General features: G+C 30.8%; 10 protein-coding genes across 15 annotated transcripts in view; 4 read left to right on the top strand and 6 right to left on the bottom strand.

The window, feature by feature from the left end:
- The first annotated feature begins 6769 nt into the window (after positions 1-6769).
- LOC112776616 (uncharacterized) lies at positions 6770-8428 on the top strand. Its single transcript, XM_025820826.3, has one exon. The coding sequence runs from the start codon at positions 7112-7114 to the stop codon at positions 7991-7993; it is 882 nt and encodes a 293-aa protein (XP_025676611.1). The 5' UTR covers positions 6770-7111; the 3' UTR covers positions 7994-8428.
- Positions 8429-13089: 4661 nt separating this feature from the next.
- LOC112779509 (beta-glucuronosyltransferase GlcAT14C) lies at positions 13090-15998 on the bottom strand. Its single transcript, XM_025823809.3, has 4 exons — positions 15028-15998; positions 14750-14825; positions 14514-14629; positions 13090-13701 (listed from the first exon to the last, which is right to left on the bottom strand). Exons 1-4 carry the CDS (start codon positions 15566-15568, stop codon positions 13169-13171), a joined length of 1266 nt encoding a protein of 421 aa, XP_025679594.1. The 5' UTR covers positions 15569-15998; the 3' UTR covers positions 13090-13168.
- Positions 15999-18181: 2183 nt separating this feature from the next.
- On the top strand, positions 18182-22431 carry LOC112779553 (uncharacterized). 2 transcript variants are annotated; one of them, XM_025823852.3, is made up of 10 exons: positions 18182-18414; positions 18487-18778; positions 19495-19701; positions 19845-19947; positions 20531-20610; positions 20701-20778; positions 21053-21144; positions 21457-21568; positions 21711-21839; positions 22054-22431. In XM_025823852.3, exons 2-10 carry the CDS (start codon positions 18491-18493, stop codon positions 22168-22170), a joined length of 1206 nt encoding a protein of 401 aa, XP_025679637.1. In that variant the 5' UTR covers positions 18182-18414; positions 18487-18490; the 3' UTR covers positions 22171-22431. The 2 variants fall into 2 exon arrangements, with proteins under 2 accessions (XP_025679637.1, XP_025679636.1); XM_025823851.3 differs by having other exon boundaries at positions 18342-18778.
- An 827-nt stretch (positions 22432-23258) lies between these two features.
- Positions 23259-26177, top strand: LOC112779550 (F-box/kelch-repeat protein At1g51550). The gene is made up of 2 exons (XM_025823849.3): positions 23259-24244; positions 24992-26177. Exons 1-2 carry the CDS (start codon positions 23785-23787, stop codon positions 25972-25974), a joined length of 1443 nt encoding a protein of 480 aa, XP_025679634.1. The 5' UTR covers positions 23259-23784; the 3' UTR covers positions 25975-26177.
- Positions 26178-26316: 139 nt separating this feature from the next.
- Positions 26317-29382, bottom strand: LOC112779551 (kelch repeat-containing protein At3g27220). Its single transcript, XM_025823850.3, has 6 exons — positions 28772-29382; positions 28191-28420; positions 27751-27921; positions 27486-27591; positions 27087-27293; positions 26317-26801 (listed from the first exon to the last, which is right to left on the bottom strand). Exons 1-6 carry the CDS (start codon positions 29132-29134, stop codon positions 26631-26633), a joined length of 1248 nt encoding a protein of 415 aa, XP_025679635.1. The 5' UTR covers positions 29135-29382; the 3' UTR covers positions 26317-26630.
- Positions 29383-30481: 1099 nt separating this feature from the next.
- LOC112775776 (uncharacterized membrane protein At1g16860) lies at positions 30482-35709 on the bottom strand. 3 transcript variants are annotated; one of them, XM_025819618.3, is made up of 6 exons: positions 35303-35684; positions 32943-33651; positions 32668-32789; positions 31795-31950; positions 31085-31296; positions 30482-31008 (listed from the first exon to the last, which is right to left on the bottom strand). In XM_025819618.3, the coding sequence occupies exons 2-6, from the start codon at positions 33562-33564 to the stop codon at positions 30816-30818; spliced, it is 1305 nt and encodes a 434-aa protein (XP_025675403.1). In that variant the 5' UTR covers positions 33565-33651; positions 35303-35684; the 3' UTR covers positions 30482-30815. The 3 variants fall into 3 exon arrangements, with proteins under 3 accessions (XP_025675403.1, XP_025675401.1, XP_025675402.1); XM_025819616.3 differs by having other exon boundaries at positions 32668-33651; positions 35303-35709; XM_025819617.3 differs by having other exon boundaries at positions 32668-33651; positions 34197-35665.
- A 1703-nt stretch (positions 35710-37412) lies between these two features.
- LOC112777397 (uncharacterized) lies at positions 37413-40263 on the bottom strand. Its single transcript, XM_025821752.2, has 5 exons — positions 39877-40263; positions 39332-39549; positions 38999-39127; positions 38286-38417; positions 37413-37669 (listed from the first exon to the last, which is right to left on the bottom strand). The coding sequence occupies exons 1-5, from the start codon at positions 40199-40201 to the stop codon at positions 37556-37558; spliced, it is 918 nt and encodes a 305-aa protein (XP_025677537.1). The 5' UTR covers positions 40202-40263; the 3' UTR covers positions 37413-37555.
- A 10923-nt stretch (positions 40264-51186) lies between these two features.
- On the bottom strand, positions 51187-57756 carry LOC112779786 (AP2-like ethylene-responsive transcription factor At1g16060). The gene is made up of 8 exons (XM_025824133.2): positions 57449-57756; positions 57083-57165; positions 56947-56955; positions 56669-56757; positions 56499-56572; positions 56364-56414; positions 54468-54544; positions 51187-52194 (listed from the first exon to the last, which is right to left on the bottom strand). Exons 1-8 carry the CDS (start codon positions 57613-57615, stop codon positions 51656-51658), a joined length of 1089 nt encoding a protein of 362 aa, XP_025679918.1. The 5' UTR covers positions 57616-57756; the 3' UTR covers positions 51187-51655.
- A 2345-nt stretch (positions 57757-60101) lies between these two features.
- On the top strand, positions 60102-65797 carry LOC112776039 (cell division control protein 2 homolog C). 3 transcript variants are annotated; one of them, XM_072227435.1, is made up of 7 exons: positions 60102-60563; positions 63037-63200; positions 63308-63419; positions 63721-64387; positions 64545-64614; positions 64805-64943; positions 65392-65797. In XM_072227435.1, the coding sequence occupies exons 4-7, from the start codon at positions 63751-63753 to the stop codon at positions 65482-65484; spliced, it is 939 nt and encodes a 312-aa protein (XP_072083536.1). In that variant the 5' UTR covers positions 60102-60563; positions 63037-63200; positions 63308-63419; positions 63721-63750; the 3' UTR covers positions 65485-65797. The 3 variants fall into 3 exon arrangements, with proteins under 3 accessions (XP_072083536.1, XP_025675777.1, XP_025675776.1); XM_025819992.3 differs by lacking the exons at positions 63037-63200; positions 63308-63419; XM_025819991.3 differs by lacking the exons at positions 60102-60563; positions 63037-63200; positions 63308-63419 and adding an exon at positions 63431-63566.
- Positions 65798-67025: 1228 nt separating this feature from the next.
- LOC112776038 (aspartyl protease family protein At5g10770) overlaps positions 67026-69749 on the bottom strand; it is a 4535-nt gene continuing 1811 nt past the window's right edge. Inside the window, exons 2-3 of the mRNA XM_025819989.2 lie at positions 68984-69749; positions 67026-67788 (exon numbers count right to left, since the gene is read on the bottom strand). The exon at positions 68984-69749 is cut by the window's right edge and continues 82 nt beyond it. Of these exons, the coding sequence (XP_025675774.1) occupies positions 67327-67788; positions 68984-69749 (1228 nt within the window). The 3' untranslated portion in view covers positions 67026-67326. The remainder of the gene's footprint in view (positions 67789-68983) is intronic.

Here is a 69749-nt window from a genome sequence, read left to right on the forward strand (position 1 = left end):
GAAGCCACTAACTTGAGTTCCATGTCGAGAAGCCAGCAAAGATGAAGACGATGTGCTGAGCTATTGGGTTCCAGACACGGAGAAGAGGAAGAAACGACAGCGCTGAAGACCTGGGAACGGCAACGGCGATGAAGGGCTAGGGTTCCCTTTGCTTCAGAGTTCTCCAGTCTAAGGAGTGACGAATGAGTGAATGATTGGGGGAAGAAGGGGGGGTTGGTTCACGAATGGATCTACTTCTGTTTTTTTTTTTTACAAATAAAAAAACGGCGTTGTTTTATTCGAACTAGCTGGTTACCGGTTCGGTCCAACCGTCCAGTTCTCAGCCGATTTAGCAGTTCTTAAACGATTTTTCCTCCAGCGATTATAGACAACGGACCGAACCGTTTGTATCGCCAATTCCCATTTGAACCGGTTCGATTGGTCGGTCCGATTCGATTTTCAAAACCATGGTTGCACTTCACCACTAAGGTCCACCTCAAAAGTCATTCATTCATTCATACATTTTTATAGGATAAATGGTTAAATTAGTCTCCAAAAAATTATTTATTTTTTAAATTTGTTTTCGAAAATGTTTTTTAATTAAATTTGTCATCCAAAAACTTTAAATTAGTCATTGTAGTCCTTTCGTTACTAATAGCGTCCAAATTTGTTAATATGACACGTTAATTGACACCACAATATACACTTAGTAGTCCTAATTGGTAGCTAATATGATAAGTTTATGAAATTAGATCAAATAAATCTCAAATTGAGAAATTCTAATACATCAAGTTATCCTCTCAATTATGTTTTGATTCGATCTTATCATATTAATAGTCAATTAAGACTCCTATTTGTGTGTTGTAATATCACTTAACGTATCGTATTAACAAATTTTGGCGCCGTCAACAAAAAAATGACTGAAGGACTAATGTGATTAATTTAAAATATTTGAAGAGCGAATTTGATTAAAAAAAATCTTTCAAAAACCAATTTAAAAATCAAATAATCTTTTAGGGACGAATTTAACTATTTACCCATTTCTATATAATATATGGTTGCATTGAATAAAAGTATGACAATATATATTTTTAATGTCACGACCTCAAATTCAAATTTTAGATATAATTTTTTTAATAATTTAATTAACTTGTGCTATAAGGCTGTGTTTAGTTGATGTCTTTTAGATACAAAGACATAAACATAAATACATAAGTAGATATAGACACATATATACACAAATTTTATTATAATGTTTGGTGATGATACACAAGATACAATTATCTAATTCAAATGTCTATTTTATCTTAAACATAATCATCATTGCCATTATCATTATCACTTATTTCTAACACCAATGCTAATTTTTTAATCTCAATTCAAATCAATATCATAAAAAAATTTAATTATTAGTTCAACAATTCAAATTAAAAATTGAAATAGAACGAAGAATTTCAATAATTATATTTTAAAAATTAAAAACTGATACGCAATTAAAAGATAAATAGAAATAAAAGTGAGAGGGATGTGTTGAGGGTCGAGAAAAGTGACGAAAATAAAGAAAAAGGTGATGAGAAACTGCAGATAAAAAAAAAACAGAGGAAGCTGGAATAGATATGAAAAATGGGGATAGTGAAGTAATGAGACCTATGGCGGTGACGCAATGAGACCCGTGGCAACGACAATCTGCAATGGCGAGAATGGAGCGACACGAAGACATCTATGGCTGCCAAAAAAGACGTACGGAGACAAGAGAAGTTTTGCAGGTCCGATTCAAGAAAAAAGAAGTTTTGTGGCTAGATTCGAGGGTCAAGGGAGGAGGAAAGTAGCTGCAGTGGAGGATGAAAAAAAAAATTGCAACAGTAAAAGATGAAAGCGTGTGAAGGAGAAGAAGAAGGAGGCTGAGGCAGTATGAAAGAAGAAGATTAAAAAGGTTAAATAAATAAGGACAAAATTAGAATTTTAAAAAAATATTAAGAATAAATTTGTCAAAAAATAAATTTTAAATTGTGTCTCATCGTGTCTCATTATTTTAGAAAAATACAAAATACACGTATTTTGTGTATCTCTATGTGTAATCGTGTCTCTGCATTTTTATATCTCACGAAACAAACATGGGGCGTGTGTGTAACTGTGTCCATGTTTTTTATAGACATAGACACTAACCAAACAAATCCTAAAGGCACATATATTAAAATTACTATTAATAAAAATTTAAAATTTATTCTTTTAATAAATATAAAATAAATTAATTAAAAAATTAAATTTTTTGTATTTTTATAAAAAATATTAAATATATATTAAAATTAATTATTAATATATATATATATATATATATATAAAATTTAATTTATTTTTAATATACATTTTATATTAATAACTAGTTTTAATATATATCTAATATAATTCTTTCAATAAAATTTTTTTTATGTTATAATCTTGACATATAATTTAAGATACAAATGAACTAAATCTATAATACTATTGGAATGAAGTTTATCTATAAACAAAATAGTGAATATCTATCCGACCCTTGATAATTATCTCGAAAGGACAACGAAATCCTAAACAAAAACACTTAATTCAGCTTTTGATTTTTTTTTTGAGACTGATTAGCTTTTATGTTAAAAGAAATAATATTGATTTTTTTTTTGCACAAAAACCTTGTTATTCTTTTGAAATAATTATCAAGAGCTGGATTAAAATTTTTTTTTTGTCAAAAATCACATTATCTTTTGAAGTAATCGTCAAAAATTGTTTTTGAATTTTACTCTAAACAAAGAACAAAATGTTGTTCCACCAAAAATGAGTCATTTATTGAATCAACCACCGCAAAATGGTTTTCATGAGTGACACATGCATGGCTTAAATTTCATTGAAGAATCAACACCTTCCAATCTTACACCACTTTATTTATTGTGTGGTTAATTACCACTCTATTTCATTCTGTGGTTCCTCGTAGCTCACTTATTTATTACGGTCCTTTAACATCGTGACACGTCACTCATATTGTTTGGTGCCACTTCCATTTCTTTTGCTTCCTATCGCAGCCTCCATTCTCATTTTCTTGGTTTCAAATTCTAAAACCTTTATGATTTTGTAGAAAGACGTAGCTTTGGACAATACCTTACTATCTACGTTTTTGGACATTTTTGTTATTTTGCTTCAACATCACCATAAATGGATTTAACTTTGCTATGTTTCAAAAATGTTTGAAAAGACACAAAAAAAAGAGTTTAAAGTAATTTAACTTTTTTTTATTTTTAATAATTATTAGAATAATTAAATAATATTAAATGTAATGAATATATAATAATAGTAACAGATACATGAATTGATGAAAGGTATGTTCTGACTAAAGAAAAAAATAAAGGTCTGCACGATCTGCTTTTATTATATGATTAGAATGAAGAAAATAATAACAAGCTATCTTATTAAAACTTTTAGTGTTTATTTGAACGTTATTATTTTGATAAAAAAAATTAATAAAAAAAGATTTTTTTATTTTTTTTTGTGTGTTTGACAAATTTTTAGTAATAAAAGTAAAAGCACTAAAAAAAAAAAATATCTTTTTTTGAAAAACTGTAATTTACATCTTTTTTTAAAAGATTTTTTTCTCTTAAAAAAGATGTTTATTATGTAATAAATAAACAAAAAAATATTTTTATATTGTTATACCCAAACATAATTAATAGATAAAAAGATCTTTTTGTATGAGATATTCAAACATAAAATTATTTTTATTTTTTTATAAGATCTTTTAAAAAAAGATAACTCAAAAAAATATCTTTTCTTAGAAACTCACCCAAATAAGCTCTTAATATTAAAAGTAAAATATAAAAAATGGTATTCTAGTTTGAATTTATGAATTATAACTAGTTAATCAATGGTTTCATTTTTTAATTAATTAATTTATGTTTTGGTACGTACATGAACCAAAATTGAAGGAAAAAGAGGGAGAATATACTAACATATATATAAGAATATGTTTTAAAGGCATTCGAACCTTTTCTTTTTTGTTTACTTTTTAAATGTTTGGTGAAGGGTCTTTTTAATAAGGCCCCTAAAATTATTGAATAATATACATATATACCAAAAAATGAAGAAGAAGAGAAAAATCAAGTTAAAAAAAAAATTTCACAGAACAAAATCATTATACCTTTACTTTTTGTAAATTGAATTATTAAGTTATGATGATTACTTGTGACACTACTATACAAAGCCATCATTTTTTTAAAAAGATAATATGGGATAAATTATTAAATAATATCTATACATCACACTACACATATTTTAATAACTTATGGTCTATTATTGGCTTAAGGATATTATTATAAATAAAAAGAGGTTATAGTTACGGCAAATAAATCATTATCAAAATTTTCAAAAACATTTTCTTAAAAAATATCCTAAGAATATATATGTAATATATATGTGTGCATAAGTACACTTTTTAATTTGAATATGAAAGTAAAAATAGTGTTGGACTCGGATATGGGGAATACAGGTATTTCACAGCCATGTGGTGTCAGTGGAACAGAATTCGGACCATGCGAGTTCTCTATCAGTAAACGGATAGTCCAAATTGCGTTTGATATTCCATTTCATAAAAAAATTGACAACAACAAACAACTCGGATGGTCCGTTTTTTAGCTTCCGAAAATCATATTTACCCAACCACAAGTCGGATCATGCGATTTCTTAAGCAAAATTTTAAAATCAAACAACTCACATGGTCCAATTTATGCACTCTGAGTTTTTTCAATTTTTTTAACACAAATTAAATCCTCTGATTTGTGCATTCTGAATTTTTTTCAACTTTTGTATACTCCTACAATTTTAAAAAACACAAAAAATTACTATATTAAAATATATCACTCATTTTACTTCCGTATCAAATTTTTTTAGCCGCATAAGTATATGTATGTAAAAAAATATCACCAACATAAGTCATTTTCATTTTGAAAGAAAGATCTGTTTGATTTATGGGAATGGTGACGTGATTGAAAATTTGAAATGATGACGAGGAAATTGAATGGTTCCACGTGGAGAAGTGCCCTATGATCCATTCAGCTCAACCAGATATTTTTCCCACTTTCAACCAAAACCAACCACTTCTAATATTCTACTATAATTCTAGAATAGAAATCTTGAATTTTGAAATTTTATGTATTTCTCTTTTACCATCAATAATGTAAACGTTTAAATTGTATTTTAGATTTACATATATGCCATTATTAATCTTATCATCTCATTAACCACATCAACATTTTACTATTAAAATAACATTAATAAAAAAATGAGGCAAGTTATAAAATAATTTTAAGGAAAAAAATATAAATAAAGTAAGAGAAATAAAAAATTATATGTATATTAAAAATAAATTATTAAATTATCATTATATATTGATATATATATATATATTTTATGTAGGTCATTTTAGTATAAATGTATGATTATATTATGGTGATTATACTGAATATAGAATTTTAACAAATATTATTAATATTAAAGTAATATTTTTTTATTTTTAAATAATACTATTCAAAAAGTATTGGTTAAAAAATATTACGAAAATATAAAAAAATATCATTTTAATTAGTAATATTTAAATATTTATTATAATTATTGTAATATATTATAGTAAAATCCACTATTATATATATTATTTTATATATTTCTAACTATATTTTATATGAATAATTATTTTTTTTTTGCACATATATGGTTGAAAGAAAAAATATATACTTAAAAAAAATTTCAATCTAAGGATAATCTCGATATTCACCGCAGTTTGAACATGTGAAATAATATTTGACGGTGCAAAAATAAAAGCGGTATTAAAAGAAATAAATAATCAAAATATATTTTTGGAACAAAAATTTTTTTTAATATGGAGATAAAGTTAGTATTTTAATTAAATATTAATATTTAAAATATAATATTATATTATAGATATACATAAAATATGTACTGACTAGAATGTTAATACGTATCTAATATATATTTTGTGTATTATTAAAATGATGATATATATTTAATACATATTTTATATGTTCTATTAATTTTTTATTTACAAAATTTATTTATCTATAATTACACTAAATAATATCATTTTCAATAAAAATATTAATATATTTTTCGTATATAAAAAAAAATTAGTCCTTTTGAGAATGAAAAATAAAAATAAAAAGGAAAAGGTTCGAGAGAGACGAGGTTTATAGAATGAGAACAAAAGGCACGAGAAAGAGAAAGTAGCATGTGAGAATGAGGTAAGAGAGATCAATCCCTCATATCACATCATCATCATAATTTCAATCAATTCGTTTTCTTATCCTTTTTTTTTTTTTTTTACACAACCTAAATTTGATCCATAAGGAAGAATGAGCCTCATAAGTAGTAAGGATTTTGCATAATTAAATATATTAATATAGTAAAATGATAATTGTGTAAACTTACTTCATATACGTGTCTCATTTTCATATTTGTAATTTAACGTTAACCACGTGTCCACGTTTTATGTTTATATAAATACAGAAAATAAATAAATAAATTAGGAGGTTCACATTTTTTTTAGTGTCAAGAGAAAAAGAGAGTTGACTAATGATGATTTGAATATAAAATAAAAATAAGAAAAAGTAATTATTGTCAATCTAGAATTTCAATTATTAATAAATTATTTTTAATACAAATATATAATTAAAATAGAATTATTTAATAATGACCGAACATGTGGAAAAGAAGCATTAAGAGATATTTTGCAATTTGCATGCAAGTTAGCAATAGAATAAGCCAAGTGGTGGTTTAATTTGTGTTCATATTCCATTTCAATTCATTCTATGGTGTTCAATTTTGCATCTCAATTTCCATGCCTAGCTCACCACCACATATTACTAGCCACAAATAAAACAAATGGAAATAAAAATAACGACCCTTCAAAAAAAAAAAAAAAGTGTGACATACATAAGGTTATTTAAATTAAAATATGTGAGCTTATGTGGATATTAATACAAGTTCATTCCTTTATATAATAAACACCACATTCATTCATTCTCATTGTTAACGCATTCATCTCTCACCGACTTTCTCTGCAATTTCTTTCTTTATTGTCTTTTCGATTTCTCTGACGAAGATGAAGGAGAGGTTTTGTGAGCTCTGCAAGGAAAAAGCTTCTCTCTACTGCGCCTCTGACTCCGCCTTCCTTTGCTGGAAATGCGACGCCACCGTTCATAATGCCAACTTCCTCGTCGCTCGCCACCGCCGCCGCCTCCTCTGTTTCAACTGCAATTCCTTCGCCGGAGTCCACATCTCCGGCGCCTCGTCTCGCCGCACCGCCGCCAACTGCCGATCCTGCTCCCCGACGGAGATTCATTACTCCGACGAGGAGGAGGAGGAGGAGGAGGAGGACAATTCCCTCTGTTCTTCACCTCCTTCTTCCTCGTCCTCCTCCTCTGCATGCGTTTCCAGCTCGGAGCCACGCGCCGGCAACAAGATCAGAACAAAATACTTGCCGGAAAAGAGAATCAGAACGGTAACCTCTTCCGGTTCGGCGGTTACGACGGACGACGATGATTTTTCAACGCCGAAGCAAAAGCGGCAGAGGAATAACAAGAAGAAGAATAGTAATGGCGGTGGATCTGGTTCCGATGAGGTAAGAACGGCGTCGGCGAAAGAGTATTCAGTGTTCGCGAAATGGAGCGAGGAATTAGGGTTGGGATTAAACGAGGGGAGACGCGTGTCGTGCGTGGCGTGCAGAGCGTTGAGAGTATGGGTGAGAAAATGGAAGGGAGTTGGTATTCCGTATAAGGTGGGTGCTGCGACGTCGTTTTGGTTAGGTTTGAGATTTTGTGGGATGACGTTCGAGAATCTGCGGAGATTGGAAGAGATCTCAGGTGTGCCAGCTAAGCTCATTCTCCAAGCATATGCCATGCTCTCACGTGTCTTCTTCTTCTCCCAACAACAACAAACCACTTCTCCCTTCTTCCATTTGCAAGAAGGCTCTGATGAGTCTTAGAATTATGGAAGGAAAAAGTCTAGGAGCCAGCAATTTTTGTATTTTTTAGCCTACATTTAATCATTAAAAGAAAAATGAGTGATTTTTTACTATTAGATATAATTTTACACCATTAAAAATATAATTGATGGTCAATTAATGATTATAAAATACCAAAATTGCTGGTTCTTAACATTCTATTCTATATTCTATTTGTATTCTTCAAGCTCAATTGTTGTTGTTGTTTACTCATTATTGGAGGAGAAGAAGGAGAACAACATTTTAGTCTTAGCAAGGAAATAGATTTGATTTCAGCACCTTAGTTTAGTTTATTTGTGATGGTGATGTAAAACAATGCACAAAAGAAAAAAAAAATCATCCTCTTGATGTAGTTTGTTTAGTCTAGAAAAAACAGAAAATGTATACCGAAGAATTTCAAATGTTTCTATTTTCTAAGTTCTTTTTCTCTTGATGTAGTTTGTTTAGTCTAGAAAAAACAGAAAATGTATACCGAAGAATTTCAAATGTTTCTATTTTCTAAGTTCTTTTTAAGTGAGTATAGAAAAATTATAGAAAAATTATAGCGTGCTTTAGTGGGTGATTTTAATTATAAAAAAAAATATAATATATATTAATTAAAATTAATTATTAAAAGAGTTGAAATACTGGCATTTTAAAAACATTTTAAAAAAATTTATACGTTGTTTGGATTGCTGCCAATGCCATGGTGGTTGATTAATCTATTTTACCCAACGTGTACCAATTGGATCCACAATTTCATGGGTTCAATCAATACTTAATTGATATTTAGAGTTGCATTTAATTCGATAGATTATTAATATGTAATAGTATTATATGCATGATTTTACAATATTTTTTCTAAAGATATTTATGTAATTTGTATCAATTGTAACATGCATATTGATCAAGTTTTATTGATGCATGTTTATGAAATGAAACAAATCGAGAGAGATGGTAGGGAAAGTGGGGTAACAATTCAAATAAATGATAAGGACAACATAATGTCTGGGAAATTCTGCTTCATTTGAAATGTTGGCGTTTAAAGATAAAAAGAATCATTGGAGGCATGGTGGTGGATCTAATCATATGCTATTATTCATCACTGTGTCGTCTATATAAACCATATATTTTTATCAGGCTTTAAATAAATCCAATCGTTGCGAACCAGTGATAATGTTGCTTCTGCCTGCACGTCTCTCAATTCCAATTTAAAAAACCAAACAAAGAAAATGAGGCATCGGTAGGTGCTACTTCATATCCAAGGAACCAACAATATCTCAACTCCACAAAACAAACTTTATATCTTTGTTTTTGGTGAGGTACATTTCAGAATGGAAAAGTATGAGGAGCTAATGGAATATTTATACAATGTGCACAATGAAAGTTTAGAGAGTATTAGAGATATAATCATTAATGTTACCTTTTTCTATTAGCTAAAGCTTTTGGGATAAGTGGTATCATAATATGGTATTAGAGTTCTAGATTTGAAAGGTCAAGAGTTTGATCCTTGGCAAACACCAAAATCAATTTAATTTTTTGAAAAGATGTTTATTATCCCTAATACTCGGATGGTTATTCTAGATAGTATAAGAGATGTTCATTTTATAACTCAATAATCCATTGTACACATTGTACAAATAGTCCATTGTCTCTCTAGCGAAATCCTTTCAGAATTATTTGTGCAGAGTATTTTACAAACAAGAATGTCAAATGGTTAGTAGAATTTATTTTTTTAGTGAGTAGTTTGTTAGTAATGTTTAAAAGTATAGACTAAAAATATATTGTTAGATTAAATAAATTAGACTAATAACTAAAAGTAATGTCTAAAAATAATAAATTTTATTAGCCTTTTAATTTTTTTTTACAAAATTATATTAAAATTAGGAGTATAGGAAATTAATTTTTAAATAGTTAATTTTTTTATTGCAAATAATTTATTTAACTTTTATTTTTGTCGAGGATTTAAGATTTTAGATTAGAATTTAAAATGTAGAATTTAATATTTAAAATATAGATTTTAAATAAAATTTAAAATAAAAAAGCTGATATTGATTAAAAAAATATTTCTCTATTTAAACTCTAACACCATGGATATATCCAATTTAAATTACAAAAATATTATTTATATACTAAAATTAGTTACTATATATTTTTATACAAATATATGTACAATAGTTGTTTTTTTTCATAGTTATAATTTAGCGACTAAATCTCTAAAATGTTCCTCGTATTTATAGTTTTTATTATTTTAATCTTTTAAATTTAAAATGATTTATACCAGTCTTTGAAATTAATTTTTGAGCACCATTTTAATCTATGAATCCTTTCTAATACCAAATCAACAAATCAAGTATTGAATTAATTCTGATTTACTAGCAAGCTTGACACATGACTAATCAGCATCATTTCGTTTAGGCACTAAAGCAAAGAAAAAATGAGAAATGAAAAAAAAGTTTATATAATGTATAAATCATTATATCTCTCTTTTTCATTTTATAAACCATATTGTTTCTGTCTTATTTAATAACTAAAATAAAAAAAGTTATTTAACTATATGTCTAACGTAACAAGTCAGAACTATCTCAGCATTATGTTCATTGACTCAACGTTAAAAAAGGTCAATTACCAATATGGTGCATGGAATTGGATCTCAAAAATCATTATAATAAATTTAAATTTGAAGGATTAAAACGATTATAAGGATTTAGTCTAACTTAGCTGATAACTAACTACTTTTGTTTAATTAGGTGGAACTAATTAATTAATTTAATTCGTTACCGTAGCATAACCTTCCTATGTAGTAGGTGGCTGGAATATAAACCATTTTAAGACCACAACTACAAAAGTACCACGTATATGGTTCCGCAGTGATTTTGGTCCCAACTTCTAACTCAATTTCTACCGAGCAATAAATAATAATACACTACAACTAACAACCTGAATAAAAATATGAGGTTAAATTAAATACACTACAACTATTGTTGGTTATTCATAAACATGTAACACAAATAATAGAGGGCTTAGATGTGAGGTCTAAATGTGCTTCTAAAAAGTGCTCCCATTGTGGTTGCGGTTTAAAGCTATTATTTATTTGAAAGAAGAAGAAGACAGAGAACGAGATATGTGGGTTTTGATGAGTACGTAGATTCTTCTTGTCCCAAAATGGGATTATTATTCATTATGTTTAAACCACATGTTTTATTTGGATTTGAATTTTAAACTATAGCTTAAATAGTTTAGGGTTGTCATGGCTCATTCTTAACCATAATTTGGAATCTCCTTAAAATATTCATCAACCCATGGCTATAAACTTTTCAAACTTATTTTAAAGCGATTGTAGATGCATGGTTGTATACTTTAATTAAAGACAGATATTTTTAATAAACTTAATATCTATCTCTATATAAGTTGCAACCACATCATTGATCTTTAGTAAGGATTGAAGGGTTAATTAATCGGTTCCGCTACGTTATCAACAGTATATCTGCCAACTTCTGCCAACTCTTATTTATAATTGTGTTTCATGGAAGTGTGTTCGTGGATGTGTCTAATAAAAATATCTTTTTTATAGCCGTGTTTAATAGAAGTGTCTTTATAGATATATTTTCTGGATGTGTCTCTTTATATATGTATTTAAAATATATTAATTATTAGACACATCTACGAACACACTTTTATAAAACACAATTATAAATAAGAGTTGGCAGAAGTTGGTAGATAATATGTTGGTACCCTATACTTTTTCTTAATTATATTACAAGATTACCTTTAACTGATTATAAATTTTTTTTATTTTCTCTTTTGAATAAGAAAAAATATTGAAAGTTTGAAACCAACTTTTTATCAATTATCAAATCGATCAACATTTTTTGTTTTCTTTAAATTTCTCTTTTTTCCTCTTTAATCTTTACTAATTTACTACTTTATTAACTGAAAAGGTTGGATCTATAACAAAACCATTAAAATAATTAATTTTTTTGGACAATTATTTTAAATACCAAATATGTTATGTATATACAAAAAATTAGTCATCATAATAGAAATACATATTTAAAATTTTATATTTTTTATTATTCTATTGTAAAAAAATATTATTCTACTATGATAAACTTGATTATGTTATAGCTAATTATTTAGTTAAAAATGTCTGAATTAATATATAAAAATACATAATGACTTATTTACCGACCAATTTTTAATATCCACGTAATATTTTTTTATTTTACATATGTCTGATAATAATACCAATGATATATTTCAAATAGACTTAAGCTTGAATTGTAGACGCTACATGTTCAATGAATGTTGATTGTTATTTAAACAAATAAATAACATAAATAGTAAGAGGTTCTTTGAATTATACAATCTTATAAGCATACGAGGTTGACAACTTCAATTGTAATCGTTATCATATGATTATAACATGAATGCATGTTGAGTTTTGGAAGCATTTTGGCCTTTTCGTTTTTTCGTTTTTTCTTGCCAACCATTTTGATCTTTTGAAAATTTCGCTTTTCTTTTTTTGGGTACACACCACACGTTGCAGCAACGGCTAGGATCAATTACAACCGATGAGACTCGATCTTAAGAGGAGATTATGTCATTTGAGCTCTAGTTCATTGGTGAAAATCTTGCTTTTCATTCACTCATTTTTCCTTTTTTAAGGTAAGATATTCATTCTTTCATAGTTTCCTCTAATTAGTCTTTTTTTTTATTGGTCACTACTAATCTTTTGTTTGTAATTGTTTTTTTTTTGTGATTGAAGGGGCTAAGCCCAAGAAAGGAACAAAAAACAAAAACTTTAGTCGGCCCAAATTACATTATTTTGGCCCAAGACCTAACAAATAAGACTTTAGTTGAATAAGGATATATGATCTCGCTTTAACCAATTTGGGTTTGTCAAGTGGTCATCTCACTCGTCCGCTTAAGCAAGTGTCGGGGTTCGAATTTGCCTTGTGCATGCAGCAACCCATTGGCCAGCAGCAGACCCTTAAATAGAGCTCAGATCCGCGACGGATTAGCCCTTAACCTGTCGGGTTGGGGGATACCGTAGAAAAAAAAAAAAAAACCGATATATGATAAGGCCTAAAAAAGCATAGTGAAAAAATTCATCTCAATAGTTAACCTAATGTGTGATGAAAAAATCATACATTTTAAATTGCAACATAAAATATGTCACCCCATCTTGTGGAATTGGCAAGATCTAGTTCTAAATACCCCATTATTCACAATTTCATCTAACATAGTCTTAAGCTTAATGCCATAAGAACTTGGCTTTACACTATCAATGTTACCATATATTGAACACACTAAATCTGCCTCATCTTCTATGCTTGAAGAACACCACTCACCCTGAACCAATCCATTAGATGAACGATTAAGAATCAAATCATCAATTTTATCAAGAACAAGATCACCTTCACCAAATGGTCTTGCAAAAGCAGCATCACCATTTTCCAGCATTGTGTCATAGTGTGACAAATCAAGCAATTGGGACTCAGTTGGATCAGTGTCCCAAAGACTGTACCTTAGATTAATGTCCAATGTTGTGTTTTGGAACTCTGCTGAGTTGCACAACACAGTGTGGAAGTAAGATTCAAGAGGGTATGCCACATTGCTGAAGAACATTAGTAGTTTTCTTGGTAAGTTGTCCCAACCTTGGATGCAGTATTCCATAAATTCTCTTGTAAGGATCACCCATGGTGAACCTAATAATATTTGAAATGTTCGGTAACAAAAAAAGTTTAGACAAAAAAAAGTCAGAACTTACCTTATTTTACTTTTATTAATTTTAGTAACGGAAATATTTGGTAACAAAAGAAAATCAGCCAAAAACAGCCATAATTTGTCTTATTTAGCATTCATTAATTGTTGCGACAATTAATTAATGCTAAATAAGGCAAGTTCTGGCTGTTTTTTTTGTCTACCTAGCATTACCCTTTTAGTAATAACTAATGAAGGCTAAATAAAACAAGTTATAGCTGTTTTTTTTTAGTCTCTTTAGCATTATCGAATAATATCATGTAATTTTATTATTAGATACATTTTCATTTTTGATTTAAATACATTTTGTATCATAATTTACTGATGTAAGTAAGGTAATACTATTCTAATTAACTAGGTCTTTATAGTTTCGCTCAATTTTCAATTAGATATTTATCTATATTTTTAACATTTGTATAATCAATTTATAAGAAAATATTTATAATCAAATCTCTATACTATACAAGAGTTTTCCAACTAAAGTTTAAAAATTTTATAATCTAAATTTTATACAAAACAAATGTTTGCAAAAAAAATATATAATTTATTCTTTAATATAAGGACTTAATTACAAAATATTTAAATTAGAACTTTTTTTTTTTACTTAAAATGTACTTATACTGTAAAAAAACTTGATTACCAAAAGTGTTCAAATTATAAAGTTCAAATTAAATATTTGCATACAACATAGTTATAGGAAATTAATTGCAAAGTCTAAAATTATAATAAGAATTTGATTAAAAACAATATGACTGACCTAGGAATATGTTAAAGGCATCTGGGGTTTCTCTGGACTCAACAGCAAAGAAGAGTGGACTGCTCTTTTCATAATGTAAACTTGGATCTACCACTATTTGATTCATGTTTCTTTGCCTGCATCATCATATCATGAATTATGATGAAATCACTAGATTATTTTATCATAGCTAAGTGATAAGTTGTACATAATTAAGGAAATAATATAATCTAGATCTTAATTTGGTGATGACATACTCATTTCTAAGTGTCCTGTTAGTGAAGTGAATGAAATTGAGATATGTTGGCATGAATGTGAAAGCATGAAGGATATCTGCACCAAAAATTGATCACTAGTTAAGAAGATCATCACAAGCATGCAAATTGCATATTACAAGTTTACAATGAATCATAGTAGATTCTGTCTTCTGTATATCAAAAGATAAATCTTCTGTGCTTGTTTAGGCGTCATTAAATTTTTAGAAAAATATCTTTTTTTATTGAACAGTTGTAAATAAAACTTAGTGAATACGTACCATCCTGAGTCGCTATAGGATAATCCGAAGCGCTCAAGGTTATGAACCAATCCCAATGTTGGTTCATTCTGAGAAGAATAGCAGCAGCATGAAGAGGAGCAGAAAGTGAAGAAGATCCCATCCTATTAATGGCATAACTACTCCCAATAACATCAACATTCCCAAATGCCTCAAAAACTCTATGGGATTTAACTGAGAGAGCCAAATCAATTCTCTCAGACTCAGTGGATTCATCATCAAGCTGAACAAGATACTGGTTTCTTGGATGGTATATAGCCTTCAAAAGCCTCAAAATCTTCTTGTTTTCTCCTTTTGTGCCAATGATCCAATATGCAAAACTTGGAGGGTACCCTTCACCCTTTCTTACAACTCTTTTAGGACTATTGAACTTATTTGTGACTTTGGAATAGGAAGATCCATTTGGAATTTGAAGATTCAATCTTGAGAATATTGCTCCAAACAAGAGCAAACAAACACCAAAGGCTAGAAGGCATAATAGCCTATAATCCATTCCCCTGCATGGAAATTTTGGATTCCTCATTGAAATGGGATTTGAGAAAAGATTCAAACTTCAATCTTCAAAGGCTTGAATTCAGATCGGTTCGGCCGTGATCAACGAGTTCATCTCTTCTAAAAGCAGGATCAGAACATGGTGTGAAAAGGGTATCTACTATTTGAACCTGTGACTTTAGAGACTCACCCTTTGTCCAGAAGATGGTGCTGCAATAAAAATAAGCTGTCCTTGATCTGAATTATGACATATAGAGATTGAAGATGATAATATAGTACATTAGGGAAAGACATCTATAATGATAACTAGTTGATCAATAATTCATCCTAAAGCAAAAGGAGTAAGGTGAAAAATCAGTGTAGAAGGTGTGAATGTGATTGATACAGGGAAAAAAAAAAAGGTTGGAGATGTTGAAACTTGTTAACTTGCACCTAACATTTGGAAACTTGAATTGGAAGATAACAAAAGCAGGGTAGGGTACTCTTCTTTTAATTAAAAAAGAAGCATTAATTTGTTCATTGAATGGACTAGATTTATTTTTTTTTTCTTTTTTGGTTACAAAGATATTTATAAGTTACCTGTTTGCATGATCACATTTTTTTTCTTTCATGATGGAATGTGAGTCTTCTAATCATGAAAAGCAAATAGGTGTTTTCCTTTGAACACTAGAACTATTAAAGGATTATGAGTAATATATGGATATTGATGGCATTATTCTTTTAGAAGATTCATGAAGAAAATGTTAACACTTTATGGTCTCTGCATAATTCTAAACTTCCTTTTTTCAAATAACATTGCCAATGATATTCCATGATTTCATTCGATGAAAATTAGTCATGAATGTATATATTATTTCACATAATTTTTTAACTAAATAATTCGTAAAAAAATTAAGCGAATAATCAAATTTGTTTATAATTATATAATAATTTTTTTTTAGGGGTGAACGCGGATCGGATCGGATATGGTCAAAATTTCGATCCGATCCGCACTAAAATTATCGGATCGGATCGGATCCAATATCCGCAGTTTTTAAGGTTGGATCCGATTCGATCCGCACATAGATCGGATATCGGATATATTCGCAAAACACAAAAATATTTTTAAAAGCTTATTTTTAATAAAAAATATCAATAAAATTCATTTTTTCTATTCTTTTAAATATATTTACTCTTAAAATAATATTAAACATACTTTTCTTAAATAATAAATTAAAATAATACAACATATATGATAATTATTAGTTGAAATAAAACATAAAAAAATATTTATTTATTTATTTCTTTATTTTCGAGGATATGCGAATATGCGGATCCGACCCGAAAGTCTTGCGGATCGGATCCATATCCGCAATTTTTGGATCGGATTCGCATAAACACCGCGGATATGCGGATCGGATCCGATCTATGAACACTCCTAATTTTTTTATAAGATATCAAATATATATTTTTATACACATTAATTTATTAATAATTAATTTTTTATGTACGCATAATATAATTATTTAATTATTATTGATATACAACTGATTATGTATAGAAAGACCTATCAAAAGACTATTAAAATTAAGTATTTTTAGTAAAAAAATAATAATTAATTTTGGTTTAAATATAAAAAATATTAATCATTTAACATTTGTGATATGATTTTTGATTACAATGTTGGCTTATATGAAGTTTGGTTGATGCATCAAAATAATTCTCCCTTCTTCAATCTAAGGGGATAAACTTAATCTCAAAATCAAATAAAGATCTCCTAAAACTTATAGATATTTGATTACCAAATTTTATTTTCCTACAACTTTTTTCTATAATATTTTCAAATTAGGAATTAAGTTCATAAGATTCATGTACCAACTAAAAGGGAAAAAAAATTATAGAATTCATTTATATTTTTTCAGGCTTCTAGACACAATATTTTATTTCTATCCATTTAAAACATATTGTACATATCTTTGTCAATCTTAAAAATTACTTTTAATTAGTGTCTATAAATATATATTATTTTGATTTGATTTAGTTTTAATTCCAACAGATTTTTTCTTTAGTTATTAAATTTGACTCGCTATTATATCTTAATTATTTACTTATGATAACAAAAATTAAAAATTTTTATATTCTTAAGAAGAAAATAAATACTTTAAAATAATTAAAATTCAAAACCACGATGAATCAAAAGAGGGAAATAGAGATAAACATGACACAAAAAAATTATGAGAAAAGGACAAATAGGTCCCTGACCTTTTGTCCCGCGAACATTTTTGTCTCTGATCATTAAAAAATACTTTTAAGTCCTTGACCTTCACAAAACTTGGACGGACCAGTCCCTGACGGAGGCATTTGGACGGATCAGTCCCTGACGGAGGCATTTAGACGGAGGGACTGATTTGTCCAAATTTTGTGAAGGTCAGGAACTTAAAAGTATTTTTCAATGGTCAGAGACGAAAATGTCCGCGCGACAAAAGGTTAGGGACATATTTGTCCTTTTCTCAAAAATTATAAAATAAAAATGATCTATATACTGTGATCCCTTTTTTTTTTCCTCTTTGATTTGTTTCTTATTTTAAGCTTAATAATTAATAATTAATAATTAATTAATTAATCAATTAAATTGAAATTGAATGGAATCTGATTCTTCATCCTCATCCAGGGGCCACGGCGGAACAAAGCAGTCTCCACCATCCCAATCCTCATTCCTCTCTCTCTTTCTCTCTCTCTCTCTCTGCAACATTTGATTCTGTATTCTATATTCCATCATTCTCATCCATTCTTCTCTGCAATCAAAAACCCTTTTTTTTTTTGCTCTTCACATCGTTCTAATGAACACTCATTAAACCCTTCAAAAACCTCTTTTTGTATCTTCTGCCAATCCAGAAGGTAAAGTTGAACTCTTTTTGATAACAATCGTGGTTCAGTTCAGTTCAGTTTTAGATTTTTGCGGTTTTTCAGTTCCATGGAAGCACTATTGTGGAGCTGCGGTTTCATCCCCAAAACCCAAACGAATCTCAACTTATCTCCACACTCTTATTCACTTCCCCGCACTCATTCTTGTTCAATAACCAATCCACCACCTCAATTCCTCAAAATCAAATTCACCAATCACTCACAGTTTCAGCTTCTTCGTCTCTGTGCTCTCCCCAGTGATCTTCCCACCGATCCCAATGAAGAAGAAGCACTAAACAACAACAACAACAACATTGGCTTTCTTTCAAACGAAACGGTGCCGTTTTGTGACCCTCAGGTAATCTTTTCTCATATTCTAACATTCAATGTTATGATTTTTTTTCAGGTGCAAAGCTATTCTATATAGTTTTCTGGTGTTGCATAATGCATACTCAAATACTACATAGTTTCTCAGTGGTTAACACTATTATCAGTTTGTCACTGTATTTAATCATGTCATAAGAAAATTAGGCCAGTCTTTTTGTTCTATGGTTTATTGTCGATTTCCTAATTCAAAATTTTGTCTTTTGTGTCCGAAGATTTGGAGTAAAGCACCACATAGGTTGATTTCCCAATCGTGTTGTTTGAAAAATTCAAACATTATTGGTTTCGCGAAACTGGTGCTTTGTCTGAATTTTTGGCTCATACTGCTGCTCAAAATTGCCCTGCACATTCATCAAGTAAATGAAGTAATGCATAGTGTTACCATTGCTCTGGCTGATGTATGATCTCATGTATTTGCCTATATGTTGGTGTTAGTGTGTTGAGTTTGAATTGTTACGTCGTGCATCCAAATATGACTATGTGTCGGTGAATCAATGTAGTGCTAAGCTTATCAATTTTAAGGGTGGTTTTGCTGAATTGTATGTATTCCTACACTCAAGTCTTGTTAGGTTGTGATGTGTTATTGTGTGTGAATGTGTGTTTTATTCTACTTCACTGTTCATGTGAAGTTGAATGAATAGTGTTTTATCATCGACATTAGACTCAGTTGGGTGGCCTTTTGTTCTGAAGGAAAATTTAAGCGATTCCTATAGTATCGACAAAGATAAGGATGAGCCATTACATTCAGACATGCAATGGACAACTATGACTCCAGGATCTGGTGGGGGTTCCAGGGCCGGACTTTTCAGGACACCAATTTCTGGTGGTGTGCAGAGTGCAACCTCAGCTCATGGTTTACCTAGACCGGCCTTGGCAGTACGCAATTTGATGGAGCAGGTAAGGAGGTACTAATGTTGCCGGGGTAGCTTATATGCTATATTTTATTGTTGTATATTCTACTTAGAGCTGAATTTTAGAATCAGTTTTATTCACAGTTTCTCTTTATACTTTTCAATTACCTTTTCCTTCTGTGATTCAAGGCCAGATTTGCTCATTTGTGCACTGTAATGTCACGAATGCACCACCGACGAGAAGGATATCCATTTGGTTCCTTGGTTGACTTTGCACCAGATTCGATGGGCCGTAAGTCAACAGTTTTTTACATTAGTTATTTGACACTCACTCATGAATATTTTTTCGCATGTCGATTACAATGCTTGGTTGTTCATGATGGTACAAATAAGGTTGATAGTGGATTAAGGTTTGGAGTTCTACTGCAAGGGAACATGTTTGTTAAGAAAGTTAAATAATTGTAAACTGGGCATGTGATATTATAAATGGTTCCAATATATTTTTTATCCTCTCTTGGAGAAGATTGGGATAGCTTAGGCCTTGTGGTGAGTGAGTTCAATGTTCCTGCTTTAGTTGGAGCATGAAATGCATAAGACTCCAATCTAGTTGATGGTTGCCTGTAGTACTTCATAAGCATGTTTAAAATATGATGAAATAAATTAAAAATTCATAGTCTAACTCAAGATTCTTTCCCTTATTAAAGATTTCTCCTTTGCATAAGCTAAATAGAATGTTTCATTTCTGAAGTTTGTCTCGTGGTGATCTTTGCCATATCTTGTAGGTATATATCAGGATGATTATTTGGACTATTATGGTTTACTTGCTTGTTCATAATGTTTATCTATATAACGTGCTTTATATTCTGGTTTTGCAGACCCAATATTTTCTTTTTCACCTCTTGCGATTCACACAAGGAATTTGTTAGCTGACCCAAGATGCACGCTTGTAGTTCAGGTTTGCAATTTAATATTTCCCAAGAGCATCTTATATTTCTGATTCCTGTTTTTCTCCATCTATGAGTTTTATTGACACTTAATTTTATAGATACCTGGATGGAGTGGCTTGTCCAATGCAAGGGTGACCATCTTTGGGGATATTTATCCACTTCCAGAAGATCAACAGGTTATTTACTGATTAATTTGATTTTGTGGAGAAGAAATTGTTGAGCTTATTCCAGATTTTTTACATAACTGGGTCCAAGCCCGGAGAAAAGAGGAGGAATGTGTTAGGCCCTCAACAGCCAAATGTAAAATTCTGTTGAATCAGAATGACATAGAGAAGAAAATGTGAACATTTTTCAATGAAAAGGCAAAAGAAAAAATTGTACTAGTAAATATGGTTATAGCTAACTCCAATTTGAGGATTATTTGCTCATGGTCTTTCTTTGCACCAATAGGAATGGGCTCATAAGCAGTACATTGCGAAACATCAACAGGGGCCTTCTCAACAATGGGGCAACTTCTACTATTTTAGGATGCAGAATATAAGGTTTGCTGCTATCTGATTATAGTTCTTTATCAAATTGATACAGTTGCAGCCATTGCTGAGTGTATCAAACAAAATCTCCGGACATATATTTTTCGGGGCATTCTACCTGACTTTGCTTTTATATATATTTGACAGAGAGTTTTTTGTTTTGTTTGTGTTTTTGGGTTGAATTATAAAACATTCTTATTTTGGATGTCTGGTGAAAGATGTCTTTTTGTTACCTTTGAAATCTTCCAATATATATAGCACTTGCATACAATAGCATAAATGTGGAATTGGGAATTGATTTAATTGGTTCCTCGCAAATGGCAGTGACATATATTTCATTGGGGGCTTTGGTACTGTTGCTTGGGTGGATGTAAAGGAATATGAGACCCTTCAACCCGATAAGATCGCAGTTGATGGTGGTGAACAGAATCTAAAGGTAAACCTTTCTGAAACCTTACTTATGGAATAAAAGGATATATAAAATCTGATTTTGAAAACATTTTCTACTGCTCTTCGAAATAGTTTGTCTATTTTGCCCCACTATAACAACTTTACCGGACATTGATATCTAACAATAGGAACTCAATGCCATCTTCTCAAAGCCCCTAAAGAAGCTTCTATCCAATGATGAGGCCGAGGTAGATGATGCCGCACTCATATCTATAGACAGCAAAGGGACTGATATAAGGGTCCGTCAAGGTGCCCAGGTAAGCTTCTTCGACACAACGGTTATATTAGTTTTCTAAGGCCCTATTTGTTTTCCGTATTCATTTTGTGTTTTCTGTTTTTAGAACTTTACGAAGAAATTAGTGAAAACAAGAAACCGAATTTGATTGTTTTCGCTTTTTCTTTTACAATTCTTTACCATTAGTATTTGTAGCTGCTGCTCTCTAATCTTTCAAGTTTCAATCTCCTGTTCAGTTCAACATTCAAAGGATATCATTTGATGAAGGACAGAGTGTAGAAACCTTAGAAGAAGCCAAAGAAGCTCTTCGGAAATTGATACACAGAGGAAAAGTGTACAATTTGCAGAAATGAAAAGAAAAAAGAAAAACATGAAGATGCCTAACATTATCCTCCTCTTCCCCAGACAAGATTTGGAACTCTTAGAGTTTTCTAATCTTTGACTTTTTTGGACTTGTTAATTTCTGCCCCGGAAAGTGTATTATAATATTATCATGAGACTTGAGGGATCCCTATGTGGGTTATAATGCCATTGTCAAACTAGAAATAACATAATCATCTCAGAACTTTAGAAATAATAATAATAATAATATGCTATTTATTTCTTTTTTATTATTACTAAGATGTTACATATCATTTGGTTTGTTATTTTATGAAGAATATAGTGTTTTATTTTCTTCTAGAAGTTGATCATCTCATGTTTATCTGAGTTACAGATTCTGCCAAATTTCGTTTTAAGGTTTCTAAAATTAAAAGATTTGAAAAAGTAATATGAACATTATTGGTTGAGACATGAGCGTCAATTGTCAAACTAGAATCTTATCTCAAATTCAAAGACGCTACATATTATTTTGTAGTTTAATGTCCTAATTTCCAATTATCAATCCGTTGTTCACTGCATACCATGTCACCATGTCATCATCTAATGACTTGAAACTTCCAACCAAAATTTTCTTGAATGTTTTTATGACAGAAACAACTTCATTTGTAATAGTAGTTGGCATCATTAAAAACGTTAATATTTATTTTATAATTATTTTCTCTCTTAGATTTCTAACAAGATTCAAATAGATATAATAGAATAGAGAGTATAAAACTATAAATAGAAGGAATGTGCATTAAGTGCTATTGATGGATAGCTTCTAACTAAGTTCTACTCTCAAGTTGCAACAATACTAGAGACTATATAGTAAAATTGACATGAACCAATCCTATTCATAAAATTGACAATTACACTATGATCTTGCAAGTGTGTTCTGTATCTTTTTTTTTTTTTCTTTCTTTCTATCTAAGTAATTCTTTTTGGGTGTTAAAGATGAATTCTATTATATATGTTGTCTTAGTCCAAGTAATGTGACATGGCAAATAGGCAGAAAATGGTAGAAAACACAAGCTAAAGCTTGTTGAAACAAGGGGCTCTAGTCTCATCATTTCACAAAAGCAGACAAAGAAAATGGGCACCACACTTATCTGTCCACAATATCAATCTCTTTCCTTTCCCATCCTTTTTTACCATTTCTCTTCTCTTCCCCTCAACACATAATAACTCATGTCACATTATTACTATTATTATTCTTATCCAATACAAACAAACAAAAAACACTTATTTTCACCACTTATATGAAAAAAGCTGTTACTTGTATACATTGTGTGTGTGTGGATATACTGTGAAATCATCAATTTTTGTGTATTTTTGAACATATAGTTTTTGTTTCTTTCTAAACTCACTTGTTGTAACTTTAATTAGCTTCAGTCAAATTAGCTGAATTCTTGGTAATATAAGCATGGGAAATGGAATTTTATTTATCTAAGCATAGATGAAGAAGAAGCCAAGTACTTCAAACTAACCCTGGCTTCATTTTTTGTCTCTCTGGCTTCTTCCCAACACAAGCCAAACTAACTTGCTTGTTTGTTGCAAAGAGTCATAACCATAGATCCATACAACAAAGTAAGAGAGCTTCTATTACCATGGAAGAAGCCAGTGCTAGTGGAAACCATAGTTATAGTGGATCACCAATAACCAACATAGCACAGGACCACCTCTTAACTATTCTTCTCCTCCTCCCCATAGATGCAATTTTCTCACTTTCCATGACCTGTAAGAGGCTCAGAGCTATAACTTCCTCTGATACCCTTTGGAAATATCTTTGCAAAAGGGACTTAGGTTCTTCATGTGTTGATGGACTCATCAATTCTAATTCTTCTTCTTCTTCTTCCTCTTCCATTCACAACAATAATCATCATAACAACCACCATCAGTTTTCATGGATGAGGCTCTACAAGCAAGTCTACAAGATGGATTCTGTTACTTGCCATAGATTTTCTGAGCCACAACATGGTCAATTGGATTTTCCAAGTGCTAGAGCCTCTCACTCTCTCAACTTTGTATCCAATTGTTTAGTTTTGTTTGGTGGTGGATGTGAGGGAGGTTAGTATTTCTGTAATTCTATTCTTATTCATAAGGTCCAAATTCAATGTTCTTTTTCTTGGTTCTTATACTTATTATGTGCATGTTGATCAAAAACATTGACATGGCTCCTTGTTTCACACAAATGGTTATTAGTAACAATACTAAGTATCATATCATATTTGTGTTTTTTGGTTGTTCCCTTTTATTCTGAGACAGAGAGACAAGTCCTTTCCCCACAAGAAAGGGAAAGTGAGTAGAATAGGAAAATATTGAAAGGAATTTGGAATCACATGGCCTTACTATTATGCCATATGTAGAAGGGACATGATAGTTGCTTAGGTCATTGAGTAATCAAGATTATATGAAAGAATGAAGTGAATTCCTACTTGTATTAATGCCATGCTTGACTTGATTATCAGAAACCCATAGTATATATTCCACTATTATATTAGATTGTGATTAGTAAGCATGCAAGTCAACTAATCTAGGAGACTTTCAACTTGAACTTAACATAGAGCTCATGAAGCTTAAACTGCCCCACTTAACTCATTTGCTATGTCTGACTTCTCTTGAGGATAATAAGATATATAGGACAAATGAGAAAATCACTTCTCACTATGTCATGAACGGTTTAGGATATGGTTTCTGCATACTCACAATCATGCTGATTTTCTGTATAACAGAAAGTTTCTATGTCTGCAGAAATTTAACTAACTTCTAACTTTTTGGTATCTGTGTTGTCTGCTTTGCTATATTGGTTTTTAGGACGACATCTTGATGACACATGGGTGGCATATATTGGTAACGATTTCCGGAGTATGCTGAGATGGCAAGCAGTGAATTCAACAAGTCCAAGTGGGAGATTTGGTCATACATGTGTGGAAATGGGTGATTTCCTTGTTCTCTTTGGAGGAATCAATGACCTTGGCAACCGGCAAAATGATACATGGGTGGGGCAAGTTACATACAATGAGAACCATAGTGTTGCATTCTCCTGGAAGATGCTTGATGTTGGAGCAGTTGCTCCACCACCAAGAGGGGCTCATGCTGCTTGTAGTATAGATGACAAGAGAATGCTAATCCATGGTGGAATCGGCCTTCATGGCCTCCGGTTGGGTGACACATGGGTCTTGGAGTTCTCAGATAGCCGCTGCTTTGGCACATGGCATCAGATTGTAGCTCAACCATCGCCTGCACCTCGATCTGGCCACACACTGACTTGCATTGGACAAAGTAGGACAATTCTGTTTGGTGGCAGAGGCCTAGGCTATGAGGTTCTTGGTGATGTATGGATGTTGGATACATGCCAAGGATATCTAAAGTGGGTTCCAATACTATATGATCTGCAGGGCATACCACATAGTGTTTCGCTTCCACGAGTTGGACACACAGCTACCATGGTTTTGGGGGGTAGGTTGCTAATCTATGGAGGAGAAGACTCATACAGACACAGGAAAAATGATTTCTGGGTTTTGGATACAAGTGCTATTCCTTGCACAAGTATGCAGCAATCCACAATGAGATCATCTAAGAGAGTTAAAGACAAAAATATGTGGAAAAGGTGGAAGTCGAGCGGGTATGAACCCATGTGTAGATCATTTCACCGTGCTTGCGTAGATCATTCAGGGCGTTTTCTGTATGTGTTCGGTGGAATGGTGGATGGTTTTCTTCAGCCTGCTGAACCCTCTGGACTCAGGTTTGATAGAGAACTCTTTCTTGTGGAGCTTGTGCTTCAACTTAGGGGCTAGGGATGCAATGTGTACATGGTGTAATCTTATGTGCAGTAGTATCTACCAGTTACATGCCATAATCTTATGACACTGCTGGTGTTATTGTATCAGAGATTGTAAATAGCAGCTCCGTTGCTCAGCCAGTGTCAAAAGTATTCTGTGAATTGTAACTACTAATTAAGGAAGTAATGGTGTGAATAAAGATTAGAAAAACTTAAAAAGATGTATGATGATTAACTTTATTTCAAGTGTAAATTACATTGATTTATAAGATCATGCACTAATCTGAGATTTTAGTTAGGTAATACTCCATAACTTCCCTTATAAGTAAAGGTTTCAACTTTCAAGTAAAACTAGGTGTTAAGGCAACAAGAAGCTTAGACACCTAAATAGGTGTCTCGGTAATATTTACTTGAATGTTCGGTGTCTTTAAACTCAAAACTATACTACATAAGTGAAAGGTATACAAAAGCCGAAAAGGTAAAAATTCTGAATTAAAAAAAAAAATAGGACTCTTAAAAACTATATTGTTGAATGAATTACAGTTACTTTCTAGGTGAATTACAACAATGAATATTCCAGTGACAAAGAATGTGTGTAATATTTTGGGGCTCTCAGCTTCTGCTGCAATTTGTGATCAGTAAGAGGATACTAAAGGTTTCCCCAGCAAGTGATCACACATTTAATTTTAATTTTGTTCTATACATCTCTCCAATGACTTTCTTCGGTGATGGATCATCAGGTCCTTTATCTCTCTGTCCTGAGGTGAAGTACAAATAACCATTCCAAAATCCAACTAGAGTGGTTTTCACTCGGAATGGCAATTTCCCAATCACTGACCACTTCTGCAAAATCAACAACAATGGAAATAAACAATCAGTTACAACTAAATATGATGCTCCTACTTGTAATTGAATTGTATTGTTATTTGCCTTCATTGTAGAATGCATATTCCCTCCATTCACGGATAATTTTGATATGAGTAAAACAACAATGGGGTATTTGTTGACATATGAATGAGAAGTTTGATATCAGAATGTAAAAGGATACACGCAAGTTATTGAATATGAACAAGTATGCATCAATATAGAAAAAAAATTCATAAGTTTCTGTAAAAGAGAAGTCCGTACCAAAGTATTCAAATTAAATTGGAATACTTCTCCATTTAAAACCATCTTCTTGGTTACAGGGTGCTTCTCTGTTGTGCCTCCAGAAATGACAATGGAGTTGTTTACAACCACCCAAGCAAATTCAATATGCGAGTTTGGTTTTGGCATTGATGGTAACGTTTTCCATTTCATCTCATCATCCAACATGTAAACATCACCATAGACTACCTGACATGAAATGGCAATAAACAGTGAGTGGTAGAGAGTGCCAAGGTATTTAAAAGAACAAAAATTTAAGAAATAAAAACCAGAATCGAAAATACATAAATTCAATATCTGCCTCATAGAATTCATGTCAAGGAGAACGATGTGTAGTGGTTATGACAATATGATCAGATCCACTAATAAAAACAACTTTACCTCTAGCCTGCGTGAGCACTTAAAAATAGGTGACCCTGGTTTGGCCATAAAATCACCTTCTTGACCACCAATAACATAAAGCCGGTCATCAACCACAACACAAGACCTAAAAGAATATATATTAACAATTAATAAACTGCACACAGTTGCATTCACACAAGAAAAATTCATATCTGTAAACCCTGATGTTATATGTGCATTGGATTCAAATGACATGCCTGTCATTTTTAACATCTAAAGTTTGCATGTTGGACAGTCCACAAACCTGTGAGGGCCTCCACGAGGAATGGGTATCTCACTTCTCCATTCTTTTTCTAACGGTTTTCCATCCTTCACAGCAAGACTCCAATGTTCTAATCCAGGTGTATGTCGATTTTCCTTACTGCCACCCATCACATGCAGTCTACCCCTCCAAAGTTGAGTTGCTGGCGCATATCTGTATATAATAATGTCAATGAACATGAGTACTGAATGACACTTACGACACTTTAAGATTCAGGGACTTAGCATCGGCATTTTCTTTCTCGATGGCAAACCTATAAAGTGCAAAATATAATGGCTCTACCTTTCTCAGAGGATGCATAAAGGACTACAGTATCAGAGAAATTATCTAGAATATTAAATTTTGCGCAACAATTCGAAACATGCTAAAAAGAAAGACTAGCAAGAAATGATAAAAGTGTTACAGTTCCACATGGTAGATACCTAGGGACAGGCAAGGGAGGCATATCCCTCCATTTCCTTGTTTTAGTGTCCAGCACAAATGTATGAGCCGTAGGACCTCTACACTGCGGTCCATACTGTCCAGTAACAATATATATGTATCTTCCATCCGTCACCATCCCCAAATGTGAGTGTGCCATTTCTTTTGGCATGGCAAAACTTTCTCCCCAAGTATTCGTGGTAAAATTATACACATCAACATGTGAATGTACCTGAAAAGTATGAACAATCAAAACATTTAGGCATACAAATCAGTAATGCCAACTATAGCCTGATCATAAAAATGCTAAAGCAACTTTGTGCATCAATGCTTGAACTCTGAATGATGTAATCAGGACCCTAAAAAAGCCTCGTTTTTCCCTATCTAATATGAAGCTCCATCCAACTAACTAACAAACTCCAACAACTGCAAGTAACTAACTAAAGTGCCAGCTCATCAAATTCCGTTAAGTGAATCTAACTGTAAATACTACAACTGAAAAAGAAAGTAACTAAACAAAGCAAGGCCACATTCGTTGAATTCAATTAAAAAAAAAAAAAAGAAAGAAAGAAAGAATGTTTACAAGATCAATGGTGCCGTAGCCAGCGAAGACGAAGAGAAGATCGTTGATCTGAATAGCGGCGCCGTCGAGACGAGGAACAGGAGCGGAAGCCATCTTCTGCCACTTCAATTGAGGAGCTGGCAAATCGGCGTAAGCCGCGGCCAGCACTCTTCCTTCTCCTCCAAAAGAAGAAGCAGCATCATTGTTGTGCTTTGCTATAGTAATGTTGGTGGTGGTGGGAACAATGAAATGGGAGGAGGAGGAAGAAGAAGAAGCAGAAGAAGAGAGCCAAAGGAAGTTGGCGACGAGGGCGAAACCTAAGAGGCCGACGCAGATAACAACGAGCTTGGCCGACCCAACCTTCACCGACGAAGCCCGAACCATAACTAACTAACTAACTAACTAACCATTCGCATCGAGATTTCAGATCTGTTATGATTGTTTTGGGGATTCAGACTCTCTTGCATAAACCATTTTACCAGCACGCGGTTTTCATCTCCAACATAGATTCCAATCTGTCAATACTATCTCATCTTACTGCTTTGGAATGCTTTGGAATTGGATCCTCTAAATTTTGAATTTACTTTAGAGAATAAAATTTGATCTCTCATCATTTGTTTTATAAGTGGACCAAGAGAAAATATGAGAGAAAAACTATTTAAAGGTGAAAGATCAAACTTTACTCTTTAAAGTGAAATTTAAAATTTAGAAGATCCAAATCCTACTGCTTTATTCATTGGACGGTGACAAATAAATTTACCAAAATTTATATTTTGGATAGATTATTTTTTAATAAAAAAATATTAATAAAGTCTTCTAAAATAAAAGATGTAATAGTACACTGTTTTTAAATTAATATCTATAATTAGGATTAAAAATTTCGTAATTTTTTTATTATTTTATTCTTTTATATATTTAAACCTCTTTCTGCCAACATACATGTATAGTTAAAACTTAAAAGTAGATGAAAATAAAATATTAAAAATAAAAGTATTATGTCAAATGTTTTTTATAGTTAATTTTTAGGGCAAATGATCATAATAAATTAATTGGGAATGAAATTTACTGGATTATAATTTTTGAAAATTGTATACGCAAATACATTTTTTATATAATTATAAAAATCGCCACAGAGGTTCTGTAAATCGCTACACTTCTTCAGCAGTTTCTTAGAGAGGGATAGCAATTTACGTGCATGGCTAATCCGCAGGACCTTTATTGCGATTTCATAGTTATTTACAGATTTTTTTTTTTTTTATGATTTTAGATATTTTATATTTGAGTGAATACCTCATCCGGTCCCTGACAATTACTTCAAAAGGATAACGAGGTCTCCAAAAAAAAAAAAACACCAAATCCGGTCCCTGATCTTTTTTTCTGGAACTGATTAGTCTTTGTATCAAAAAAAATAATATTGACTTTTTTTTTTGCACAGAGACCTCGTTGTCATTTCGAGGTAATTGTCAGAGGCTAGGTTGGTTTTTTTTTTGTCAATGACTTCGTTGTCTTTCGAGATAATTGTCAAGAGTTGTTTTGGGTTTTTCACTTTATTTTGTTAAATTTTGAATTTTTTAATTATTTTAATTTTTTCTTGTTTTAATATTTTGTTATAAAATTGACTAATTTATTAGAATGTTGGCTTAAAAAAGGCATTGGTTTCATAGACTTTTTCATTCGGTAACTCTAATCCACCACACACTGCAACAACTCAATGCAAATGCACAAAGAAAAAATCTGGAACACTTGAAAGCTTGTATTATATTTAGCAAGTTAGCATAATCACAATATGCTCATACATACATGTAAGAAACTAAATTTTCACATGCATCATCAAACATAACCAAAGTTTACAAAGCCTAGAAGAAAAAGCCTTAAAGCTATACAACAACTATAAAATGGAATTATAAAAGCACACAAATTTGTCATCTTAATCAATAATAATCTATAAAAGAGTGTATATATATTTATCCCACCACCACTAATAATAGAGGGTAAAAGAATACTTTTCTTCTAAGAACACCAATTAGATGATTCTGCAGTAACTTCCTTCTCAATTCACAAACTGTTAAACTGGTATGACATCGGTTTTCGACGTGTCTTCACATCTTAGAACGATGCCCTCGAGGCTAGCCGGGAAGATGCACCTGGCCCATTGGCAACCGGTAGTTATCGGCTCCGGCGGAGGAACAATCATAAGCACATTCTCATTCCTCTGCACAACCCCCATCACGCTTACCGTGCTTCCTTCTTTGATGTATCTGAATACAAATATTTTGAGCTTAGATTCAATAAGTACAACCAACCATGTCTTAACACAAAAGAAAAGTTTTTTACCCTTCTTCCAGGCGCATGATCCGGTCATCGCTTGAAAGATTTCGCTCTCCCAACCAACGGAGCAACTCCGGAGACAGTTCTTCTTTGGTTGGATTTACATTGATGAGAACCGAGTCATCAACGTAAGGGGTCACCCTTGCTCCGTGCCCCGTCTTAACCAGTGCTCTTAAACCAGATTGGAAATCCGAGATGTAAAAGTCAACCACACGCCTCTATCACATGTCACATGACATACACAGATATTCCAGTCAAAATGGTGAAAACAAAGTAATGTGTGACTCTTTTAGATTCAACACATGATATTAATGATACAAAAGTGGCTTAAGTTAACCCTATATTATAACATGAACTTCTCAATTAACAATGTCTTGGTTACTTCAACCAAGTAAACATAGTCAAAACAGAATACCATAAACAGATCAGTAAATATGATCTTACCAATATCAGTTTCAACTTTCAAAGCTATTAGAATCACTCAATAAGGGAGAGAAAAATACCACAACTGAAAAACCAATGCCTTACTCATCCTGAAGCATGATAATCTCAATAATTTAAAAACAATAATTAAAAAATATATTTTATATCACAAGGAGAAATATGGATTTGATGCCATGCCGATTAAGGCCTGAAAAGGACAAAAATTGTGTAAGCCAACAAAGTATTTAAATCCCATCATAACTAACCCAAATGATATTTTTTTAGTAACTCACTTCAAGCAATCTAAGGCCCCAGGTAAACCGGCGGTGTGTAGGATTGGCAGCTTTTGAATCCCATCCTCGATACTCATACAAACTTGTCGAGGTATATACACATCTAGGGACTTTCTGGAAGGATGACTCAAGAGGCACATTGCCGCAAGTAACAACCTTCATGTTTCATAGCCAAATGTATTTGATTACTATCGCTTCAAGCATATTATAATAGAAAATATATGAACAAGAAAAACTAATCAATGCACATTCACATAAATGGATGAAGCGAACAAGGAAAACATATACTACTTTGGGAAAAATGAGGCATGGGTGAAGTAGAATAGTTATGTTGTCATATTGACACACGAAATTCATCAAAGCACCCTAACATGGAACATAAAACAAAATGCTCTCATCTAAATATCATCCAAAACTCATTCAATGAAAAGAATTGGATTGTTTCGAACAAGTGAAAAGACTGAATGAAAGGCTTTCCATACATAATACAGTCCTCTAGTTTTCAACTATTAGTTACTAACATCTTGAAACAAATAATAAAGTTTCACTATTAATATGCATATTTACCGACATCTTACAAGTTAGTAGATTACATAACTAGTTCAAGTAATGCTATTTCCTAGGAGTATGATGATAGCCACAGCCGTCATGCAATTTCTAATGATTGAGAAATTAATTGGGTTCACAATCAAATATCCTTGTTATTAAACATTCACATCTTTAAGAACCACTGTTTGAATAGGAGAAAAGCTAAAAATACTTGAAAATCAGGTTAAGCATAATTTATTTAAAGCAAAATCAGAAAGGAATATATACACACAACACAAGAAGACACAATTTCCAGGACTAGCTAGGAAAAGAAGCAAAGCATACCCCGGAAACCTTCACAAATTGTCCATTTTTAGCAGTTCTGAGCTCGGAGTCCGGATAGTGAGCGATGAAACCCATAATAGCTCTTCTTCCCCAAAAAGTGTTCCAAGTGAAAGATGCAATAACTAAGCAAAAGAGAACCACAACCACAATAAGGAGGGTTGCATTGCTTACGGCTCCAAGAATAAAACCGCCAGCAATGAAACCCATCACAAAAAGCAGAATTAATAACCATAACATCGCCTTTGGAAAGTTCCTCCTGAAGGAATACTCATCACCTTGACTGAGAACCGTCACAGCTTGATTGTTAACTACAGCAGAACCTTGCATCTTCATGGAACCTGTCGCATCCAAAGGACCAGAGACTTTTCGAGGGGCCCCGGAAGAGTTTAGAGGGCCAGACGATATAGGCCCAGATGTAATAAGACCTGTCGTTGGAAGAACAGGAGTCAGAGGTCCAGAATTTTGACGCCCAATAGGTGTTACTCCACCTGACTGAGGACCTGAAGATTTTTTAACAGGTTCCCCATGCTTATTCAATGGTCCAGAATTGGATTTCTTTAGCGAAGTTGAACCAGGCATGCCCCCAGAAGTCATTGGACCTGAAGTATAGGCTGCCCGAGCAGCAGAATTGGGCTGGATTGGTCCAGAATGTGAACTGGCTCCTCCAAATGACCCCGTCCGACTAGGAGCACCAGTTATTGGTCCAGATTTCCGAGATTTGGAGCCATCAACCGGGATGTCAAACATTTTTCCCAATTCTCCTGACTTTTTTATGTCTCCACCAGTATATGGCATAGCCGTTGAGGTCATAGTTGGAGTCCTTTCTTTAGGCTGCTCCGGCCGGCCTGATACATAGAGGCCATTGCTGAGCTGATGAGATGGAATTCTGGAGCCCATCTGGAAGACGGTCTCTCAAGAACTCACACACAACAGTGTTACTGGAAGTTGGTGCCGAACAAGACAAGTCAATATGTCAACGAAATCCTGAAAGTTCAACCAATAAAATAATGTTAATAGCAAGAAGGATTAAGTATAATTCAACCAAAACCATCAGCTTGCAACAAGTTTTAATGCTTCATAATGGAAAGGTTACGAAACACGGCAATGTAAACTGATAAAAGAAAAGCCAACAAACAAATGAAGTTCATAAACATCATGATAGGAGCACGGCATAATGCACGAGGGATGATTACATCACTCAAGGGAACGCATAGCATTCCACATGTCATAGGCAACAAAAAAACATGAATGAACAATTCTCCCACATAAAAGCAAGCAAATTAAACAAGCGCTTTCCATCAGAGAAACAGCGTATAATTAAGTAAGACCAACTAAAGTATATGATATTCAACTTCCTAGCTTTATTCAACTTCCTAGCACCTTCAAAACATGTACTCACATACCAAGCTCCCCCATGGCATTAGCATAAGATCAATGCATCAACAGAATGAATAGGAAACACCCAAGAATATACATAATACATTTTATTTATGAGAATATACACAATAGATTCATAAATCAGTACACACCTACAAAATAGAGCACTGATACACATCTGTAAGCACACCACTCCATCAGTGTTTATTTATCAGAAGCCAACCCAAAACTTACATGCATCGTCAATCGAAAACTACACCAGATTTAGATTATTTAAAAAAAAAATGAAGGTGGGAATACTAAGACAAGTTTTTTAATATACAGAAAAGATCCCACTAGTAGAACAATTTTTTGAGGCACCAACAAATAAATTAAAATAAGCACCAAGGAACCTAAAGTCCGGAGCTATGTCTACTATGACATTGTTGTGGTACATCTTTTTCCCACAAAATCCTACAATATGTGAAAAGACCAACATCACACAACATCAGCATCCAAGAGAGTTGAAATGTTGAATATGACAACCCTATGTAAAGACAAAAGTCAAGCTTCTATTTTTCCAAGCTTTTGCCAATCTGTAAACCCGGAAACAAGACACCATGGATCCATTTATTCCAAATTTATATGGAACAAGTAAACCCTTTAGCCCTAAAATATTTTTTAATTCTAACTTGGCATTTAATTTGGGTAGAATAATGGATACCCCCAGAATTGAAAAATAAAAAACAAATATATTATAAAGGGGAAAAATAGAGAAAAGAAGCTTCCACTGCCATTTTCGCCATCAATCAAGCAGAAAAACCAGCACATAATACTATAAAATTGAATAAAACGAAAATTTTGAAGAAAAAATTAACTACTAATAATAACTCATAAAAGAGCACTGGAATCAAGCACATTGAACCCTATAAGACAAATTCGAAGCACACATCATTATTTTGAGCAAGAAGAAAGCAAAAGAACACGATCTAGAAGAAGATTGAGTTAGTGATCCCAAAGGCTTCTCTGAGTTCAGTATTACATAAGCAATGTGTCCATAAAAATTCAGACTTTAACAAGAGTTTTGCAGCTCTGAGGCACTTTCTCAACCCAAAAAACAAAATTTTCCAAGAAACAGGAAAAGGGCATGTTCCACATGTAGAAGTATTGCAGTAAAGAAGGAAAAATCAAGGGTACCAAGAAGGGAAAAAAGGGGGAATGTGAAGGATCTAAGTGTAAGGAAAATGGAAGAGAATGAGAAGGTTAAAAGAATTGATACCTGAAAGTGAAAGAGTAATTGGAGGTGAAATCTGGAGATTTGTTTGGAGTCAGAGGAGATTGTCCAACCAAATCAACAAGGATTCAAAAAGGGAAGCAAAAAATCTTAGTGAGTGTGAGTGAGAGTGAGAGTGTGCTGAGTGAGAAAGAGAGAAAGAGAGAGTGATGTGTGTGTGCTGTTATATATATGTTGGTGAGTCAGAATCACTCAACTCACTCGGAAAATCTAAGGTTGAATATTGTAGTTTGTAGAGTAGTAGTGTGTTGTTGTGTTTTGTGTGTGTTTTTCTACCAACGAGTCTGAGAGAGAGAGATTGAAGAGAGAGCCGCAACAAAATTGTGGCTTGTCTGGTTTCCCCAACTCAAGAAACAATCTTCATTCCAAACAAGAAACGTTTTTTTTGTTACAATATGGGAAATTTCTCGAGGGTAAATTTGTACTTTTACAAAAATAAAACTCAACCTTCTTTGTTTCTTGATCAAAGGAAGGAGTGAGGGTAACTTTCCAGGTTTTTTTTGTGCGAGAAAAAGACCAATAGATCCTTGACCTTTTGTCGCGCGGATATTTTCGTCTCTGACCATTAAAAAATACTTTTAAGTCCCTGACCTTCACAAAATTTGGACGGATCAGTCCCTCCGTCCAAATGCCTCTGTGAGGGACTGATCCGTCCAAATGCCTCCGTCAGGGATTGATCCGTCCAAATTTTGTGAAGGTCAGGGACTTAAAAGTATTTTTCAATGGTCAAAGACAAAAATGTCCGCATGGCAAAAGGTCAGGGACCTATTTGTCCTTTTCTCTTTTTGTGTGGTTAAAGAATATTTTGGATTTTATACTGTTATATATAAAATAATATATTCAATATGTTTGTTATATGGTGGAAACTCAAGTGCAGTCGACTTCACGTGAAGTTGATAGCTAAGAACCGTTAGATGATTTGACTTATTTGACTAAATTTTCATCTAACGGTTCTCAACTATCAACTTCACGTAAAGTCGACTACACCTGAGTTTTCACCTTGTTATATAATGACGATGATAGTATCAAAAAATTTATGATTATAAAATGTTATTTTATCAATTATATCAAATTTAAATATAAGTCCGTATATCGCACAAATTTAATACTAGTATATAAAGAAAGAGAGTAGTTTAAACTTTAAATCAGTCTATAATAAGAATCTAATCTTCAAAATTTTAAAATTTTTAAGGATTGATATTTTTTTTATTAAATAAACGATAAGAATTTATTTGTCTAATTTTTTTATCAAAATTTTGACGTGAAAATTAATATATTTAATAAAATAAAAAATTAAGAATTGATTTGGTAATTAAAATTTATTAAAGATTAAATGTTTTGAATAATTTTTTTAGAAACTGATTTGGTATGTTATTTTAAAATAGTGACATAGTTTTATTATATATTCGAGAAAATTGATTGAGATACTATACGTGAATATTTTGGTTATTATTCTTATAGTAGATATACGGAAAATAATTATACCTAAAAAGCTTTTATTAGAAAATAGTTATACTTAGATACAAATAAAAAAAGTTGGATTTGGATACGTAACTTCAAATTGGAAACTCCCTCTTATCTTTTGCACCAACGTGCATGCCCATTATCATCATTATCATTATTATTGCGTTCTTTAAATTTATACAAGATAGTTAAATCATTAATTGTTATTATTATTTTATATTTTTCATATATTGAATACATAAAAAATTTAAAATTTTCCTATTGTTATGTTTTTAAAATATATTCTTAAAATACAACATAATTAAATTATTATTATTATTATTACCTCCCTTTCTCTTTAGCATCCACCACATTTCAAAGAATCCAGACCAACTAACCGAACATACTCATATGGCTGCAATCATTGTTATATTCTAGATTTTTAGTATTTCAAACTAAACATTTAAAAAAAAAATAATAATGAAAAAAAAAAAAAAACCAAAAAGAAGGGAAACTTACTTTAGTAAGTAATAAACTAATAATACTAATTTCTGTAATCTTCTATTCATGTTAATGAAGTTTATCTATCTTTGGGTAAAAAGAACAATGATACTGATTTATATGGCTCAATCATTCATTTGATCAACAAGAATTGAACACAGGAATTCAAGCCTTCAAGCTTCTATTTTGTTTAATTTCATTAATAAATAAATAAAGGCCATGCCTAATACAATTACAACATATCAATTCTAATAATACAAGAGCCTAAGCCTATAATATGAATTCAAGCTTCTTTTATACAACTTTTAACTCTTTTAGCCATTGAGTATGCAGAGGGCATGGATCTGGCTTGCTTTGTGCCTTGGCTTTCTCAGAAAGAGAGTAAAACCAACCATTTCTCCATTTGAACTGCAGCCATAGAAAACATTGTTGTGAGTTAGTTAGTAACCTTAGTGTGTAAATAATAGTTAGTGACACTCAAATGTGTTGTAATCATTTGAATAAAGCTTAGCTTTTTGCTGAGTTTTCACTTCATGACTGACTCAAAAGAAGGATAGTTGTGTTGTATCACACATTCTAGCAAAGTGGTACTAGGGTTCTATATAGGGTGAATTGCAGTTTATCCTCCTAAACTTTACATACTCTGCATTTTAGCTCCTAAACGTTAAAAATGTGCCTTTACCCAAATTAAATGCAGGATAGCCCTTAAACTTAGTATTTGTGGAAATCAATGCCCTAAACTTTCTAAGTATGCAACTTTGACACATTGAACTTTGTTTGCGATGGATGGAGAAATTGTCAACAGGGTAAAGCTGTGCATGAAAAAATTCTGGGGATGATTTACATATTTTTTAAGTTTTTTTTTTTTTTTTTATAAGTATGTTTTTAAAGTTTATGAGATAAAGGATACATGGCAGAAAGTTTAAGGAGGTGACAAGTGTATTACCCTTACATTATCCAAAAAACAAATGTAATACGCCTTTGGTATACGAACTGAATATTAATTCAATTAGTTATATTATACCTCCTTAACTGCCGTGGGAAAGTGGGCAACAGCCCGAGAATATGCACATAAGCGGTCTTCCATGGCTTCTTCAAATGTTAATCCTTTTTCATTTGCTGCAGCTGATGCTAATTCTGCTACAAGGCTAGAAAACTGAAAGTGTAGATATCAAAGTCAGTGCTGATTGTATACTTTTTCAGTTCAATACATCATACATATTAGCTCAAAATATTCACTATTTTTTTTTTTACTACTCTTGTTTTATTTGTGTGGGAACGTGGCCTGCCTTTTATGCCACAATTTTTAGGTAAATCTAAAAACACAGTTCTTATGCATATTTATTTGTAGCTCTAGAATTTCATATGATGGTGCAAAGTAGCATGCTGTTCGGCATCAGCAAATCCATTATGGACACAGACTCTTAGACTCCACGACAAACCCAAAATCATAAATCTATTTCTCTTTCTTTCTTTTTTTACAATTTACACTGATTGCAATCACCAACTAGCTGATTCTGATGAACAACTACACAATTTTATTCTACACATGACATGTGCTAAGACTCTCAAAATTCATAATCAAGACAGCTTTAATGATTAAATTAATTAGAAAAAAGTTTGAGAAAATATCAATTGCAAAACTTACTTCAGAGCCTAAGATCCTGTGTTCCATTCTCATCCCCTGCCCTTTATTATCTTTGGTTAAAAGATATCATAAATAAATAAATAACTTACTTCAGAGCGGAATTCCTTCTCCACGACACCTACAGAAACGCCACCATGACGTGCTCCAACAAGCATGACCGAGCAAATCCATATTAGCTTCTCTAACATCTGTTTCTCAAATGCTTCCTTGCCAAGAACCTGGCTTTTGAGACAAAGATCAGCATCTGATATTTCATCACACTATCAAATGTGCAAATATTTCGTTTTAATTTCAATCTTTAAGAAAACCAACCAACCAACCAAAGTTAGCGGGAGAAAAAAAAGCTTAACCCAACCAAAATTATAATATAATACATGATAATTGAACAAGAGACGCCTCAAACTTAAACTCATGATGAATACCATGCAAGAGAGGCCTCCAGCATGTAACCTTTCAGCTACGGCAGGAGCCCACTTGCCATATGCAGCTGTCAATCCTTCGGGGTTGGTATCGGTCTTGCCATCAATCGGCGTCTCTCCAAGCTTTGAAATAGCAAAATAAGCCAACACCTGGTTAGCATCACTCAACCCTTTGCTCTCAAGCCATGGCTCAATCATCCCATTCTGGAAAAACACCAAATCTGCTCCACCATCATCAACCCATCAATCCACATGATGAAAACCATCATCAAAGCACAAGCAAGCAAGCAAAAAAAACCAACATTGCGAAAGAAAATAAAATAGGAAAAGTAACATCCTTAATACATAACAAAAAGTTAGACTTCAAGGGTGCGTTTAGTAGCTGGAACATAATACAAATAGTTGGTGTGCATCTATAAAAACAGGGACACAAAGCTTCTGCATTGCTACAATCATCAAACACTTGGTGTGCATATCAATGTCCAATTTCAATGTACCTCAAATAACCAAATGGTGAAGCGTGAAAGACTGAAAGGATAAAACTTTACCGTTCCATCTAGAAGGAGGAGTGGATTGAAGAACAGCTTCAAGGTCATCGTTCCTAGTGCAGACCAAAATGGGTCCTTGGAAGTCGAAAGGGACAGATTCCCCTCTCCGTACGAGGATGTCTTGGCCGGTGCCCATGTCCAGCAAGGCCCTGCCGACCCTTCCTCCGCCCACTATAACGGCCGGAGCCACCTTTGTGATGGTGGTGGTGGCGGGAATCCGAGATGCCATGGTGGCGCAGATTCTGAATCTGAAGGGTGTTGATGGTTTTGAAGTGAAGGAAGAAAGTGGATGGGTGAGAGCGGAGAAAGAGCGTGAAGTGGCCATAGCTAAAAGCTAAAAGCTATTAACTACTTAACTCTCTAGTAAACAATTAAGATTCTTATGATTATATATATATATATATATATATATATATATATATTTTTTTTTATTTGATTAATTATTATTATTATTCTTATTGTTGTGTGATTTATATATTCTAGTCATAGCAGAAAAGAGTAGTAGTCGCTGTAAAAGTGTTTTGTTTTGTTTGGTTTTGAGAGGAATAGAGAGTTCCATTTGTCACTATTATGATTTAGGAGCCAGACACTTACAAATATTTTTATATATTACTTATATATTTCATTTATTTAGTTGTTGAAGCTACGGATGAGAGAATAATTTATTTTTATTTTTAGGAAATTTAGTGATTAATAAAAGGGCTTAGTTAGTAGGACTTGAAGAAGTGAGTCATGTCAGCTTATGAGCCAATTCGAACTCGACTCATTAATAGTTTGATAAGCTGAACTTGTGAGTTGGTGAGCCGAACTTGACTTAGATTTGAACTCATGAATTAAATGAGACGAGCTTGAGTTTGGATAAGTTCAGCTCATTAGCTCGTGAACGGTCTTGATTATATATAATAGTAATATATAATTTTACATATATATTAATGTTTTTAATAGTTTAAAATTTTATAGTCATTTTTTATATATAATTTTGATATAGGACATAAATAAAAAATTTATAATTAATAGATAGATAATATATTAAATTTATTTTTTAATATTTTTTAATATATATAAGTTATAATTTATTGATATAGAATTATAAACTATGTTCCTATTATTTGAGCCAACTCGTGAGCTTTTGTTGAGCCAAGTTTGAGCTTACGAAATAGGCTCAATTGTTAATGAGTCGAGCCGTGAGATAACCTTAATTTTCGTGAGTCGAGCTTGAATTTGATCTAGCTCGACTCAACTCGTCTTACTTCCAACCCTATTAGTTAGTAATTGGAAAATATTTTTTAAGTATTGTTAAATGTTATGTATTTATTAATATTTTATATTAGATATCAAAGAATACCAATACAAATCGACACAAATGAACTAGGATTTGTATCTCTTAAGTTTTAACCATCTCTCTCGAATTTAGGGGTGTTCATTAATCGGATTCGATTCGCATATCCGCGGTATTTATTTGGATCCGATCCGAAAATTGCCAACATCAATCCGATCCGCAAGGTTATCAGATCTGATCTGCAAGGTTGTTGGATCAGATTGCGGATTTCATGTAGGTATCTGCATATCGACAGATCCACAAAAAATAAATAAAAAAATAAGTAAATATTCTTTTTATGTTTTATTTCAATTAATAATGATCATATATGTTGTATTATTTTATTTTTATTATTTAAAAAAGTATGTTTAATAATATTTTAAGAGTAAATATGTTTAAAAGAGTAGAAAAATAGTGTTTCATTGATACTTTTAAATAAAAATAAGTTTTTAAAATATTTATGTATTTTGCGGATATATCAGATCGAATCCAAACTTAAAAGTTACAGATATTAAATCCAATCCGATCCGATAATTTTAGTGCGAATTGGATCAAAATTTTGTCCATATCCGATTCAATTCGATCCGCGTTCACCTCTACTTGAATTCGATACTCATTGGAGAATGAGAATAACGCTCAAACCAAAAAAATATTAGATATTAAAGAATAAAAACGAAATAGTATAATTTTATACAAAGATAATTTTTGTCGTCGACTTTTTTTTTTCAATTTGTGTTATTTACTTTTGGACAAATAAATAAAAGTGTAATAAGATAGATTTTTTTTGTGACTAGTGTAATAAGATAGATAGGTTTGTGAAAACTTTTAGGGAATTTATAATTTTTTTAAATAATTATAATTTTTAAAATTATTTACAATAATATCTAAACCACAAACATTTATTTTAAATAAACTAATGAGTTGAGTCAGTTGACTACTTAATTAGCACAAGTATTGCAAATTTGCAATGTTATACCGAACATATTATTCTCAATCTTCCATAATCATATAAATTGCAACACTTAACGTTTGTTTGGGCGCCCATTATTCTGTTAAAAAAAATCTTTTTTCAATGAAAAATATTTTTTTTTATTTTTTAGTGTGTTTGACAAATTTTTAGTAGTAAAAGTAAAAGAACTAGAAAAATAAAAAAAAAAATTTTTGAGAAGCTGTAATTTATATCTTTTTTTAAAATATCTTTTTTTCTTAAAAAAATATTTTTTATGTAATAAATAAACAAAAAAGTACTTTTATATTGTTATACCCAAACATAATTGATAGATAAAATGGTCTTTTTGCATGAGATATCCAAACATAAAATTACTTTTATTTTTCCATAAGATCTTTTGAAAAAAGATGACTCAAAAAAAATCTTTTTTTAGAAACTCACCCAAACAAACCCTTATATGTCTTTAAAAAATTACAACGTAATATAAAATTCATCATTCTCAGTCTTCCATCCCATTCTTCCAAAACTATAAGTTTTGCGATTTTTCATGGACTTTTTTGTCTTTAGAAATCTATAAGTATTACAAAATATTTTCATGGATATTTACTTGGTATTTTATTTTCCTTAAAGATCTATATTATATAATATAAGTCTTTTACAAAATTTTTAAGAAACCTAATTATCTTATTATTACTATTAATAAAATGAATAAATTGTACATATAGTAGAGAGTTTCATAAAGAGTATGTCACATGACCAAATTTTGTAGCCAATATAAGAAAAAATAACATAAAATAGAATAATCCTTACAAAGTATTAGTCATCTAAGTTTTTTTCATAAAAAATACATTGTACTAAAAAGAAATTAATATTTTTAAAAATTTTAATTTTGACAAATATCCTAAGAAGCTTACTTTTCAAATACCTACCTTGTCAATTCTCATACACATATAATTAACACATATTTTATTATTACCACAAAATTATAATGTGGCCCATATTTTAACATCCTAATAATAACTCTTGTTTAATAATAAACACTATTGGAAACATTTCAAGTGCATCGGGGAGTACTGGTGCACCAGTTATTTTAACCGTTGATTTCAATTAATATATATTATAGAAAAAGTTTAGGGAGCCAGCAATTTTTGTGTTTTCTGGCCAGCACTTAACCATCAAAACAAAAGTGAGTAATCTTCTACCATTAGATATAATCTCACACTATTAAAAACACTGATGGTTACAAAATACCAAAATTACTGACCCCCTAGCATTCCTCTATATTATATATATTTTTTATAATTCAGATCAACGGTTAAAATAATTGGAGCACCGATACTCCCAGTGGACTTAAAATGTTTCCAACACTATTCTTCAAATACTTACAAAGTATGAGAGATAGAACTTGTCTTTCACAGTAGTGGAGGTTCCATCATCCAGAAATCACTATGCTCCGATCCTTTACGGGGGAGGTTCCATCTTCACAAACCTTAGTTTTTTTTGCACCATTATTGGTTGTCATTAATAGTGATAGTGATTCTCTATTTTTCATTTTCACTACTCGTCAATCCAATGAAGCTGGAACACACTAATAAGGAGCTAGTGAAGAAGTTTAGTCCACTACGTAATATATAAGGATGAAAAATTCGAATTTGCATGGTTATCACATATTGTACGGCACAAAAACTAACCCTATATATTTCTATCTAAGGATGAAATTATAGGCAATGCCTATCACATATTCTTTTTTTTATGGGTGTGCATGAGTCGGGTGAAATCGGGTTTGATGTGACTCAAATTCGACTCGAAATATATACCGGGTCTATTTATTAGACCCAAATTCGGCCCTAAACTCGATGAAATCTATACATTTTCGGGCCACAATTATACCGGGTAAAAACTAGGTAAGAACCGAACCATTAACATTACATTACCTTGATACCTTCTTATAAGCTAGCATGTGAAAATATCCAAATTTCCAAGACTCCAACCATTATTTGACATGGTAAAATTCACTTAGAAAAATATAACAAGAACCAACTATTTTCTAAAACTAAAGTATAACCATAATCAATACTAATATTGTCCAATCACACCAAATATTTAAATCAATATAAATAACACAATATTATCCATTAGTCTAAAATTTTATGCATTTTAAACATAAAAGTGTAAAATATTAACTTATAATCTTATAATAACTAATAACACAGAATATTAAGATTTATAATACTTAAATTTCACATAAGAATAGCCATCATCCATCACTAATAACACAAAATATTAATTGTGTATGATGACCGGGTCACCGGACCGATTTCGGGTGACCTGAGCCATGATCCGGACCCGACCCGAAATAATGACCGGTCTATTTTTTAGACCCTTATCCGGCCCTAGACCTGATGCAATCACACAAAAATAGCCCCTAAAATGTTTGGGGCGGGTCGGACCATGCACACCCTACTTTTTCTTACTTTTTCATTTGACAATGATGATTTTCTTTTTAATAAATCACTCAATTCAGTTCTAATATATGACTGCGGGACGTTGAGATAGGAGTATAAAAATACAAAATAATATTTAACAAATGAGATATGAATAAAAATATTATATTCAAATATATTAAATTAGTGTATTTTATGTTAATTCTAATAAAAAATTATAAAAATTTAATAAAAAACACAATTTATTTTTTTTTTTTTTATTATTTTTATTAATTTTTATAATTATATATATTTTTTAAATTTTTTGAATAAAAAATAGAATAAATTAGATTTTGATAATTTGTTCTGCTTGAGAGCTAAAAAAAATTGATCTTATTATATATAATGTATCAATGTTATAAAAACTGAACCGATCATTATTGATAAAATTAAAAATTCAAAAGTTTAATTGAAGTTTAATTAAAATTAAATTAAATATAATAAAATAATATATTAATATATAAAATATATTATTTTTTGTATTATATTATTTAAACTGATTGATGGCTAAACAATTACACTAATTAATCAATATTTTTATTTTTTTTAATTAATTTGTTGTCAATTAAACATTTTACTAAACCGAATTAATTGATCAATTTGATGATCGATTTTCGATTAATCTGATTGACCTAGCAAATTCAATTCGATTTGCAAATTTATAATATGTACACATTATTGTTTATATATTATATTTTTCTATATGTGAAAGAAGATATTATATATTAAATTATGTCATGTAAATTAATTAAAAATTAATCATTAAATAATTAATTATTTATATAAAATATACATTAAAATACGAAATATATATTAAAAAATTATAAAGTAACACACATATATATATAAGTATAAAAAGGTTGATTTTCGATATGTACATATATTTTTGTTATATATTTATAGATTATTGAATAAAATATGGCAAAGTTCAATAATAAAAAATAAAATATATCAAAGTAAATAAGAAAAGAAGAAGCTAGAATTTGATTAAAAAAATGTCAGTCATAATAGTAGACGATTCGTCTCCATTCTCAAATTGCATTTGCATTGGATGCATGTTTCTTTTTCTATTGCCTCAATTTACAGACAAAATAAATGTATTTTATATTTAAACGACAAACTTGTTACCATCAAAGGTTAGTTGTAATAACATTATATATATACCATGCATGTAAAGTCAATTTAAATCACAATCATCAAAATATATGAAGATTTAATTTTGATGGGTATGCTGTTTACATAAATATTTTACACATATATTTAAAAAAACTTAAAGTATTAAGAGCCAACACTATTTAGCCAATGATTGAATATTATATTAAAAAAGTTATTTAAAACTAGAAATTAGAGTTAAATCTCAATTTGGCCCCTGAAATTTGGTCAGATGCTCAGAATGATCTCCACAAATTTGTTGGCCTCAATTAGAACCCTCAAATTTATAATTGTGGCTCCAACTTACCACTGCGATCATCTCCGTCACCGGAATGCTGATCTAGCGCAAGTGCATGACATGGTGGACACTACTTAAACGACGGCGCATTAGTTTCGCGCTCAAACCCTTTGAAAACCATACAGTGTAAGGGTTTTCTTGATATTTTGCAACTTATGATCGTCCTAGCGGAAAGAAAGAGAGTTTTAACCGACAAAAAACTGAAACGACGTGGTTTCTAAAGGATTTGAACGCAAAACCAATGCGGCGTCGTTTAAGTAGTGTCCACCATAATGTAATTGTATCAAATCAGCATTCTACTGACGAAGATGATCGCAGGAGACAAGCCAGAGCCATAATTACAAATTTGGGGGGTCTAATTGAGGCCAACGAAATTGTGAGGGTCATTCTGAGTATCGGACTAAATTTCAGGGCCAAATTGAGATTTAACTCCAACAAAAACATCTAAAACTCAAATAAAAACAATATTTGAAAATAAACAGAGTAAAACTAATTTAGAATATAAAATATATAATTTAAAATTTAGAATTTAATCAATAGCAAGACAATATAAAATCCAAATAAATTAAATTCACTCAAGTAAAAAAAGAACATTTAAGAGTGAACTAAAATAAAACTAATTTATAATATAAAATTTAATATTTATAATTTAAAATTTAGTACTTATAATTTAAAATTTGAAATTGTTCACTGGAATTAACAAGGGGACAACATAAAATCCAAACTAATTAAATTCATATAACACATTATATTCAAATTAATCTCTTTTTTACAATCATTTTTTTTTTACTGAAAAGAAAAAATAACAAAAAAAATGCCTCAAAATATGTGGTGGTGGTGTAATTATAGTTTTGTTGGTGTGTTGTCAACGTAATGGCAGCGAAGCAGCAAAGGCTATAAATATCATAAGCCACTCCTTTTTGGGAACCCATATCCTCCAGCCACTTTTATTTTAGACTTTTCCTTTTATACTTTTATGCTCTACAAGAAAAAAAAAAGTGCTCTTTTTCCGTTTCTCACGTGTTTTAAATTTTTATTATTTAAATCATATTACATTACTAAATACTAAATATTTTGACATCAATAAACTATTATTTAAATCAAGTTGGATTAGTCTAGTGATTAATTTATTAGTTTGTTTAAGTAAATATTAATTATTTAAATTTCACATTTTACATGCAGCAATATGTTAGTCAACGACAAACTCTTAAATAAAGTTCTAATTCGTGACGAATTAGTCATTAATTTATTAGATTAGAGATACCCTAAAAAAAAAACTGTCATTTCCATTATATTAATTATACTCTAAACTCAAATCATTAACTAGATTTTATTAACTTCGTCAATAAACTAGTTGTTTCACTTATTTTTTGGTCAATTTCGACAAGTAATGTTAAAATAAATTTGTATCAAGATCTCAAATATCAAAAAGCAGGTATGACTCGTCTGAAAAAGAATAAACTTAACTAAAAAATTACTTAATTACAATGTCAAAGCAATTTTATATCAAAATTATTAGTAATAGAATAATAAGAAAATAAACAATTAAATAAAGAAAACAATGAAAGGGTAAAATATTGATTAAAGCAAAGTAATAAGAAAATAAATGACAATAAATCAAATAAGCAAAAGAAAACAAGTTAAAAATTGATTTTTAACACTCACATGCACTTGCACTCTATGTTCTTCTGTTGTGTTGTAGAGACTTAAAATTTTATGAGTTTATGTAATGATCTAGTCATCTAGTGTTCTAATTGATTGAAGTCCTCGAATTCTTCCACATTTTTTACTATTTATAGGTCATAAAAATAGACTTGTCATAAAGTATGTTGTCTACTATCTTACTTACCATAAAGTATGTTGTCCACATTTTTTAAATATACTATCAAAATTAAAAGTTGTATTTTGTCCTTTTATTTTAATCTAGCCTTTTTTTTAGGTTTGTATCCTCATGTAAAACCTTATGAATTTGTTGTGGTATTTATCTTTAAGACAATGTGACATTTAGCCTTCTATGACAACACAATGTTTAACAGTACTTTAACTACTGATTATGTTCATGGCTTAATACATCTTACTGTAACAGTGATTCCGATTAATTTGGAACATTTGATGGTTTGTTTGGTCTTAATCTTAAAAAACCAAATGCAAACATCTATTCTCATTCAAGGCATTCAATTCATTACACCATGACATATTAACAGAATTTGGTTTACTCGGAACTACATAACAAACAACAAAGGATCACATTAATGACAACTAGCACAAACATGAAAATTATTAGCAGTTTCAATGCTTTAACTTCAGCTTCCAAGTTGTCCAATCTCCATGCCACCTTCAACCTCCATTCATCATAGTCACTTTCAACCTGCAAATCAGTCCCATAATCTTTCTTTGTTCCACCTTCGGCCACCCCTTCATAGTCATTATCGTCGACTCACTTAAAGTAATTGCAGTGACCGCCCTTTTGCAAATTCAAAAATCAGAAAACAAAAAATTGAAAAAAATCCAACAACACAAAACAAGATGAAAAACCTTTAACTTTTTTCACAACACTCACCCGGTACCTTGGACATGCATGAAATAGTCTATTTGGATTATTTGCTATCCCAGATTTTTGTTATCACAGCCTTAAACCCACAGAAACATGATTCCTCATGAGTTTTCCTCCTAGTTCGCATTGAAACGCTGGAACTATTACTGCCATTCGACAGAAACGACACATCACCACCACGACCTCCGTTTCCTGCCTCCATCCTCGCCGCAAACCAGCAATTTCAAGGTCTACCCAAGCATATGGCCCCCTGATTGTTGAACGCGACGTATTTATCGTCGAATTTAGGATTAGGGTTCAAACACTAAGGGACTGATTTGAACGGTTTTCACAACTACCTTGTCAGCAATAGTAGGACCCACGTAGGCGTCTGTCACGGTGGCAGTTAACGTCACACGTCAGCAGACGTTAGCTAACTCATCGAGGGAGATGACGGAAGGATGAACGTGATTAACTCGGATATCTTTTGGGGATTATTTTGATTAAGTTTATCTTTCAGGGACTAAAATGGAGATCGAGATATTTTTCAAGGACGATTTTGAATATTAACTCTTAAAAATTGACTTCTAACACTGACATGCACTTGTACTATATGTTTTTCTGTTGCGTTGCGGAGATTGAAAATTTTATGAGTTTATGTGATGATTTAGTGTTCTAATTGATTGAAGTCCTCGAACTCTTCCACATTTTTTACTATTTATAGGTCATAAAAATAGACTTGTCATAAAGTATGTTGTCCACTATCTTACTTTCGATTTCGATACTTCTTGTACCATTTTTCTCCGATATTAACTCACCCATGTTTGATTCTTGTAATCGAAATTATTGAGAGTCAAAACATCCCTAATCAAAAAATCTATTTTTTTTATACCAACACTAGTTAATGATTTAAAAATCCTTCTAACTTTCTCTTTTTTATCTCAAGAACTCTTCACCACTATAACAACAATAATCACAATCATAATTATCAGAATTGATTAAGAAATCAATTTGATATAAGGTATCAGATTATTAAGTTGGGAGTTTAACTAGTAAATTACTCATCGAACTATTTAAATCAAAATTAATTAGTTTAAGATATTAAAAATCTAATTGAATTTCATTCATGTACAGAATGTATATCAAGGGAAAAGATGGCATAATGATGTGGTGGCTCATCCTTAATAACATGTCTTTTTTTAATGAGCGTTACACTCTCCTACTTTACTCAAATCATATTTTCGCCTATAATATAGTATATGAAAAAAGATGTACTAAAAATAATTGATTTTATAAAATATATTTGGCAATCAATATATAAGTGTCAAATTGTTAAAGTATCCTCCCTCAATAGTTAATAATCATGAAAAGAAAAAAAAAATTAACAAAAAATATCTTTAGACATTCTTTTAAAAATTATTGACCTAATCTTTTAAACCAATTCTTTTAAAAAAATGACCGTCAAAAATTCTTTTAAACCAATTTTTTATTTTTCAAATAAGTGACCTAATTTTTTCATCAATTACTCTTTTTTTATGTATTAGGCCAAAGTTTTTGAAAGTTATATTCTCTAGCTTCTTTGAACTCTCAAATTTAAATAATAACCCTTTTTTTATTTTTAAAGTAGTCTTTTAAATTCATAATTTTTATCATTTTAATTTTTTAAATATAAAATTTATTATACTAATTTTTAAAATTTAGATATGATTATATTAGTATTTGGACCTTTTTAAATATTGGGTCAGCAAACAAAATATTAAACTAGTTTTGACTTATCATCTTAGATATAAGACTAAACAGCATCGTTTTATTTTGACACTTAAATAAGACAAAACAAAAAAACAAAAAAAAATTCATATGATGTGCAAACTTTTATTTTTTCTCATTCTCTAAAACGACATCATTTTTTATCTTATTTAAGTACCAAAACGAACAAACATCGTTTAACCTTAAATCTAATGTGACAAGTTAGAGTTAGTTTGACATTTTGTTGGTTTACTTAAAACTAAAAAAGGTTAAAAAATAAATATGATATCTGAAACTCTAAAAATAAATCTCAAATATCAATATAATAAATCTTGAATTTGAAGAACTAAAATAATAAAAATCATAAATCTCATAAACGCCAACAAATTTTTTTTTTATTTTTTATTTTTATAGCATAGCACCTCCCTTCCAACTCCCAACAACTAACTTCCCCCTATGGTGAGTAGTTGGGGTAATAATGGTGTTTTTATGATGGAAATTGGGATTATGTTCATTTTAATCTCTTGTTTCTTTTTTCATAAGAATGACGGTGCCTCATATTTATTTTGTAACCCCACAAAAAATATTCTGCATCAAAAAATGCTAACATGCCTTTTGGGCCGATCAAGATATATAACTATATGCATGAAATTGAATGTATGTATAGATGACCTTTTTGTTTTTGACTTTTTTTTTTCTTGTTAACATAAATCACATCGTTTGTTAGGGGATAATGACCAGTTTATATTTTGAATAATAATAATAATAAGAATAAAATAAAATAAATAAATAAATACAAAAAAAGCAGTAATAGAGAATATATAGAGAAAATAAACAAATTAAAAAAAACATGTTAAAATTAGTCAAGCACTTACGTACCTTCTTGCATTGTTAGATCACAACAATTGTAAGAAATAAGGTGAAAACTCAGGTGAAGTCGACTTCACGTGAAGTTGATATCTGAGAGACGTTAGATAAAAATTTAGTCAAATCAGTCAAATCATCTAACGGCTTTCACGTATCAACTTCACGTAAAGTGGACTGCACCTGAATTTCCACCGAGAAATAATTACCATATTTCACCAAATACAATCTGCAAACTCTCCTATTTGTCATATGTTTGTTTGGAAAAAAAAAGAAAAGAAAAAGTAAAGTAATTCAATTTAAAGAATCTATGACGATGATATAATTAAACTGTTGATCTAGGCCCCTTCAATTTCTTGAGTTCCTTAGCATCATCCTCTTTGCTTCGATGAACAAAGAATCATGCTAATTAAGTATTTTTTTTTTCCCCTTCAAATCAAGCATCAAGCTCATACTGAAAAAATGGTGCTGAAATTGAGCCCAATTCGCCAAATATAATGTCATCATTTTCAGTGTAGAGATTGGAATCATGGCTCTCAAAGAACGTTTGAATGTCTTCCGGAAATGTGCGCCGAGGAGTAGGGTTTGATTCCGAAGATGTTTGAGAGTGAAGATTATCTTCGTCAACCGAATTTCGTACTAACATTTCTTTTAATTTCGACGATTTTAAGAGGATCTCGAGTGCCGAAGTTGGCACGGTTTCACCACCAGTTTTAAACTGGGTCGAGTCTTCAGACCCAGTTTCGCTGGTGGTTAAACCGGCCTGATCATAACCAAATACTAATTGATTATTATCGAGTTCGGAACCACTAGACGATTGTTCTTGATTATTTTGGCTAGGGTTTTTCTGAATTTCTTGGAGTTTAGGACGTAGCCAATTGATGTAATGGCTAAGATCAAAGTTTGTAACAGCATTAAGTCCACGATATTCTATGGCAGCCATGTCATATGCCATTGCAGCTTCCTCTTGTGTAGCTGTTTCAAAACATAACATTTGAAAACACATTAATTGCTTTATAAAATATTTTATAGGTTTAATTACTCTATTCGTCTTTATAGTTTTGCAAAATTTTCAATTAGGTCTGCACTAATTTTTTTTCAATTGAGTCTCTACAAATTTTTTTTCTTTTATTTAAGTCCCTGCACCAATTTTTTTTAGTTGGGTTCCTATACAATTAAGACAATTACTACAAAGAGGGATTTAATTGAAAAAAAAAGGGTAAAATATACTTTTTATCCTTGAAGTTTAGTAAAAGTTTCAAAAATACTCTTAAGTTTTATTTTGTTTCAATTTTGTTCCAAAAGTTTCCGATTTGCATCAAATATACTCTCGACGGGTAAATTTTCAAAAAATTTAAGACCAATCTAACAATAATACATGAAAATTATGCTTGATTTGCTTATGTTGAGGGTTGTTCTTATGAAATTGTTGTTGAATTGGTCTTAAATTTTTTGAAAAATTAGCCGTCAAGGGTATATTTGATGCAAATTGAAAACTTTTAGGACAAAATTGAAACAAAATAAAACTTAGGGGTATTTTTGAAATTTTTGTCAAACTTCAGAGACAAAAAATATACTTTACCCAAAAAAATTAGTGCAAAGACCCAATTAAAAAGAAAAAAAGTATAGGAACCTAATTAAAAATTTTACAAAACTATAGGACCAACAGAATAATTAAACTTATTTTATATTATAAATTTATAAAATTAAATTCATAAAATAGCATAGATGGTCAACCATGTATTGTCAAGAAACTAGTTTATCTTTGTCATATATTACCTAATAATTATACCAAAGAATGACTTTAATTAGATAAAAATATCAATGTTTAAAGTAATGTTTGGTGTATTAAAATCAATCTCCAAACCACATATAACACTAAGAGAGAATGATGTCATCATGTATGTAAAATTAAATGGCTTTACTAAGCAGTTGAAGTTTGGTGATCTACATCCCAACCAACAAGATTTGATGATTCATGTTTTTGAATTTTCTAATTGTACTATTTGCTTTGATATGTGGGACCCTATATAGTTAAATGAAGTGAGTAGGTACTTTCAGGTAGGGATTGGAATTTGGAAGGAATAGTCAAATGGATTTCCAAAATTTCAGGCATAGAGTACATAGCCTATTAAGTGACCTAATTAGTATTAAATCTCTTAAGTAGTTTGTTCCATTTGTTTATCCTAATTAAAAACAAGTACTGTATATTTAATTGTTCATCCATCCTTTGTTTTTAGGGTGACATATACTTTTTGTTGCATGCTTTAATAGATATGGAAATATATTATTAAATATATCCCATCATTTTTGAGTTAATTATCAATTTCATATCCAAAAAATTCAAGCTTTGAGCAAAAAAAAAATAAAAAAATTAAAAGATATTATCAACAAAAAAAATTCTTAAATGATTTTAAAATGTGATAAAAATAATCAATAAATATGATATTTTTTATAAGTGACAAAAAAAATTTTTATTTATTTATCAAACTACTTATTAATTTGATCAAAATTTTTACGACGATATTTGAATAAATATTTAAAAGATGTACAAAAAATTCAGAAAAAAAGTTATTCTCTAGATTATTCTTTTTATTTTTCAAAATAATTTGGTCATACACAATAAAAAAAAAATTCATTTAGCATACAATTATTAAATTTTAAAACATGAAAAATTTTTATTTTTTTAATAATACTTGCAAAAAATTGTATCAAAATCTAATCTTTAAAGTATTTTTAAAAAATATATATTTAATATTTGGTTCTTTTTGTTTAAATTTTTCAAAGACTAATTTGTCGTTAACAATTTTTAGGTTATTTTTGTCAGCATGTGAAGTTTCAAGTATTATTTTAGTAATTTACTCCATAATTTTTTAACTAAAATAGAATAGCAAAATATTAGTACAAAAATTAAAAATAAACCATATTCATTCTCTCCCAAAAAGAAAACCCATATTCATATTATCTACTCCATGTTATTGCCATTAATAATTTTGAATTTTGATATAGTCTACTAGTTTTAGTTTACAATATTAATTTGTCACTTTATATAGATTGTTTGGTTCTGCTTTTTTTCCCGGTTAGTTCAACTTATTTGTCTGCCATATTTCAATGAAAAATTTATTATTATGATGTTTATAAATTATAATAATAGAATATTTCAATAATGAAAAGGGCATAGCATTAATTTCCATGTGCATGCACCTTAAAATACAATTAGATCACATTAAATAATAAAATAAAATTACCATAAGTTCCAAGATATAGATATTTGTTGCCGAAGACCCTGCCAATTCTAGCTTCCCATCTTCCATTGTGGTGGTGTCTATAATCAAAATCCAAAGTATTTTAGTTACCACCATTTTTATACATAATATTAATTTAATTTTCACAAAATATATATATAAAGTATGGGTTAATCATCAAATTCGTCTCTGAAATATTTTTTCAACCAAATTGGTCCTTCAAAGATTACGAATTAGTCATATCTGTCCTTCAGTTATTCCACTCATAATTTTTTTCAACGATTGATGATGTGAAATGTTAACTGATAGCATACATGACACATAACATGTTCAATTAGACGATGACTAAATATGTTTACGAAAACCTATCAATTTAGTCACTAAATCATGTTAGGAATATGATTTTTGTAATTGGAAAAAATGACTAAATTAATAAATTTTCATAAACATATTTGGTCAATATCCAATAAGACATATCAGGTATTATATATGTTATCAATTAATGTTTTACAATATCAATCTTTGAAAAAAATTGTTTATAGAGTGACTGAAGGACAAATATGATTAATTCGCAATCTTTGAAGGACTAATTTGATTGAAAAAATCTTTCAAGAATGAATTTAAAGAATGTCTTATCCTTTAGGGACTAATTTAACTATTAACCCTATAAAGTATAGCATATAAATAATTAATAATGTGACACTGTTACAATTGGATCATGATGCAACTTCAATTATTGTCCTATTATCAATTAATATTGATAGTTAAATAACCGAATTTGTGGATATCAAAGGTTGAAAGAACCTATTCAGACAACACACATTGACAAAAGTTCTACCCTATTCATATTTCTTTGCTGAAAATTGGAACCCATAATAGTTTAGCTTAGTGTGTGTCAATATCACATAAAAAAATAACAAAAAAAAAAAAAAATTAGCATTTGATGTGTTCCTATACATATGTGCCACTTTCCAAATTCAAACAAAGTCATGATTTAAATTACTCATTTGGTTATAAAAAGTTTCAGTCACTTTTTTAGTTCCATTTTGAAATAATTTTATATTTTTCAGTTAGTAATAAAGTTTATTTTGAGCTATATTATTTTAAAATTATAGAAATTTCTTTAGAAAAACATTTAAATAACCCTTAAAAAAAAGTATCTTGAAATAAGGTAAAAAGTCAAACAAGTATTTGATTGACTATAAAGTTATTATATTAATATTAAACGAATGGATATTTTCAATTTTTTTTAATTGAGAGAATAAAATGTAATATCTAATCTTTTAATATTTTGTTTTGTCTCACTTATAAAATTAATAATAAAAGATCATATTTTATTTTTTCAACTAATAAAGTGGTTAAGGTAAAAAAAAAGTGACTTTATAGTTTATGCAATATAAATGTCTAACACTAAATTTATTTACAATTTTAAAATTCAACTGAAAAAAGCATATCAATTGCAGCCTTTGAATATAATACCTAACTCTTTACACTAAATACAAATTAAAGTATTTATCAATTTATAGTATTTTTGAAGAGTATCCCTTCAGTGTTGTTTGCTCCCTTCTCTTTATGGGCCGTAGGCCCGCTCACATTTATAAATTAATTAATTAATTATCCCTTAACACAAAAAAAAAAAAAAGTATCCCTTAATTTTGTTGGTGTCTTGAAAAAGTTAATTTTTGAATGATTATATCATTAGTTATTCAATTATGTTATGTGTAGACTAAAATCAGCTACTAACATAAAATATACATTAAAAATAAATTAAATAATATATATGATAACCGATTTTAGTAGTTAATTTTAGTGTACAAATAACATTTTTGTTAATTATATTACTTAATCAAAAATTAAAATCCCACTAAAACATGGAAGCAATGAATCTTGAGGAAGTACCTTGCTACCCCTCTGTATTTTGAGACTCCTCTTGAGAATCCACTGCTTTTTCTGCATATCACCAATGAAATTATCATAAGAAATGGCTTCAAAATAATAATAATAATAAATTAAAAAAAGAGTAATTAATTAAACCTTCTTAAGGATCCAATGTATTCTTCTTTAGACTGTCCCTCCATGTCCTTGAGCTCCTCTTGATAATTTGATGCCTAAGATCAAATGAATTTCACATTAATCAAACAAACTTTTGAAATGAAATTAGAATAATACAAATAAAAATTAGTAAGTAATTAGTAATTAATTACTGGGAAATTGAGTATGGTTTCTTGGCCCCAATACTTCAATGCTGCCAAGTCATAAGCACGTGCAGCCGCTTCTTCATCATCATATGCTCCTAACCAACCATAACAAACCCCTCAATAAAATCATCCACCACTTTATACCACCTTTCAACTTCCCACCCCAATTTAGATATAACCAAATTATATTAATTAACATTCACGATATTCTCCTATTAATAACTCTCACTTTGACCAAATTATCACATTAAAAAATAAATATATGCTAAGTCTCAAAATCATACCTAGATATACTGTAATTCATCCAGTTGTGTGTTTAGCATTGCCGTCATCAACCAACACATTCCAAAAAATAACATCATAATTAGTGAAAAAAAAAAAAAAACAATCATAAAAAATACATACATAATACATACATACCTTGTCTTCCTTTTTTAGTCTGTGATTCATTCCAACAATTCTTGTCCCACAAATGAGCTTCATAACGACCCGTCCATCGATGCCTATCACCATATACAATTACTTAATCGTCGAGACAGAAACACAGAGACATATTGTTTGATTGTTATTAAGATATATATAGGGAGAGAATTGAAAGTTTTCATTAAAAAAAATAAATTATAAACATATATAAGATTGGAAACATTTCAAGTACAGGGAGTACTAGTGCTCCAGTTATTTTAACAGTTGATCTGAATTATAAAAAATATATATAATATATATTAATTGAAATCAACAGATAAAACAACTGGTGCACCGATACTTCCCGGTGCACTATATATATACCTAGTGACACCACGGTAGACAGAGCTTCGTTGAGGAGGTGAATCTCTTGGAATGGTTTTGCGAGTTCTTTTTTTCACAACTTTCTTTGATGGTGTGGCAGCAGAAGAAGAAGAACTACTGTTACTATCATTATTCTTGATGACGAGGGTTTTCTTCTTCGCCATCATCAATGAATGAATGATGAGAGAAGAGAGAGAGAGAGAGAGAATTAAGCACAGTAATGTGGCTCTGTTCCTACTTAATATGCACAAGCATATAGAATTGAGGAAGAGAGTTATTATATTTATATATGAATATATGACCAAGTCTCATCCAATAAGAATGGCATTAATTAGTAACAATATATATAGTGGTCGAGAGTGAAAAAAGTAGGTCTAATAAATCGTCCTATCATATCTTCACTCTTATTACTATTTCCATTTCCATTAGGGTTACTCTACTTTTTATAAAACGTGCAAAATGTTTTATCAATAATCTTGCTTTTTAATTAATTAATTATCACAAAATTAATCTCTTTAATTAAATGAAGAACAAGATTAATATTTTTTACAAATAATGGTTAATTAAGAGACTATCATTTTTAATGTATATTTTATTTTAATAGTTAATTTTGTTAGAATTTTTATTCTAATTGTGGTCCAATTTATTAATATAGAAATTAATTTGGATAGTATTGTAATTATTCATTATTATATTGACAGTTGGTCTGTTCTTTAATGGAAAGAACACCACTTTTCATCAAAAACTTTATAAAATTTGGTTCCCTAATTCTGATCACAAGAACAAAAAAAAATACACCTTAATTTTATCTGGTTCTCTATAATTCAAGAATTGGAAGTTCTAAATTAAACAATGACTGGAGATACGTAAATTATTGATTTTATGAAGAAATCTAACAAATTTTAGTATATATATATATATTTAAAGAAATTCACTAACTTTTAATTCTATTATTATATTATGTGAAGAGTTAGTTCTCAATTAGTTTAATTTTTATACAGTGATATTTAATATATATTATTATATAGATAAAAGTACATTCTCAGAGATAGTACTAATGACGGTGGAAATAATTAAATTATTTTTATCTATTATATAATAGGATTTGAATATTTACGTAAATAAATGATTAAATTCCCTTATGAAGTACATACTGATGAGTAAATATTTCTACGTTGAAAGCAATGGTAACAATTGTTTGATGGGTAGAAATTCATAAAAAAGTGTTGTTATAAAAGTGTGAATTAATGAATAGTGGGACTTAAATAAGAAATTTGGATGAGCTGTTAATGCAGTTGGTAGTTGAGTGAATGAAAGGATTTGATAAGAAGGATGATGGGGGAAATGGTGGACGGTACTACCAAAATCCATTAAAATGGAAATGGACGGTACTACCATAAACGTTCATTTCGCCATTTGGACGGCAACTATTTCTGCGTTTTTATTGTGGCCGTCTTTAACCCCTCTCTCCATAATCTTCCAATAATTCCTGCTATTATACGGTGTATATATTAAAATCAGTCGTTAAAGTCAATTATTAATATAAAATATATATTAAAATATAAATTAAATTATATATATATTTATATGTAAATATATTTAAAAATTAATTTTAGTGACTAATTTTAATACATGAATGATATTTTTATAATTCTTATTAATCGTCTTTTTTTTCTCTCTTTTATTAATTGACTAGTGTTTTCTTCTTGACTTTGCTTATGTCATTTATTTTGGGTTAGTTTTACATCTTTACTCATTTGTTCTTTTCTTATTTGTATTAAATTTATTTGAATTATGGTATATTTTCATATTTTTAAAATTAGAATTTGATCTTAATATATTATTAATATAAAATAATTTTATACGTATATTTAATTATATCATATATTGTTAATGAAAATAATTATTTTTTATATTGATTACTTAAATAATTATTTAAAAGAATAAAAGAGGATACTTCCGTAAAGACGCATAAAATCAGTTATTTTTAAATTTCTTAACAAATTATAATAAAATCGATTTTTTATAACAATAACAATAAATCTAATTGTTATCAAATCCGGTCAAACTGACTAATTTACATAACTTATTGGATCATGGATTTTTTTTTTTGTTTTTTTAAAACAAAAATCAGGGATATATTTATCTTTTTATAAAAAAATTTAAACATGATTCGGTTTAGATTGTGTAATCGATCGAATCAAATCGGATCTAATAATCATAATGCGGACAATTGGATTTATTATTGTTGCTATAATAAACCGATTTTATTATAGTTTATTAAAAAATAAATTATTAACCGATTTAATAAAGATGTCCAATAATATCATGACACATGTAAACGTCTTTAAGAAAAAATGATATTTTTAATGTTTTTATCGAAGTGGCCTCCAAAAATAAATGTGATTGAAAGATTAAGTAAAATATTTTATATTGTTAGTGTATTAAAATCATAGTTCTGAAAAATCAAATTAGATCGGCGAGTCGGATCGGTTCAACTTCGAACCGACAACATTAATAATCCGGTCAGACATATAAAACCGTTGATCAGAAAATCGATGGAAAATCATTAAACCGGCATAGAATCGGCCGGTCATATCGAACCGGAACTCGGCCGGTTTACACAAAAACGGAAGGTCCTTCGTTTCTTTCTCCTTTCTCCCTTTCTTTCGTTCGTTCAGAAAGAAATCACACAAACCCAGCCAAAAAACCCTAGCACTGTAAGCCTACACCACCGCCGCAAGGAGTGGCATACTGCCGCCGTCCGTCGCACTCGAAGTTCGCCATCCGTCCGTCTATCTAGCTTCCCTCTTGCTCCAAGTCTTCAACCCCTGTTCGCTGTCACCGATCGCGGATGCTTCCTCGAGCTCGGCGTCCGTCGTCTTTGTCTGCTCAGCCGCGCTTCCGTCGCCGTTTGTTTGCCGTTCACGTTCGCTTCTTCGTTCAGCTGTCGTCTTCGTTCGCGTTCTTCGGCGTTCACCGTTCGCGTTCACTAGCCGTTCACCGTTCGAGTTCGCATTCGCGTTCGTCTGGAAGCCACGTTTCTCTGCTTCAAACTCTGCGACCAACCCGCGCGCTCCACCTAGCCGTCGAACTGCTCTCTTTTGTCTTCGCCGTGAGTTCCCTAAACCCGCCACCAGACAATACACTCACACAGCACCAATACTCTGCTTCAAACTCTGCAACTTCTTATTTCTATTACAATAAGTAACTATTTGATTTGGTAGTGGTTTGGATTTTTTCATAGACTGAATTGAAGTTAAAATAGTTATGTTCTCTTCCCTATCACATTGATCTTAAGCTTTGAATTCTCTTATTTCGTTTTAATTTTACCGCACTCAACATGTTTGATGAAATGCTTTAACCATACTTCTGGTTGGTTTTATTATTTCTAGCTTTTAGAAACTTAGTAAGTTGATTGCATGTGAAATTAGAATAATGAGGAAATTTTAGCTGGACAAATAGCATCTTTGCAGAAAACATATTAGCATGATGATTCCACTTGCATTAGTGTTCTTCTGTTAAATTTTAACTGTTAGTGTGAACTTGTTAATTTGCTAATTGTTCTTGTGTTGTTGTTCTGTTGTTCTTCCGTTACCTTTAATTTTTTTTTTTGATGTGATTTTCTGTTCTTGAACTTGTTAAGTTGATAATTTGCTAAATTGTTGGGCTGCTGTTGTTTTAATTTGCTAAATTGTTAGGTTGCTGCCATTTAATTTGTTGGATTTTCTATTTAGGTCTTGTTCTTGATTATTTGCTAAATTGTTGTTGTGTATTTATGGTTGTCTTTGAGATTATTGCTGGATATTGGTGATCATTGATTTATTATATGCTTCATGTTTTCATTGTTTTCTTCTTCTGAAGGAAAAAAATTCTGTTTTCATTGTTTTGTTGATTGTTTGTTTTGTTTCAGAAATCAATTTTTTGTGATCAATGTTCAAACTCTGAATGTTGTTCTGCTATTTTTGTTTTGTTTCAGAACTCTATTTTTTGTGATTAATGCTCAAACTCTGAATGTTGTTCTGTTTTGTTTTAAGGCTGTGTTTGGAAGAGGTGATAATTTCTGAGTGTTGTTTTTGTTTTTGTTTTAAGGCTGTGTTGCACTGTTGTGTTGCAATTTTCATTTTGTAGAAAATTCTGAGGTATATAAGAATTAAGAAGGAAGACTATTTCTTTTTTTTTTTTGGTGACTTGAAGGAAGACTATTTCAACACTATTACTCTCTTGATTCTGGTCCGCCACAAGCTTGAACATAGAATTGAAGAGAGAAACCCTTTATTATTTCATCATTGGCCTATTTTTGGCACTACATATCATTGTAGTTTGTTTATTCATAGAACTAGTTTATGATCCCCTTTTGAAGTAAAAAATGCAGTAGAAGAGTGTTTAGAACCAGTTGCTCTATTCGTTGAATTTTTATAGAATCAGGTGTTTATTATTAAACGATTTTTTCGGTTGAATTATGGTTGAATTGGTTGAACCAATAAACCAATAAACCAATAATTAGAGCGATCCAATGACCGGTCTGATTTTTAGAACCTTGGTTATAATTTATAAAAATGTGAATACATTACATTTACTATCTTATTTTACATATGTTTTCTTTTTTTTTTCCCTAAAAGCTGGTAAGATAATTAAAATGATTAATCAGAAGAATAATTATTTCTCTGTATTATTACAAACTTTTTTTCCTTTTACTCTAATCTTATATTTAAACTTTATTGCTACAAAAAAAAAAAAAAACGTAGATCTAAGCTTTTGTGCCGCAAGAATAAGAGTCCATAGGCCAATGCGTGCATCTTTTGTTGGTTTTCCATATGATTTTTGGTATGTTATTAGCTTCTAAATAAAAGCTAATAATAATAATATATTCTTTACAAATCAAAGCAAAGTTATTTGGCAATGTTAAGCATGTTTAAGCGTGGCTATGAGTCTATGACAAAGGGTGAGGTTAGTGATATTCCTATTTATATATTCATATTCTCTTTTAATTTTATTAAGGATATGTTCTTTTTAAAAAAAGAACTTAAATAATAAATCTTTATATTAAAAGTAGCTTATAAATAAGTTATTTTGTATTTGGTTTTTAGTTCTAAAAGTATTTATTTTAAAAGAAAAATAATAAAAAAATTATTATAAGAGAAATTATTTTTTTTAACTTCTTCATAAGCACTTAAATAGCTTTTTAGAAAGTTATAATTTGATTTTAAAAATTGCACCAAACATTAATGCTATAACTTTTTATAAGTTAACAAGTAAAAAAACATTTACTTATGGATCTATCCAAACTTACCCCAAGCCTATCATCAAATAGATACCTTTCTATAATTCAAACTATATCTTAAGTTTGTTAAACAAACTTTGATATATAATATAGTTTAATTAATTGAAACTCCTCAAATAATTTGTCATGTCCCTACTTAAGATTATTAGTTGAACTAGGTTAAGTATATCTAGCTAGCTACCACATGCTTGTAATTCTAGGTCAATAATCTATGAGCATACTCAATTGTTTTTGGCCGCACCTCATTGGTCATAATGTCAATTGTTTTTAGCTTCTCAAATTGGAGCACTTGTTTTTTGGTCAGGGACCCGGGCCACCAACCTAGCCCAGACCCAAAACAGAAGCCCAATATCTAACCCAATCCGGATTTCAAACCTACTATGCCCAACCCGATCCATGGCTGTCTTCTCTGGCGGCCGCGATGATAGCTGAGATTTCCGTGCTTCGATTCGCGAGAACAGTTCCCAGGTTAGTTAAGAAGCTTGAAATGGGTTAGCCCAAACTGAAATGGACTCAGGCCCAAACCAGAAGTCCAAATTAGAGACCCAATCAATTAATTAATTTAATTTGCGTAGAAAGTGGTTCAGAATTTTGAAAATTAAAAAGGGGGCGCGGCACTCAAGAGAGTCAGATCTACCCATCAGTCATCAGCACCAAGTAGCCGTTGTTCTTCTTTCGCTCTCCCAAGTAGGTTCTAACCGCCTATGGATCTATCTGAATTCGAATAGTAGATACTGTGTTTCCGATTGTGCTTCATTTTCATTCTCATTCTCATTCTTATTCATATTCATATCATCATATGTGTGGAGTTCTATTATCGTGTTTCTTTATTAGGTAATTATCATATGCACAATTCCTCAAAATCTTTCTACTGCAGTGGTGGTTGATGTTCTTGTTCTTGTTCTTGCTTTATACACATATCTTGTTCTTGTTCAAAACTATTTAATTTGAAATTGGAATTATTTTTTATGTGTGATGTTTGGTGTAGGAGAAGGGAATTGATTAATTGAGATTCTGAATGGACAAGTACGAGAAGTTGGAGAAGGTTGGGGAAGGAACATATGGCAAAGTCTACAAGGCAAAAGAGAAGGCCACTGGACAAATTGTTGCATTGAAGAAGACACGGTTGGAGATGGATGAGGAAGGCGTCCCTCCGACCGCCCTTAGGGAGGTCTCCCTCCTTCAGATGCTGTCTCAGTCTATCTACATTGTACGCCTTTTATCCGTGGAGCATGTCGACAAGGTCCCTAAATCGGCCCCGGCCTCGGCCACCACCAAGCCCCTACTCTACCTTGTCTTTGAGTACCTTGACACTGACCTCAAGAAGTTCATTGATTCGCACCGCAAGGGCTCGAATCCAAGGCCACTCCCTCCTGCCCTAATCCAGAGTTTCCTTTTCCAGCTATGCAAGGGTGTTGCACATTGCCATAGTCATGGTGTCCTTCACCGTGACCTCAAGCCTCAGAACCTCCTCCTTGACCAGAAAAAAGGGATTCTCAAGATTGCTGATCTTGGACTTGGACGAGCCTTCACTGTCCCTCTCAAGAGTTACACTCATGAGATTGTCACCCTTTGGTATAGAGCTCCTGAGGTCTTGCTTGGAACCACCCATTACTCCACTGGAGTTGATATGTGGTCTGTTGGATGCATCTTTGGTTAGTATATAGTTGTATAATGTACTTATTTTTTGCTTTTGCAATTGATTTTGCAACTCTCAAACATCATGTTTAATCTTGCAGTTATTATAAACTTATAATTGATAATTGATTTTTCATACTACTTGATTTGGCCCAACTGAATTTGGTTTTGCAGCTGAAATGGTGAGAAGGCAAGCTCTGTTTCCAGGGGATTCTGAGTTCCAACAGCTTCTTAACATATTCAAGTATGACTATCACTTTGCAATAATCATTCTACTGACTCATAACTTTCATTCCTAGTAAAAGCATGTGGCCAATTTCATCCATATCTTGCTTGCTATGTGGAAAGAATGATAGCTTTCTGGAAAAAGGAAAATTTTTCTGCTGCCTTTTCACTCTCATACTAACTACTTTTTTTAAATTTGTTCTTTCCAGGATTTTGGGAACTCCAACTGAGGAGCAATGGCCAGGAGTTACTTCGCTTCGTGATTGGCATACCTACCCAAAGTGGGAACCTCAGAACTTGGCGAGGACTGTGCCAACTTTGGGACCTGATGGAGTAGACCTTCTCACGGTTAGTGTTCCTCTATAAAAAGCATTATTCTAATGAGTTCCTAAGAATAGGATCCTCTAAAGTGAGGACAGATAACTGTAAAGCAACAATGTTAGGGCCTAAACACAATGAAGTTATTGATGCAAGGGTGCAAGATGATTAGTTTCTCACTTTCTCACTTTACATTCTAATAGCGGTAGAAACTCGCAGTTCTAATATTAGTTCAAAGGTTGAACTGGTCTGGACTGGACTTGAATAGCATTTTGTTAAACAGTGCTCTGCATAGTAATATATCTAAAGTTTTTTAAGTTATCTGAAGTAGCTCACAAGGTGTTGCTTGGGAAGTATTATCTATTGTAGCATTTGAAATAACTAGAATTCATGTTACCTTCAATTTGGCTATAATAATACGTTTACTTATCTTCTGTACAAACTTAGGACTGACTATACTAGATATTTCGTCGTGCAGAAAATGCTCAAGTATAATCCTGCTGAGAGAATCTCTGCCAAGGCAGCACTCGATCATCCTTACTTTGACAGTCTTGACAAGTCTCAATTTTAACAGCAGATACTGTCCAATGCTTTTGTGCAGATGTTGTATGTCAATGATAGTGATATATGGAAGTAAATGAAAATTAACTCCTGGCATGGAATTTAAGCATATGTGAGATTGATGTTGTTTGGTGTTAAGTAATAGTTTGTCATCATCATCTTGGTGATATGATCAGCTAAGTAGAAACTCTACTGAACCTTTATCACTCTGTATTAGGCTGTGCATGATCACCATTGTCCTTGTGTACTTGAAAAAATGTTTTTATCATTGTTGAATTAAATGAAGTCTATTATAATGCCATTCAAAATGTTAAGCATAAAAACTTATGTTCTTGTTTAAGTTTCAGTGTACTTTTAGATGGGTTTATGGGACATTCTTCTAGAACGAGTTCTCACTTCTCACAACTCACAAGAAGCAATCTTAAATTGCTTGGCCCTGTTGCTGCCATCAGACATTTTGAATTGACAGAAAAAAAAATCTTGAAATAGAGACATTTTGCCTTTACTTCAATATCTACAATCTACTTTATATATCTAAAATTCTCTATAGTTATGATATTGGGACAATATACTCAACCAAAAATATGTAATAGCCAAACGATCCATACTTTAATTTGTCAAAGCCACTTAATAATACAGAACTTTGTTTTTTGTTTTCTGTTTTTTAGTGCTCATTAATTAAGTCACTTGATTCCAGGAAGGTGCAGGCCTTGGCTTCTTATTATTAGCTCTTCTGTAACATTTCCACCAAAGATTGAAGTCCATTGTTATTTGCAATAACAATAAGGTTAAGAGAAACACTCAACACAAGGAACAATATTATGGGGAAAGAAAGGACAACACAATAAGCTACCACAATAAAATCTAAACAAATTAGGTAAAGGACAACAATAAGATAGGGCTGAATTGCAACGGAGTACCTTGCGTTTTCGATTAATGAACTAAATATTATTCAATATCTATTAGTATATAATTTTTACTATTACTCTAAAATTATTTTGAATATTCCAAAAAAAGGTTCTGTTTAATGTCAAGACTACGAAATAATCAAGCTTTCATTGCTTTATTCCTAAACATATATGACACAAAAGCAATTATTAGAGATCAAATCACGAATGACAGGCACAAGATTTGCCAACACAGTTCTCCTTTGAAGATCAATCATGATAATTTTAGCAAAATCATATTATTTATACTCATTTTTGTTTTTGTAAATTAACTTGACATATATTAATTCTTTCACATCTTAAAAAGATCTGAAATATAATCCAATAATATCAAATTAATGCACGAAATAAAATCAAGAAAAAAGGACAAAAAGGTCTTTGACCTTTTGATCCGCAGACATTTAAGTCTTCGAAAATTTAAAAATACATTTAAGTCCCTAACTTTTTCAAAATCTGGATATATCGATCCCTAATGTTTACTTGGGTTTGTCAGAATTAACAGAAAAATCAAACGTAACTTCCATTGTACTGACTTGGTTGATACGGATGCACACATAAAAGAGTTTTTGAAATTTGATAAATTAGACTCAGGGATCGATATGTCTAGATTTTGAAGAGGTTAGGGACTTATATGTATTTTTAAATCCTCAAGAATTTAAATGTCCGCAGACCAAAATGTCAGGGATCAATTTGTCTTTTTTCTCTAAAATCAACACACTTAATATTGTCACATATTTTCCTTATAACATAAAACTAAGGTGAAAATACAAGTGCAGTTAATTTTTTGTGAAATTGATAACTAAGAATCGTTAAATAATTTGATAAGTTTAACTAACTTGTCATCTAACCACGGTCAATTATCAATTTCAGATGAAGTTAACTGCACTTGAATTTTCACGAGTAAGCTAAGATACGAGGCCAGAAAAAGTGCATTCTTCTTTTGCAAAACCCACCCTAGATAGTTTGGAATCATATATGACCCTATTATTCCTCTGCTGAAGATTTCCAATTATGGGAACTTCATGTTCATGAGAAAGGCTTGCAAATGGGAGACAAACTTTTGATTTTGAAGCAGCATCACCCTCATCAATCATGATCAATGTTCCAGATGGATCCACGTTAAGCTTAGCAAGATTATCACCCTCAAAGTACATTCTTATGGTAGGCACTTTCACTTGTTGAATCCCGGTTAGATCAAAACATGTGTCAAGGATTGCAACCCCAGGAACTTGAGGGTAACCTTGAAATTGTCTCAAGAATCCTCCCTTCAATGCGTTGTAGATTGATGGAGGCAACCTTGTAATCACTGTTCCTGAATCAATTATAACTTGGCGTCCATCAACAATGCGAAAACCTACTTCACCAACCTATATATATATCATTGCACCAATGCAATAATATGGGTACAAGTATTAGATATGAATATGATCATATGGACCATGATATATGCATATACAACCATTTTATAAAACTTAGATTTATATTAATTCAATATATATGATCTCCCAAGATTATTCTTATATTGATTCAATATATATGATCTCCTAAGTTTTTTTTATAACTTTGATGCTTATATAGTAAATGATATTATAATTTATTAATAAACGATAAAATTTAAGAAAATATTTGTAAAAGAATCTAACTAAAAATTAACTATTTATCAAATAATAATATCAGGTAAATTTTTTTAATATTTTATTTTCAATTCATAATAACATTCAAATGAACATTTTAAATCACATATCAAAAGAATATTCAAAATTAAAAAAAATCTAAAAAAAAAATATCCAAAGTCATTGATAGTTTTTTACGAAAATCATGAGAAAAAAACTTAGAATATGTATATGTAATTAAGGGAGTCACTTTATTTTTTAAAGATATTTTTTAATAATTAAAAGTCAATATATATAATTGATTAAATTCTGTTATTTTTGTTAAAATTAGATCAGACAAATTAATTTAGTCAAAAAATTGGTAAACTATACCTTAAACCGGTCTAAATTAATATTTATTTTATAAAAAATAACTACAATATCCCTATTATAAAAAATGACTTAAATACTATTATTATTATTATTATTATTATTATTATTATTATTATTATTATTTTGAAAATCGTAAATTCTAACCCTTCTTTTATTTCTGTGCCATCATAGAGTTAGGATTTAGGGTTCTCAAAATGAATATATATATAAAATAGAAATATTTTAGTCATTTTCTATAATAGAGTTATTATAGTAATTTTTTTTATAAAAAAGAATATTAATTTAGTCGATTCAAGATTTGGTTTATCAATTTTTCGGCTAAATCAATTTATCTAATATAATTTTGACAAAAATAACACGGTTTAATTGATTATATGTATTGAATTTTAATTATTAAAAATTATTTTAAAAAAAAAGACGTTTTAAGCATCTTTATTTAAAAAAGTGAATGAAAAATAATATTATTTTAAGAGAAAAAAAATTGATTAAAATTAGATTTATAAAAGTTGGCTCTATGTATATTTATTGAAAATATTTATTGAAGTATTGATGCATAAAAGAAGTAGTAGCAACTAACCTCAATGCCAATGAGATTGAGCATGTAATGATTTGGTAAGAGAGGGTTTTGAAGCATATTGGTGTAAGCAATGGGAGTGAGATTCTTGAAAGCTGAAGGCTCATCACCAAAAACCAAAGATCCAGAAGTTTCTCCACCCATTGGTGATGGCAAACAATAAGAGAACACTCCTCCAAAATTATCACTACCTTGAGACACCAATGATAAAGAACCTCTTCCTAACCCTAACACACCAGATGTATAACCAAACATGCCCTTATTTTCCCTACCACAACCAAACACAATATTGTTCAATGACATGTCTCCTAGGGTAAGGTTTTCACTACCTAGTTCACCAATGCTAATGGAACCATCACCATAGTTAACAACATAGTCACATGTTGTGGGACTTTTACACATTCTTTGGTTTGCAAATTGTAGAGATCGACATGGTTTTGAATTGCAAGGAACTGATTGGTATGAAGGAGAGGTAGATGGTTTGAACAATGATTCCTTTTGATTGTAACATGATTTACATGGTTCACATTGGACCCATGATATGTCACTTCCGGTGTCAACTATCATTGTTCTTTTTTGGTTACCTAATTCTAAAGTCACTACATAGTTTAATATGTCAAAGTTTTGACCAAGATTCAATGGAATTTGGGATTTTATTGAAGCTTCTAATAACAAGTTTTGGTTACTACTAGACAATGACGTCATTCTTTCAAACATGTTTTGCATGGAACGAACACGAAGATCATCAAGTATCATTCTTTTCTTCCAA

Source organism: Arachis hypogaea, chromosome 19 (genome assembly GCF_003086295.3).
Source record: "Arachis hypogaea cultivar Tifrunner chromosome 19, arahy.Tifrunner.gnm2.J5K5, whole genome shotgun sequence".
Lineage (NCBI taxonomy): Eukaryota > Viridiplantae > Streptophyta > Magnoliopsida > Fabales > Fabaceae > Arachis > Arachis hypogaea.

What these genes read in the sequence shown, in the direction of transcription:
- LOC112779551 (XM_025823850.3), bottom strand. Translation starts at nt 29,134, where the DNA reads ATGGTTCGGGCTTCGTCGGTGAAGGTTGGGTCGGCCAAGCTCGTTGTT. An exon ending in GCTACGGCACCATTGATCTT is followed by an intron (nt 28,421 to 28,771) that starts GTAAACATTCTT and finishes CATACTTTTCAG; the next exon opens with GTACATTCACATGTTGATGT. An exon ending in CCTCGTGGAGGCCCTCACAG is followed by an intron (nt 27,592 to 27,750) that starts GTTTGTGGACTG and finishes ATATTCTTTTAG; the next exon opens with GTCTTGTGTTGTGGTTGATG.
- LOC112779786 (XM_025824133.2), bottom strand. Translation starts at nt 57,615, where the DNA reads ATGATGGCGAAGAAGAAAACCCTCGTCATCAAGAATAATGATAGTAAC. An exon ending in GTCTACCGTGGTGTCACTAG is followed by an intron (nt 57,166 to 57,448) that starts GTATATATATAG and finishes ATATGGTGATAG; the next exon opens with GCATCGATGGACGGGTCGTT. An exon ending in TACATTGGATCCTTAAGAAG is followed by an intron (nt 56,415 to 56,498) that starts GTTTAATTAATT and finishes GGTGATATGCAG; the next exon opens with AAAAAGCAGTGGATTCTCAA.
- LOC112776616 (XM_025820826.3), top strand. Translation starts at nt 7,112, where the DNA reads ATGAAGGAGAGGTTTTGTGAGCTCTGCAAGGAAAAAGCTTCTCTCTAC.
- LOC112777397 (XM_025821752.2), bottom strand. Translation starts at nt 40,201, where the DNA reads ATGGCCACTTCACGCTCTTTCTCCGCTCTCACCCATCCACTTTCTTCC. An exon ending in CTGGAGGCCTCTCTTGCATG is followed by an intron (nt 39,128 to 39,331) that starts GTATTCATCATG and finishes CTCAAAAGCCAG; the next exon opens with GTTCTTGGCAAGGAAGCATT. An exon ending in TTCCCACGGCAGTTAAGGAG is followed by an intron (nt 37,670 to 38,285) that starts GTATAATATAAC and finishes CTATGGCTGCAG; the next exon opens with TTCAAATGGAGAAATGGTTG.
- LOC112776039 (XM_072227435.1), top strand. Translation starts at nt 63,751, where the DNA reads ATGGACAAGTACGAGAAGTTGGAGAAGGTTGGGGAAGGAACATATGGC. An exon ending in GTCTGTTGGATGCATCTTTG is followed by an intron (nt 64,388 to 64,544) that starts GTTAGTATATAG and finishes TTGGTTTTGCAG; the next exon opens with CTGAAATGGTGAGAAGGCAA. An exon ending in CAGCTTCTTAACATATTCAA is followed by an intron (nt 64,615 to 64,804) that starts GTATGACTATCA and finishes TGTTCTTTCCAG; the next exon opens with GATTTTGGGAACTCCAACTG.
- LOC112775776 (XM_025819616.3), bottom strand. Translation starts at nt 33,564, where the DNA reads ATGGGCTCCAGAATTCCATCTCATCAGCTCAGCAATGGCCTCTATGTA. An exon ending in AATTTGTGAAGGTTTCCGGG is followed by an intron (nt 31,951 to 32,667) that starts GTATGCTTTGCT and finishes TGAAACATGAAG; the next exon opens with GTTGTTACTTGCGGCAATGT. An exon ending in GGGGCCTTAGATTGCTTGAA is followed by an intron (nt 31,297 to 31,794) that starts GTGAGTTACTAA and finishes GACATGTGATAG; the next exon opens with AGGCGTGTGGTTGACTTTTA.
- LOC112779509 (XM_025823809.3), bottom strand. Translation starts at nt 15,568, where the DNA reads ATGAGGAATCCAAAATTTCCATGCAGGGGAATGGATTATAGGCTATTA. An exon ending in TCCTATAGCGACTCAGGATG is followed by an intron (nt 14,826 to 15,027) that starts GTACGTATTCAC and finishes TTTTTGGTGCAG; the next exon opens with ATATCCTTCATGCTTTCACA. An exon ending in AACAGGACACTTAGAAATGA is followed by an intron (nt 14,630 to 14,749) that starts GTATGTCATCAC and finishes ATGATGATGCAG; the next exon opens with GCAAAGAAACATGAATCAAA.
- LOC112779553 (XM_025823852.3), top strand. Translation starts at nt 18,491, where the DNA reads ATGGAAGCACTATTGTGGAGCTGCGGTTTCATCCCCAAAACCCAAACG. An exon ending in TGCCGTTTTGTGACCCTCAG is followed by an intron (nt 18,779 to 19,494) that starts GTAATCTTTTCT and finishes TTTGTTCTGAAG; the next exon opens with GAAAATTTAAGCGATTCCTA. An exon ending in GTGGTGAACAGAATCTAAAG is followed by an intron (nt 21,569 to 21,710) that starts GTAAACCTTTCT and finishes ATCTAACAATAG; the next exon opens with GAACTCAATGCCATCTTCTC.
- LOC112779550 (XM_025823849.3), top strand. Translation starts at nt 23,785, where the DNA reads ATGGAAGAAGCCAGTGCTAGTGGAAACCATAGTTATAGTGGATCACCA. An exon ending in TGGTGGTGGATGTGAGGGAG is followed by an intron (nt 24,245 to 24,991) that starts GTTAGTATTTCT and finishes ATTGGTTTTTAG; the next exon opens with GACGACATCTTGATGACACA.